The sequence below is a fragment of the Delphinapterus leucas genome, chromosome 18, assembly GCF_059928025.1.
Source record: "Delphinapterus leucas isolate spDelLeu-1000000601 "Yukka" chromosome 18, BTC_Dleu_Yukka2, whole genome shotgun sequence".
Classification (NCBI taxonomy): domain Eukaryota; kingdom Metazoa; phylum Chordata; class Mammalia; order Artiodactyla; family Monodontidae; genus Delphinapterus; species Delphinapterus leucas.
The window spans coordinates 66,113,399-66,185,487 of NC_143146.1; the positions used below are offsets into that span (position 1 = coordinate 66,113,399).

Here is a 72,089-nt window from a genome sequence, read left to right on the forward strand (position 1 = left end):
TATGTTAACTCTATCTATTCCTTGATAGCTGAAAAGAGAAGTGAAATGGGAGGGATGCCCCCAGTTTACACATTGCAAGGAAAATGTGATCCTTCCTACATGTTTCATCAGCAAGTTAAAATTCTTGTCCCATATTCTGTGAAAGTTTATGTCCATTCAACATTTGTTTTTAGTCAACAGCCATTACTGCCTTGTGATTATCCAACCTACATCTACCTTGGTTATCTGGTGAAAAATAATCTTTCAGTTCTGATGTGAACTGAATATGACAAGATGTGATAAGATCAAATCATACTCTCACTGAGCACAGGGACACGCACCCTGAAAGGGATATATTACAGAATGATCCTTAAAATCTAAATAAAATCATTTCCCATAAAAACCCTCTAAATTACAAAAGAATAAAACAGAAATATGAACATGAAATGAGCCAGGTAGTAAAAATAAAGAGAAAGATAAATAATATAAAAATAAAATAAATATCCTTTTGATAATGAGAAGAAAAAGAGGCTCAGTGTGCTCAGTAGACATAGCTGAAAAAGCAGATTCTAGTTGGCAACTTGAAGTTGCTGATGCCTTCTGGAGAGAGTTCAGATTCCCAGGTTGATACAGAGCTCCCTCCCAGAACTCTGCCATGTATATAAGCTCTGAGCTCTCCAAAGCCCACTGCCAGTTCTCTTCGTGGACTAACTGCAACGGAGAGACTAGAGATGATTCCTCTCTTATCCATATTTTCTCTGTTCTTGCTTGTTGTGGTTAACCCTGCAAATGCCAATGGTCATTATGACAAGATCTTGGCTCACAGCCGTATCAGGGGCCGGGATCAGGGGTAAGTCAGTGGTTTGATTTTATAAACCTTCTTTTCCCTTAGCTTGTTGTATGTACAATTCTACATACAGTTCCTTATTTATACCTCAGGGTTTTTTTTTTTCCTACTTATTACAATGTAACAAGAAAAAGGAAAAAATGAGTATTCTGTGGTTGATGTATGTGTCTTAAGCTTTAAGTATTACTGTCCAAAAAACTTGTGTATAATTGCTTTTTATGAAACATTGTAAGATTTTAATGTAATTAACAACATTTAACAGGGCATTTCTTCATGATTCAGTTTATTTGTGCTTTTATTTGATTCCAAATTTCTAGAATGAGGTTTCCAAGATGAAAGAATCTATTGTTGGAGACTCTCATTATGTAAACAGCTTTGAAATATCTCACATTATGTTAGGGAAAATTTCATTTATTACGAAAATTAATAGGTAATGTAACCAGTTTTCTGAATTTTTTGAAGCATTTAAGAATGCTTTTAAATTTTGCATTCTGTACAATTTGCAAAAACTTTATTTCTTAGAATAAACTCAACTATAACTTAGCATTTTTAAAGTTATCAGACATAATTTAGTAATTTAACCAACCATTTATTATTAATTTTTGAAATGGATCTTGGCACTACATCCACAATGTCTCAGAGAGATGTTCATAATGCTCCAAAGTTCCCTTGCCTTACAGAGCAAATAAGACTTCCTTCTTTTTAAGGGAGAAAAACACTTAAAATTCTGGCAGAGGATGTCTTAATCTAATTACTTCCAGGCAAAGCAATAAATTTTCCTTTGTGCAGCCATATTATTTAATTTAATCTTAGCATTCATTTACTTCTGTGATTGCTTACCTAGAAAATTACAGAGTACAGTGTCCTTGGACTTAGTAAAACCTGTCTATTTTGCTGTCTGATCTGTCATTGTTCCAGAGCCTTAAGCCACCCCCAAACCCTAAATGAGCACATGTTTGGTTTAAAAGTGTCAGTGAAATACCTACTATTAAAAGTAATAAGACACGTTGTTTAATTCTATTAGGTTAACTTTTGAAACAATGGCATTTTACTCTCAGAGATGTATAATTTCCTCTCTCTCTCTGTCTCTCATAGACTTTAGTTTTTCCAATGATTCAGGAGGATTGGATCAGAATGAGATTTGTGCTGACTAGAATCACATCTTTTTTTAGAATTGCATCTTTGATAATCGAATCCACATATTAGCTTTTTTCTTTTTGTACTATCTGACATGTAGATATGAAAAACTAGTTGTCATTAGGACATTAACTTTCTTTCCTTCCATCTTCCAGCCCAAATGTCTGCGCCCTTCAACAGATTTTGGGCACCAAAAAGAAATACTTTAGCACTTGTAGGAACTGGTATCAAGGTGCCATCTGTGGAAAGAAAACGTAAGTGTCATTTTTTCCTTAATGTGCCAGTTCCAAAGACAACACCACAATGCCCATGTCTTTCCTTGGACATACACATGATCTTGAAAATATTCTGCAAAATTGTGAGCTTCAAAAAAATGGATCACATATGAATAAAGACATTTTCCCTGAATTTCTCCCTCTACTAGTGGAACTCATGTTATTCCTGAATCTATGGCAATGGCCATGTGATCTGGTATAGAATCACTGACAGTTTGACTATATCATTTCTACTCCTGGTTTGGCCTCTTTTATCTTAGGCAAGTCAATTAACCTCTTTGCCTCAGTTTCCTCATTTTATTTAAAAAAATGCCAGAAGAACAAATTGATCTGAAATACCAGGGTTTTCAAGTAAAAATTAATGTTTGCCTACAGTCATTTAGAAATTATATAAAGTACACCAGTTTACCCCAGAGTTTTCATCAAAGCTTAAAGTTGGAAGGGACTTAGGTTTCATATCTTCATTTAATCCAGTCATTCAATCCCAAACTGCCAGATCTCCAGGGGTCCCCAAAGGTGATAATGGAAACCCACCACTATATTACTATTTCAACAGCCAAAAAGATGATTACTTTTCAACTTAGTTATATACTTCATTGATTAACCTAGAGTTGGAAAACATTTTTATTACTTGATAGCTTATTGGTTTAATCAATTAATAAATATTGGTAGAAGAAATATAATCCTAGACATATAAAGGTTGATAAGTACTCATGTCGTGCAAATTCTTCATTTTAAGATGAAGGAGCTGAATTATAGATAAAAAAAAAATTAAAGATGTCATCCTCAGTCAGTGAAACAGTAGAAATGGCTCCTGCCTGCTTCTTATTACTTTGAACAGCAACCTCAGTGAAGGACGACTTCAGAACCAGAATATCTGAAGCACATCATCATTAAACTTCAGTTACTCTAAATAGGTGGAAGGATTGGGGGATTGTTAAAAAACATATTAACTTAATAATATTGGTTACAAATATTAACTGTGGAATCACATAACATTTTGGAGTCTTGTTTCTTTGCCTGTGAAATGCAGATTTAATACTTGGAGAGTTTCTGAAGGTAAAATGAATGAACTAATGAACTAATGTGAAATTACTAAGTAACTCTAACTCATAACATTAATCGTACTTAAATTTAAACTACTTTAAGTAAATTGGGTATATGCTGGTGTGAAAAGGAGGTGTGCGCAGATGCCTATTTAAAATGCATAGGGTTTTCTTTATTTTACTAAGAATCATGTATTCAAGGCATATAACCTTATCTGGACTGTGCCTCCCCATGGTAACCAAGGCTAGGACCCCACAGGACATTGCTGCCCATTCCCACATGTTGGCTTAACAGAGTTTTAACCGATGTTACTTTTTGACCTGGACATTATTCTTATTAGTTTGCATAAATCTGCTAGACTTGTGGATCATTCACACAACTACAGCGTAAGTCAGTAGTTACAAGGATCCTGGCCATGATTTAGGTCAGGCCCCAGTTGGGAACTCCAAAGCTCTGGATTTTTCTCGCTTTGTCCTTTGTATTCTTGGTTACCATGAGGCCTATTTGGAAGGCACACTAACTGCATAAGAAAGGACCTGCTCTCTGAAATATTTAGGGAAAATTTTTATTACACACTTCCCGGAAGTTAAGGAAGTCCGATACAATCTTACTTTAACCATCTAAATATGTTAGAGATGCTGACGCTTGTACAAAGCTTATGCCAAGATTCTTTCTTGCTTTCCATTAAAAAAGAAAAAAAAATTCCTGCTTTGAAGCTTGGCTTTTTACCAGAAATATAACAGTGTCTCCTTTGTTTAATTATATTAGCTTATTTCCCTTAACTTCATTTTCACAAACACATTAACATCTGTGCTCTGGAATAAATGTAAATGCTAGTTGCTAGTTTCAAACAACCAAAGGAATCAGTAACATTGACAGGAAGAATGCCTGATTTGCCATCTGCTTGCAGCTGCTAAAATTTCCAAAGTCATCTTTAGGACTTTATGTATTAGTTGACAGAAATGTTTATCTTCTGTTTGAATAGCTGCTTTGGGGATTTGGGGGAAGTAACTGGGTGGGTCTAATGAAAAACAGGAAGTTTCCTAGGTTTACGGTATTCCCCACAATATATATTGGCTCAATAATATAGTATTTTGTAGACCTCCTTCAAAAAAATGTCAGTGACATTTTCAGTTGGCATTTCCATGAGATTTTAGATACTATTCAGAAAATGAAGATAAATTTCCCACTTTCAGAGATATGCACATTCATGATATTTTTTTACTCTTATTTGTCCTACTGACAATATGGGAACTTTGAGTTTTGTGTAGCATAAATTTCCTGGAAAAAATACTTCTTTGTTGTCATTGCTTTCAAAGCATTAACTCAGACAACCGTATTGTTCAAGTATCATATGAAATTGCAATTGCCTGTTTTGGAATTCTATACCATATAGTTCATTAATATGAGCATATGTTATAGAAATTTTTGCTACTTTAGCAATTTCTTCTTCTATTTACTATTTTACATAAAGTATTATTAGTCTTTTTACATAAAGTATTATTAGTCCCAAACTAAAAATTATGTATCTCATTCTTATTGTTTATGATATATGCTAAAGCTAAAGTATAAGCAATTCTTAATCAATCCCTTGGCATCCAAATATTCACATTTATTTTTATGGGTAGCCATGTAAATAAAATTATTTCAGGGACCATATTTGCATAAGGCTCTCTTACAGTCTGTATATGTTTCCGATACCAGCTATTCTTGAAATTATATTAAAATTAGAGAACAGTTTGAAAATTTAGTTTCCCACTTATCTCTATATTCTTATCTTTTAACTATCCTTAAGCCAATATTCCATGCCAGAAATTTTATTCTCATCTATAGTTTCATGTTTTACTACCTATAAGTGAGTTAATAAATTTTTCTGACGTTCTTAGTTCCTAATAACCTTATACTAATAAACATTTATAGCTATTTATAGTTTACAAAATTATTTCCAAAGCATTGTTTTATTTGAGATTCACAACTACCCATGAATAAGTATTTTAGCTACTACCTTCATGTTAACTAGTTGGGGAAACTGAGACTCAAATTTATTAAATGATTTGCTCAAGGTCACACATCAACTAAGTAGTGGAACTGGGAACCAAACTCCATTCTTCTGGCTCAAGATCCTGGAATTTTTCCACCATGCCATGAGGCTATAGAGAGAAATCAAGCTAATATAAATACCTTGATGTCATAAACAAACAAACAAAAAAACTGGATTTCTAAATTCTCAATAAATCAAGGCAATAAGTAATATGTTTTGCTAAGTTTATGTCAAAATATATCCTTTGTAGTTCTCCCATTTTAATATTAATTTTCTTCCAATGTATAGGACTGTGTTATATGAATGCTGCCCTGGTTATATGAGGATGGAAGGAATGAAAGGCTGCCCAGCAGGTAAAGTTTCAATTACTGAATTAAATGAGGAATTTGTCTTGTTTGAGGAAAAAGAGTTGAAGTAGCTTATAGCGAAGCCAATTGTGTGTGTGTGTGTATTTAGCACCATGATAAATCCAAGATATATCCCCCATATCTTGGTGTTAATCATGACTTTATCATGTTGATAAAGTATTCAAATATACATCATATACACTAAATGCTGGACAACAGAAGCTTATTCTAAATTTAAATTAGTTCAACTTTCCTTCAAGAACAAAAATCCCCACTACAAAATCCCTTTCTTTGAATTTGTCTAGGAACATGGGCTGACTACTTGGCAAGGCATCATCTTCTCTGCTTCAACAGCTCTGATTTTATAACGTTTCTCAGATTGAAAGTTAGTCTCCTGTAACTTGCCAACTAGAGAAAAATTAGTTCATCTATTTCCTCTTTGAAATGACAGCCATTCAGATAGTTAACACAAATCATCACACCCTTCCTCCAGCTACCCTCTCTTCCCCAACAGAATCTTCTCTTCTCTGGGCTCATGGCACCCAGTTTGAATGTGATATAGACTTTGGAGTCCTTACTGTAATTGACAGCAACCCATGAAAAGCCTCTAATCCAGTCATTTTTTTTCCTTCTGATTGTGATCCAAGACTGGTGTCTACTATCTATGTGTGTCCAGGAAGCTGAGAAAATATTAAGACAAATACCTCAGTTTGGGGCGGGTGGGCTCCTGAACTTTGGTTAATGTTATTGGTAACCATGTCATATTGTTAACTCATGCTGAATTTTTAAGTAATTAAAATTGATTACAGATCTTTTTTAAATGAATACTGTCAAATCAAGTCTTCCTTCGGGATTTGTTTTTTTTTTTAACTTAGGCGTGGGACTTAAACGGAACCCTGTGACATTTAACTGTCACATTTGACTCATTTTTCCCATCCTGTTGGGGTGTTTTTAAATCCTGATTTTGTGACTTAATTTACTAATTGTGTACCTAGTCTTGCTATATTCACAAAGGTAATAACCATTTCTCCTATGATATGATCCAAATCATACTAAATTTTAAATAAGACAGAGTCATAAAAAATAAGTTGGCTGCACCCAAACTTCAGGCTGACATTCATATATTAATCTTTCTCCTGAAGTTCAGAAGATGTATTCTAGAAGTATTAGATATTTTTATATATTTCCTTCCTGAAATTATGATGAAAAGAAGCAGGTCTACATATTTCTTTCAGGGACCCAAATCTGTATAATTACACCCCTATACCTCCTTCCTGAAATTATGATGAAAAGAAGCAGGTCTACATATTTCTTTCAGGGACCCAAATCTGTATAATTACACCCCTATACCTAACAGTATTATACTATTTAGGAGCTTTAAGCCAACACGAAAAAATAAATTACCTTTGCCATTGTCAGTAAGAAGTGAGGAACTTTTGTTGTTTTCAGTGAAATAATCAAAGATCCTTACTAATAATTGTAATTGAACCATATTGACATAGCAGATTTGACATGTAAATAGACTAAACATCAAACAAGGATAATAATTGAAAATTCATTTTCCCTCAACACCAAGAATATATGGAATGATATTTTTCAATAGTACTTTATTATTTGACATTCAAAAGGCAACTTTCACATAAAATTGATGATTTATAGAACTGTATTGCTAAAATTATCATTTAATATATTGGGGGGCTTTGTGTAAAGGTTAAATTATTGTAAAGTAACATTCTTGAAGTTTTTTCCTAAGTACTTATTCATCTCTTGATTATTTCAGTTATGCCTATTGACCATGTTTATGGTACCCTGGGCATTGTGGGAGCCACCACCACGCAGCGTTATTCTGATGTCTCAAAACTGAGGGAAGAGATCGAAGGAAAGGGGTCATTCACTTACTTCGCACCAAGTAACGAGGCTTGGGACAACCTGGATTCTGTAATTCATTATTTTTATGAATATAAATTTTTTTACTGCTATTGGTATACTTTAATTGGTTTACTGAGTTGGAAATGAATAGAAATTGTATATCTTTCTGTCGTACATATATAAGGATACATAAAAGGATGAGTTAATTGAGGGTAAGGAGAAAATCATTTTAATACATCCATAAATGGAATAACACCCCAGTAGGCTCATGGACTAATAAAGGCAAACTAATAGTGGATTGAACAAGCACTTTATCATTATTCTATTTTACTCCTTTCCTCCTTCCCTTTTGGTTGTGAAGAAATATAGGTAATTTTAAATGACATATCTCATAGAAAGGCAAGTTAAGAAGCCTAGTGGAATTTAAAATTTTTAATAAGCTATATTATACATATACTTATTAGTTTAATTATATGTAAATATATATGGCTGTTCAGAGACTGACAGATTTATAAACGTGTGTGGATAGTTAAATTGAAGGGTTGTAAGCAATACATTTAATTTTCAGGCTTTTTTTGTGCATAATCTGATTTACAACACACTAAATAATGACAGTATACAAATCTGTAAAACTGGTATAGAAATATATTCCTACTTTCTACTTGATATGAAGATGAACTGATAATTACTACTAGAGTCATACAATATTTAGTAAAACTTAGGCAGATTCTTCTAGATTTTATCTTGCTTCATTAACTGTGAGGTTAGTTGCTTGCATTATAGAACTTTCTCTCTTCTGGTTGTCTTTGACCACATCTCTAACCACCTTTCTGGGCCTTTTTGCAGACTCCTCTTCTTCCATGCCTTTAAAATGGGTCTTATTAAGGTATCTTCCAGGAACTATACTCTGAAGTTTAGATGCACTTCTGATGGCTTCAGCTTTCACTTTAATGCATAGAGCCATGGAATCTGTGTTTCTTGAATCCCAGGAGAATATTTCTAACATCTATCTTAATATTTCTCCTTGGATACACCATCTGTATCTTTAAACAAAACGTTATCTAAAATAGATGCCACTTTCTTTCTCCCCATCAACAACTGCTTTTCTGCTGTCTTTTTTCCATAATTGGCAGTACCAATCTCAGAGTTCAAACTTGAAAATTATGAGTTATCCTTACTTTGCCTCTCTTCAGTTCTTAGAAACTACTGTTAGTCACCCATATCTCATTTTTCATCCTCATAATAGTCTTTTTCCTGCTATGCATTACCACCAGATTAACCTTCCTAAAGCCCAGGCTAATCATTATATTCCAAGCCCACAGCAGCCTCAATGGCTCCCCATTGCCAGTTTAATTTACTCTTTACTTGGGCATTAAAGTCTTCTATGTTATGGTCCCATATACTTTCTAAAATTTCTTCTTAACATTATCTGAGAAACGTAAAGGCATATAATAACCACACTGGACAACTTCTGCTTTCCCAACGTTCACCCTGTGCCAGCAGCTGGACTTAGAATGATCATCACACCGTCCCTACCCTGTCTACCTACCCTGCAAGACCTGTCTCCAAACCTGAATTGCCAGCCATCTTCATTTGACCTGGAAAGCATTTTTTTTCTCCTTCCGTCCTTTATCTTACTATGTTTATTTTTGCCTGCTGCTATAGAATAAGTACCTCAAAGGTCGAGACTTCACCTTACTTATCATTGTATTTCTCATAACACCAAGTACAGTATGATATAGTGTGGTATTGGATAAATTAAAAGGTACAGGATGGTTGAATTCTTGAATTTGTCATAGAATAAACATAAAACGGTTATTAAAACTCTGATGTTGTACACAAATATAATGCCACTTTTATTTTGTTTTCCACTCAAAGTACTTTAAATATCTGATAATTTCATATTCCCTAAGCCTTTACAGCAAGATCATCTCTTCATCAATACATTTATTAAAAATTTTGTTTTGTCTCTAAAAATGTCCAAGTGCTCTGTAAGAGCTGGAACCCTTTACTGGGTACCTCTACTTACAAAATTTCTTAATCAATTGAAATAGTATAATTTTAAGTTATTTATGTCAATTTGGTTTGACCGTCTGGGTAATTCAATGAGAAAATAACAAGAGAGTAGAAACAGAGTGATTATAAGATTTTAAATAATTAACTATAATAAAATAAACTTCTGTCATTTCAATTTTTCCTAGGATATCCGTAGAGGTTTGGAGAGCAACGTAAATGTTGAATTATTGAATGCTCTACATAGCCACATGATTAATAAGAGAATGTTGACCAAGGACTTGAAAAACGGCATGATTGTTCCTTCGATGTATAACAATTTGGGGCTCTTCATTAACCATTATCCTAATGGGGTAAGTTTCATTAATAAAAAGTACCTTTTTCAATAACATTGCCCTTAATTTTTTTCTATACCTTTTATATAAGGTTCACAGAAATAATAAAAAGTCAGTGAATATAATGTAAGTGCCATATCAAGACTTTTCCCTACATCTAGAGCATGTAAATTTCTAATTCAGTGAGTGATTTCTATTAAAGAGTGATTGCAAGGAAGAAATTAAATCGATAGTTCATTGATAGTAGACTAAGGTGTTCTACAAAAGGAAATTTTAGTATTTGATGTGTTTGAAAACTAATAAGCAGAAAAAATAATAAGTATTTGTCAGAGAATTTATCAGAGAAAAATCAGAGAATGAGTATTCTTTTATTCACCCTCTGGCTACTATACTGATTTAGGTTCTTGTGTGTTTTAATAAAGTCTTTGTGGGAGACGTCCAACCAGGGTCATAGAGCTCTTTCAACAGTCAGAGTTCCAGGAAATAAAGGGTCAGTGAGGAGTCAATATTTAGGAAATCACTGAAATAGAACTGATTATATTTATGCAATAATTGTTTGTTTCTGTCTCAGAACTTTCTTTTAGGACTAATTAGACTTCTTTATGTAACTCATTGACCTACATTAGAAATAGTGTATGACTATCTCTATGAAAGAAATAGAGGAATAAAAGCAATAATTTAAACAAAAAAAATGTTTTTGCCTTGCATTTCTAGGTATGTTAAGTGTAACTGGACTTGGGTTCTCAACTGGTTGCATTTTTCCCCAGGTTTTGTTTTTTTTTTTGGACATAGTAATATGTAAGTCTTCACCCTCAGAATTTACTTTCAGAATGTCAGTTCTTTCATGTTACATTTACCAGTAATCATGAAAAATAGGAAATGGGGGCTTGCAGTCTCAGTGGTCAATAGATAGCTGTGATTTCTAAAATTTGATTTTCTCAAATAATTAGGTTGTCACTGTTAACTGTGCTCGAATCATCCATGGGAACCAGATTGCAACAAATGGTGTTGTGCACGTCACTGACCGTGTCCTTACACAAATTGGTACCTCAATTCAGGACTTTATTGAAGCAGAAGATGACCTCTCATCTTTTAGAGTAAGTACAAGAAGTAATAGCAGATTGTCTGGGACCACTGAAATTCCTCCTCTTCCCCTGTCAGAATCTAAAATAATTATAAAAAGCTATTAAATCTGGCAGACACTTAACCAATGTATTTCTTGAAATGAAAAGGTTTTCATTTTATGCAGAAGAAATCATCTCCTTATATGAAATAATAATATTTATGTGGACATGATAGATAAAGAATGATTAGTTTCATGACTGTAGTGTACTTAGTGCATTTAGAATGAATTCATCAATTATTACGTTTACTGCTGTATATTGTTCAGTCACACAAGCATTGGCAGAATTCCCCATCTTACATACAGTTTGAGGAAAGTTTGAAAAGACATGGTTGTTTGCGTCAAAAGATAATATTTTAAAGATCTAACAAGAGTTATATCTAACTTCTATAGTTTTCTATATAATCAACTCCCTCATGTCCACCCAGACTGAGTGTATTGTAATTTTCTTCTGGATTTGCAATGTGCCAGCCTCTAAAAAGCACATTTGTGTTTCAGGCAGCTGCCATCACATCTGATATATTGGAGTCCCTTGGAAGAGATGGTCACTTCACACTCTTTGCTCCCACCAATGAAGCTTTTGAGAAACTTCCACGAGGGGTTCTAGAAAGGATCATGGGAGACAAAGTGGCTTCAGAAGGTACTTAACTGTCTCTCTCTAGGAGAAGCCTCCCAGAATTCCAAGAAAGGAAATGAAAAAGAGATCAAGTCCTGCCAGCATTATCACCTTTGATAAGCAAAGGCAAAGAAAAACTTTTATTCTGAGGTGGACTATAAAAATCTTAAAAAACAAAATCCTTGAAAGAGTAGGCAAAGTAATTCAATAATTAATTTAATAATTAAAATAATTAATCAGGGTATCCTAAAGATCACATTCTTCTGCACTGCTTTCAAGTAACTAAGTAGCAGACATTAAAAAGAATTAGAAAGTGTGGAAAAGAAATATTAGATCATCAAACTTTAATACTGTATACATATTGTTCAATGCTTTTAATTCTAAATTTACACTAAAGTTGAGTTGAGAAAATTGCATGGTTCTCTTTGGCCATTACCTATTGATACACAGAGCTTGGCTTCTTTCCAGTCTCCTTTTTAGTTTCAACTAGATTTTACATTGTGACTAGCACATTTCGCTTACTCAGCCTACCCCAAATTGGCTTAACCAATTTACGATGAGATATTTTGGTGCAAATATAGACAGTTTAGGCACAGATCCCTTCAGAAGTCCTTCAAGAAAGCATCTTTATTTTGGTTATTTTCTAGATGTTGCCTTTAGGGTTGTCACAAACCTTCAATTTGTAAAAAAAACAAAAAAACAAAAAACATAGTATCTGCAAAGTGCAAAATAGTGAAGCTCAATGAAATGAAGTATGCCTGTAGAGCTGTTCTGTCATGCGTAGCTGATGTAAGATACTGCTTGGGTGTTTGGAACAGGTATCACTAGCAAATAACTTTATAGGCCTTCTGAAAGGAGGAATTATTCTTTGTTCCCATCGGAAATTCCTTTCTTATGATAGAGGGAACTTGATCTAACACATTTTCTAGAACTACACAAATAATTCCATGCAGCTGATCTTCTTTTCTTCTTACTTCCTACTGAGCTGAGCTAATTTTATTGTAGAGTTGATGGAAAAAACATTTTGAGAACATAAACAGAATTTTAAAACCTTAGGTCAATACTTAGGTCTTATATATATTATATTTCTTAGGAATACTTAGTTCCACAGTGAAACACATCTTTTAAGGGTCAAATGCTATTCTCCTTGATCTGAAAGCTTACTCTTTGTACTTTGTCCTCCAGCTCTCTTGAAGTACCACATTTTAAACACCCTCCAGTGTTCCGAGGCTATCATGGGAGGAGCAGTATTTGAGACTCTGGAAGGAAACACAATTGAGATAGGATGTGATGGTGACAGCATAACAGTAAATGGAATCAAAATGGTGAACAAAAAAGATATTGTGACAAATAATGGTGTTATCCATTTGATTGATCAGGTCCTGATTCCTGATTCTGGTGAGCAACAGTTTCATATTGTTCTACCTACTATCGTTTACCAATTAGATGCCTTAAGAGTAGGCAGATGGAAAATAAATGTGCAGTATAAGGAATGCCATATGAAGCACAAACACAAAATTAACAATGAGCTGAGTACTAAATAGGCAGCTTGTGTAGTCATGGGCATTCCATGCATTGACCTCTGGCTTTCCAGAGTTTCTTTTCTTTTTTTTTTTTAATGAATTTTTATTGGGATATAGTTGATTTAAAATGTTGTGTTAGTTTCTGCTGTATAGCAAAGTGAACCAGTTATACATGTACATATATCCACTCATTTTTAGATTCTAATCCCATATAGGTCATTACAGAGTATTGAATAGAGTTCCCTGTGCTATACAGTAGGTTCTTATTAGTTATCTATTTTATATATAGTAGTATGTATATGTCAATCCCAATCTCCCAATTTATCCCTTCCCCCCCTCCCCCTTGGTAACTGTAAGTTTGGTTTCTACATCTATGACTCTATTTCTGTTTTGTAAATAGGTTCATTTGTGCCATTTTTTTAGATTTCACATGTAAGTGATATCATATGATATTTGTCTTTCTCTGCCTGACTTACTTCTAATACCTAATATTGATAAAGATTATCACAGTGCCAGAGCTTTTCTTGAAAACAGAAGGGAAGATATAACCAAATGGTTACTTTTGGATAAATGAAAGACCTATGGCACTCACAAGAGCAGAGAGATAAGAGGCAAGTAATAAAGAATCCAAGAAAACTGCAAAGCAAGAAGTCAGAAAGATATTGTCCTTCTGAAAGTCTTTGGTCATCAACCCCAAAAAAGGGAAGCTGGAACTCTCTTACTAAGGAAAGGCAGGATGTCACATTGCCAGTACAGCAAATAGCTTATGGAAAATAGCCAAGAACTGATTTACTAATTTCATGATTATGGTAATAACAACGATGACATTGTTTGAATGGTAATGGTTTATGTTACAGCCAAACAAGTTATTGAGCTAGCTGGAAATCAGCAAACCACTTTCACAGACCTTGTGGCCCAATTAGGCTTGGCATCTGCTCTGAGGCCAGATGGAGAATACACTTTGCTGGCACCCGTGAATAATGCATTTTCTGGTATGTACTGGACACTGTCATTCCTACTCTTTCCTCCTCTACACACATTGTTTCTTCACCATGATTGTTTGCATTAAGAAATAATAGATATTTTGTGAGGTGTTAATTAGTTTCTTTACCAGCTACACATACAATGCATTAGCACTATGCAGTGTCTATTAAAATGTCCTTCATTTCAAAACATTTCATTATAATAGATAATAGCCTACAGGAAGTGAAAGTTTGTGGTAAGTAGTCTTCAGTTGTTCTGTGAACCTGATCATATTTCCAGCACACATAATGGATGTATTAACAGATCTTAAGAAAAATAAATCTGATTTGTTTATTTAAACGCCAACATAATAATATTTAGGAATACGTAGGTGCATTTTGCAACTCAGAATTTGAATGTAAGGTATCAAATTATAAATAAATACAAACAAGAGAAAATGATACACTTCCATATTATGATGTGAACTGTTATTACAAGTATTTGACCTAGTAGCTGCTATTCAAGGACTGTGTTTAGATTAATACAACCTGACACTTTTTCCAGAAAAAAATGACTTCACAAAGACATATTTAAATTGTTAGGCAAAATTTAGCAATTAAAAACTAAATAAGTATCACCTTTTTAATGTTTTTCCAAATACTAGGTCGGGACATAGAAAATTATTAACGAAAAAATTCAAATTCCTAGAAATGCTGTTTTTTCTCTTCGTAATAATAATATCCATACATGTTGACATCAACCCATCTTTAAGAGGTTACATGCTTCAACTCTCTCTCCATAAATAAAAATAAATGTAGAAATGATTCATCAGTGGTTTCTCATGTGACTAATGGACATCAGATTCTCAGAGAAAATCTTGGCCAGGTTTAGAGTTTAACTTTTGTCAGTGACCACATAAAACCATGTGGCCCTCACATAGATGAAGCCCATTGTTTGGACTGCTTGGAATCATATTGTAGTCATTTGATGAAATAGCTCATGGAATTTCTAATTTGTGCACAGAATTCTTAGCTTTTGGCATATAGTCATCTCATATACTATATATGTGTAGGATCCATAAGATCTATAGTGGTAGGGATTACCCATTTTCATGATTTTCTCTTACAGGAGAAACTTTGCTTTCTAAACAAAATAACACTCTTTTGTAATGAATTTACTTATAGATGATACCCTGAGCATGGATCAGCGTCTTCTTAAATTAATTCTGCAGAATCACATATTGAAAGTAAAAGTTGGCCTTAATGAGCTTTACAATGGACAAAAGCTCGAGACCATTGGCGGCAAACAGCTCAGAGTCTTCGTGTATCGCACAGTAAGTGAATCCGAATGAGATAAAATATCCACGCTGGCCTAAATGTCAAACGATGTGCCCTTGTCAAAGACTGTGCTTTTTTCTTTTCTTTAACATCTTTATTAGAGTATAATTCCTTTACAATGTTGTATTAGTTTCTGCTGTATAACAAAGTGAATCAGCTATACGTATACATATATCACCATATTTCCTGCCTCTTGTGTCTCCCTCCCACCCTCCCTATCCCACCCCTCTAGGTGGTCACAAAACACCGAGCTGATCTCCCTGTGCTCTGCAGCTGCTTCCCACTAGCTATCTATTTTACATTTGGTAGTGTATATATGTCCATGCTACTCTCTCACTTCGTCCCAGCTTACCCTTCGCCCTCCCCGTGTCCTCAAGTCCATTCTCTACATCTGCGAAAGACTGTTCTTGTAACAAAAGTTCCTTAGAATTTTATTAATGTGGTCTTAATAGTAAATATTTATAGGAAGATCAGGGAACTGAATAGCTTGTTTGAAAAGACTTTGAGGAAAGTATACAAAAAGTGCTGTGTATTAATAATTCTGATAACTTGCACTTGTTTCATTATAAACAACATTTTCTAAAGCATTATTTCAATTCCATAAATCACTAAAACTCATTTAAAATAAGCTTTTGCTTTACAGAGTACCGTACTTTACTGTTTACAAGGTAATTTTTATATTGAGTCCAATGATCTTTTAATGTATGACCATCATCCAACCACCGAATCTCTTTTGAATGGCTTTCAGGATAAACTTTTACAGGCACATAAAGATTTCTAGTAAGTGGTTCTAATGTGCTTTATCTGAGGGAAAATTTCTAGAAAATATTTATTATCAGAATTACAGTGCTACTTAGTGGTGCTGTTCAGTTTCTGTCCAGGCAACCTTGCAGCTACAGTTAAAAAGAACTCATAGGAAAAAAAAAAAAAAAAGAACTCATAGGAGGTCAAGCATTACCTTGAACTAAACATGACACACAGTGCTGTGCACCATAGTTCCACAAGGCCAAGACACACATTTTAAATGATGCAGAATATGCGCCGCATTCTAAATGATACATGTATAAATATTATTGTTCAGAAATGCTATAACTTAATCAGTAATTTGACTTAAAATTGATAGTGTCTTACAGTCAAGATAATATACTAAATATTTGTGAAGAGGCAGTAAAGTCACGAAACTTTATGGTTAAAGAGGGTCTTAAAAAGTTAAAGGGTGAAAGTTCACAAAAGAGGGTCTGTAAGAATGATTAGAACCTAGAGAGGAATGATAGGAAATGTAGAAGTGGAATTATATGGAAGTTTTAAATTCACTGACAAAACTACCTGCCCCACACATAGGGTAGCTTGCTTAGTAGTGGAAGACCTAGTTGAATAGGAAAAGTGAGGTCAGAGTGTACAAGACCTTAAAAACAGAGGAGAGAAACTGTTTTTTCTCGCATTAGAAGTCAGGTGACCTCTTAGAAGAGCCCATCCAGAAATTCAATTATGTAGCTTCTTTTACGTAGGGAATTTCAAGTAAGGAAATGGGCAACTGTATCTTTATTTCTTTGCTAGGCTGTCTGCATTGAAAATTCATGCATGGTGAGAGGAAGCAAGCAAGGAAGAAATGGTGCCATTCACATATTCCGAGAGATCATCAAACCAGCAGAGAAATCCCTCCATGAAAAACTGAAACAAGATAAGCGCTTCAGGTAAGCTTACTAGTTTCACCTCCACAAGAGAATAAGAGCTTTTGGCATAGTTTTGTTTCACAGTAAGTATTCCAAAATCCATTCGGTACTCAGTACTGCTGAGAACAGAATTTAGAATAGAAAGTCTATACAAATGTTTTTAAAATTAAGATATGTTCTTAACAATATTTTTCTTCCTGGTGCAGCATAATATGACTTGGTGAGTAAAAAACAAACAAACAAAAATCAACCTAACAGACTGAACTACTTCTTGCAAATTTTTTTATAATTAAGTTTTTAAAAACTGATAGTATATTCTAGCAAAGACTATTTTGCAGAATATTAAATAAAGTGTGACCTCACCAAGATTTATAGGGGGAAAACAGAGTTTAGGAAATTTAAGAATCATATGTATATTTAAATAATTTCCCCATGATAAAACTTTAACAGTAAATTGCATTTGAAACATATGAAAACATATGAACCATTTTCTCATGCTTCCACGTATAGGGATTCTACTCTATTTCATGCATGGTGGGTAGGCTTACCTAGATTAAATCTAATAAAATAAACATATGTCCATATGTCCTTCCTGCTTAGCATCTTCCTCAGCCTACTTGAAGCTGCAGACTTGAAAGAGCTCCTGACACAGCCTGGAGATTGGACCTTGTTTGTGCCAACCAACGATGCCTTTAAGGGAATGACTAACGAAGAAAAGGAAATTCTTATTCGTGAGTAGAAGTGAACACCAGATATATTTGCCCCTTGATTTCAGGATCTCATTTCTTCCTCAAGCGTTCCTGCCCAGATATCAGCCCCCAAAGTGTCCCCTCTTTCCTATTCATGGCTAGCCTTCGTCTCCTTTAATTCCATTTGGAATAATTAGAGGGTCACTCATAAATGTTCTCAATTAACTGCTTACCGTAATGTTGTTGGACTAGATGTTCACTTATGTTGTCTCTATTAAAGGGCACACAACTAGGTGACAAAGAAAGAAATAGTCACAATTTCAAAAATAATTTGACTTTTTTCTCCCAGTAAGTTGGATAATATTTTGATTGAACTTATTGAAGGGACTGCATGTTTTGACATAGCATTGATATCACATTGAGAGAACAATGATATTATGAGAAATTACAGTGTGGAAAAAATAAAGACAAAGAAATATTTTTCTCCTTCATCCTCATAATATCAAAATGTCAAAATATATAACATGTTATTAAATAAATATATATTTTTCCCCCTAGGGAACAAAAATGCTCTTCAAAACATCATCCTTTATCACCTGACACCAGGAGTTTTCATTGGAAAGGGATTTGAACCTGGTGTTACTAACATTTTAAAGACCACACAAGGAAGCAAAATCTTTCTGAAAGGAGTAAGTTCTCTAGTATGAATCTATGAGAGTGTTAATCTATTATTCAATTATCCTAATGTTCATATTTCATTAAATTTCCCATTGACATTATCCCCTGTTTTAATAGGTTAATGATACACTTCTGGTAAATGAATTGAAATCAAAAGAATCTGACATCATGACAACAAATGGTGTCATTCATGTTGTAGATAAACTCCTCTATCCAGCAGGTTGGTAATTATTGAACTGATTAATGAAAACATAACTCTTTTTCAATAGAAACGTAGATTTTTATTTCATCCATTCTTACAATATTCATTTAATATTCCTCTTCACAGACACACCTGTTGGAAATGATCAGCTGCTAGAAATACTTAATAAACTGATCAAATACATCCAAATTAAGGTACAGATGTTATTGCATGTGTTTCTAATGTGTTGAACAGACATTGCAGGTTTAACATAAGAAACTAGAAATGTATACATTAATAAGTAGATGTATACTGGGATTGCATTGCTCTTTGTTGATTATAATGGTACACTGGCATCATTTCTTCATGGTTTTATTTAAGGAGGATTTAATAAAAGCTACTTGGGGCCAAGCAGAATGTTAAGTATTATGAGAAATATTAAGTTGAATCAGATATGGCCCTTTATTCAAAAAGTTTACAGTCCAGCAGGGAAGATAAGACATGTAGATAAGAAACTATAATTTTTCTATTATCAAATATTTTTGCTACAGAATATAAGGGAAAGATAAAATATTTGCTTATAAGAAGTTGTCACCAATCACAATAGTTAAAGGTAAAGGAATATTCTAGGATAAATATTGGGTTGAATATTGGTAGGGTTAAAGCACCAGACAACATAGGGAGTATTATTTAATGAACTTTTAATTTGGGATTCGCTATTCTATAATTTTTAAAACTCTGAGTAACAAATCCAACCATTTTATGCCATGTTGCCCAACAGCAGGAAATTGGAAGATGATTTATATGAAGCCTTCATTTTTACTGAATATAATGATAGCTTCACTGTCTTTACTTCAGTGAAAATTAAAAATCATGGTGCCAAGATTTTGTTAATACATCTACTACATTTCATGTTACTAAATATAATGTTTATTTTCAGTTTGTTCGTGGTAGCACCTTCAAAGAAATCCCCATAACTGTCTACAGTAAGTACATAATGAATATTTGTCACATATAAGTGGCAAGATGTTAAAAAAAAAAAGAAAACCCAAGAATTTTCTTTGTGTTTACTGAGATGATTGATAATCTGGTATTTAGAATTCCAAACAATGGCAAATCTCATGTCACTTGAAACAGGGCTTGAGGTCTGGATGAGACCTCTCAGCCTTGACTATACCCTTCAACTCCAGTGAACCACTTTCTCATTCATCTGCTAGCTTGATATAGATATAATTGCTAGCATTGCAAAGACGCAGGGGAAAAAAGACCCACAAACATACAAAGAGGAGAGCTAGCTAAAAGGCACTTGAGAGCTATCTGAAAATTCAAATATGTGGACACAGAAATAACATTGCTGAAAGATTTGTAGCTCATTCCACTCTCAAGACCTCAGCCATCTAAGGGCAGGCTGTCAGAGAAGTCTAATATTTATGGGCTGGTGGTTCAAAAACTCTTCCTCATTCAAAATTGGATGAAGGAACAAAAAAATTGTCAGGTGATAAACCTAGAGTTTCTAGATTCCAAGGTTCTTTTATTCCTGACTCTACCAGATTATCAAAATTAAACCTCAACTTCTTAACAATAGCAAAGGTATTTCATTTTCATAAATGTAACTCATAGTATTTCTTATTCAATGTGGCTTTTTCTTCCTTTGTCTTTTTTCCTCTCTTCCGTTGCAGCTTTCAAAGCAGAAATTCTTTCCATTTTGTTTTGACTCTACAATTCAACACTCAAAATGCATCAGTAGCTAAAGCATTGCTTCAATTCCCACATTTATCTTGGCAAGAATTATTCTATTTTATACCATGAGCATCCTGTTATTTAATTAAGAAAATTTTCCTTAATATTTACACTAGATATGGAAAAGGAGTAAAGATGATGTAAGGAGCAAAACAAAAGGTCTGCTGTTCTTACTGATCTTAATTATGTAATAATAACATAAACAATCCTAGTATCAGGCCAGCTCAGCGCTGTTTCAATGACTTAGTTGGAATACTTATAATTCAACATGGTTTAAATTCCAGTATGGAAGTATACAATCTTATTAAAGATATATTTTATAAAAAATGAAAGAATGCTTATGGGCTCTATTCATCAGAAATGCTATGTCATCTTCCTCCACTAAAAACGTATATCTGCACTACATTTCTTTACCTTTTCTACTTTATCCATGAGAGGTCCACTACCTTTTATATGTCAATGCAATATTTTGCTTACATTGAGCCAAAATATTATAATTCCTTTATTTTCCTCTACTTAAATTGTTCTCACAGAGAACAAGCTACAGTTTATGAAATTATGCAAGTCTAATGAATCTTACCTACCTACTCAGCTCTTGAAAGAGCTCTGAGATTTACATGCTGATGTGGAATATTTCTTTAGCTCTTCTCCGTGTATGCTGTTACTTGAAAGCATAGTTCAAACAGAGGTTGAGACTAATTAAACCAAAGATTCCATTTTCATGTTCCTTTATTGGCTTGTCTCTAAAATTTTAATTTTTTTACTATGTATTATTCTTGTCCCCCAAATACCATACATTTTAAATTGTAAGGGGGGAAAATGCTCTTTAGTATGTGTTGTCAAATATATGACATTTGAGGTGGAGAGGAAGAAAATCAGTATTTAATCCTCAACCTGTGATCTGTCAAAACTATTTAAGTCTTCAGAAAAGCAAGACTGAAACAAAACTAGGACCCCAATAAACATTCTAAACTTCAAGTTCCTTAACATGAAGTGAAAATTTAAGCTAAAAGTAATTAACCCATTCTGATAGCAGCAGCAGAGACCTCTGTGAATTTGACCTTCATGGAAAGGTTCCTCTGTGGCCAGGCCACCTGTGGAATCAGTAATTGGACACAAAGATTTGACATATTTTAGTTTCATAATTTGAGATCTCAATATGTAAAATCTGAAATAACCGAGACACAGTCACAATTAAGCTCTAGAATCCATATGAATTCAAAGAGTTGACACAGGTAAACATCTCAGAAACCTGAAGTGAGAATGTGACAGAAATCCAGACAGCGCTAATATCTCACCTCTAATGCTTCAACACAGTCTGTTATGATTGCACAGATAGCTTTAGTGCTTTATCTAATGAATCCATCTTTTAAGGCTCTAATTAGAAATGATAAAGAGCTAGTAGTAGCTCTGGTATCTGGCTCCAGAGGCACACTCCCAGTTAATCTATACAACCGAAAGCCAACCAAATAGTTGGCTGTTATCTGAAATATATTTTGCACATTATTATTATTTCAGTTGGATGGATGACATACATTCAAAATACATAGCTTTCAGTATAAAAATGATGATGATAAAGCTGAAAATTAAAGCCAATTTAGCCTGTAACTTAAATAATTAAATACATGATCATATCATATTTGTTGCATAGAGCTCATGTCTGGCTGGCTGGAATCCATTTTTACATTTAAGTATTCTGAACTATTTTTGTATTTTCCTTTCTGTATCACTGTTATCAAATGCATGAAAAATATTTTGAGTCTTTTTCTTTCAATGTCTTCTTCTAATTGAGAAAGAATCCAACAATGCAATTTAAGATATTATGAATTGCATGAAATTAATCATGTTTATTTGTCTTTGTTGCTATGCAGCCAATATTTTCAAGAAGTACAAAAGAAGGTAAAGAGCTTTAGTGGTGCAGTTCAAAATGATAGATTTCTAGATAGAATTCCTCACTTAGCAAGTATATATTTCACTGGAACAAATCCAAGTCACTGGACTTCAGAGTTCATCATCTGGACATGAGAAGATACTAGATAATTACCAGGAATATTTCCTGTATCTGACTGCCTGAACATATTACCACATCTGATACCTCAGTACCCAACAAAGACCAAAAAAAGAGAGAGAATTTCGTTCAGGTTGTTTTTATGTAAACATCATTTATGTTCCACTTTCTATACTTTCAGCAACTAAAATTATAACCAAAGTTGTGGAACCAAAAATTAAAGTGATTGAAGGCAGTCTTCAGCCTATTATCAAAACAGAAGGTAAAAATCAATGTTATACATGGTTCCTTAAAAATCCATATAATAGACTGATTTCTATGAATGTATCTACATTCTTTTTGAAACTAACATGCTAAATATTTCTATATCAATGGCATGCTCATTTAACAGCAGAATGCGGAATGTAAGTTATTTAGCAGAGTAGATGGTGCATGAAATGTACTTTCAGTACATTTGCTTGTATTTGATTTCATTTGAACTTAATTTACCATTGCATTAGCACTAGTACCCAGATACTCACCATACAAATAAATCCTAAGCTATTTTTCCTGCACCTAGACTCTTTTAGAGAGTATACTCTTTATAGTTTTGTTTCCAGTCTCCCCACATAAATCTCTTTTATACTGTTGCGAGGTGTTCCAAAAAGTGCAGGCATTTTTGATTCAACAACCTAAGAGAGCACAGAAGCTGTATACCGAAGAAAGCTTTTAAAATGTATATCCACACATGATATATTTTTTAATTAAACCACCAGAAACAGAGGAAATAAGTAGTTGGTGCAGTTGAGTCAAACCTTAGAATCCTTAATTCCAGCCCTGAATGTGTGTCTATATATAATATACATTACATATTCTTATATGTATACATATATAACACATTAAATAGACACATATACTTACATATATACTTATCTCCTGATGTCTCAGACTAGAGCATTAAATAAAGTTACTTTTCTCTCTCCCCCTACTGTGTATGTTAGCCAACTCCAACATCTCTGATGCCCCCTTCATTTCACATATTTTAATTACTCCCAAAGGATCGGAACTTAAGAATTATTTCCATGTCTAAGAATCTTAATGTGGTGACTGGCCACAGAAGAAAGACCAGGTTTTCTTCATTATTCTGTAAGAAGAATAGAAACAGTCTTCCAAAAAAGGAATAGATGATATCCTCAATTGAATCTCAAGAAAACTATTATTGTAATTATCTTTGATTTGGGTATTCTCATTTTACGAATTGAGATGGCAACTTCTTGAACACTTTTGATTCCTCGAAAAGCGTGTCATTACTTAAAACTTAGACATTGGAAGTATGTATGTAAAAGTGTATTTCCTAGCTAGTTATCTATATTTTTATACATTCTTGAGACTTAAAATTGAGGTATTTGGAATCTGTGCTTTTTTTTAAAAACATACTATACCTATTGTCATTTGAGTATTTGATTGCTCTTATATAGTGATGAAGAGAATTTGATGATTTAAGAAGTTAAATCTCAGAAATTTTTGTTGAGAAAATGTTTCTTGATCATTTTAATGAAAAATGATAAAATGATCCTTGATGTTTAGATTCTTGTACTCTTTTTTAAAAATTAGATTCCCTAAAATGTTGTATAATCACTTGTACACAGCTTCTATAGTAAAACTCATTCACATGTACTATTTTTATTTTCAAAGATTCTTCTCTTTTCTTTCAAGCTTCTTCATTCAACCCATTTATCTTCCCAATCTTTGTGAGCAGGATTCTATTGTATTACTTTTCTTCAATTAGGAACACAATGAAGCATCAGCTCTACTTGAGTTTTTCCTATGAAGGGAACTAAGATGAAAAATGGGGTCAAGTCACCTATGCATTAACAACTCTCCAGTTAAAAAATTTGGAAGTTTTACTTTGTGCAATATAATGAGGGAGACAAATACTTATTTTGGCAGCCATTTACAATTGTCCAGTTCTAGAATTACTATTGGCATTTCCTTCTCACTGTTTGAACTTTTGCTGATTCATCGATAACTCTTGAATTCTTACTAAATAAATTAGACCCCAAGACACAATTTTAAGATGTTTCTTATAAACGGTACCTAACCAAATTTTAGAAGTAAGAATAAATCAACTGAATACATATTGAACACGTATTGTGCCGTGTACTCTCGTAGGTGCCCGCCAGGAATAAATATGAAAAAAAAATTTTTTTGGTAGTAAATCCCTGCCTTCATAGAATTTAAGGATAGATGATGTTTCTGAAATTCCAGTTGAGGCTCTTCTAAAGAAATGTCTATTGGGATATTTTATTAACTCATTTCCTGTTCTTAAACTCCTTAGCTGTTCTTTCCTTTTGAAGTTTCCACACCTTAAAAACTTGGGCTTACGTTTTGATACTCAGTGTCCCTTGACCACATAGATCAAATATTATGGTGCGAAATACTTACTGTTTGAATGAACTGTACTCTTGTTTTCATTATTTTAGATTGTCCTAGACTATATAATTCTGGGTAATGGTGTACATTGACAATTTCTGAACAAACAAATAAACCCTCTCAAAGATAAGCAAATATAGTTATATTCAACTGTTGAAGGGTGTCACAGTATGAGTTAAATGTACTGAACTTCTCCTCTAAGAAACAGTCTTGATTAACTAATGTAGTAATCTGCTTTCTAACATTCAAAATGATTTTCTCTGGGAGCAAAATCATTTTGCAAGTCAAATGCAACACTTAACTTTTGCATTTGAAGGACTGTTTAACTATTTATTAGTAAATATATGCATCATTCACATATAGAAGGTAAGTACTCAAATCTATTTTCTCATAAAACCTGAATTTCGTATTTTAAAGGTAGGCATAAAGTTGGGCTTTTTTGATGTTCAGTCTTATGCCCATTAGATAAAAAATGTAAGAGATTGACTGATTAAAAATTAAATTAAAAATTTAACAAGAAAAGAAAGTAATAGACAATATCAGTATGGTAAAGTAAGAGCTACACTAGTTATCATTAGAGCCACTCAAATTTGTACATACTGTATGATTCACAATGTATAGTCACATATAATATTTTGCATGATCATACTTTACAACTATGAATAAATGGATCGATTAAACATCAATTTAAATGCTAAAGCAGATGGAAGTTATTTTAGTAGCACACCAATAGATTGAGTTATTTGTTCTCATAAATACTGTTTAATTTGAGGACAATGGGAACTGTTTAAAACCGATTTCATAAAGCCTGAAACCACTTTGAAATTTGAGCAACACCAAATGTTGAAATAAATTTCCTGTTCTGGTAAATTTAAAGGACTACATTAACATGATAATTTGTCTCCTAAAACAATGCCTTAGGACCCACAATAACAAAGGTCAAAATTGAAGGTGAACCTGAATTCAGGCTGATTAAAGAAGGTGAAACAGTAACTGAAGTGATCCATGGAGGTGCGTTCTCTGTGTTTCCTGTAGCCTACTCTGAACATTTTCAAACAGTGTTGGTTTAAATATATTGAATATCTGAGGTTTTCTCTTGGACTTTTGTTTTATATAAATTGTGGGAAAACTTTTCTCAGTTACAGATTCTTATTAGCCGATCAATTAAAACATAGTTTACCTTTTAATGGATATAGTTGGAATTGATTTAACCATTAACTCACCAGTTCCAACAAAACTGTCATTACTCTGCATATGCAAGGATGATTATGAAATATAATGAAAACAATCACGTCAATACAAAAGAACATATTGTACTTAGAAGAAAGAGTGGCCATTCTATAAGACTGACTAATAAGTCATTGCTAGGACTTGTAAGATTCCCATTCTAATGATGTATAATTCCCTGGATCCTCCCTGAACACTCATTCCACAGTCAAGAGACAAATATGACATGGAGTGTTAGCTTGCTAGTTGGCTCTCTCCCTTACCCAAGATTCAGGACATAACCACTACCTTTTAGACCTCTGTTATATGAATTTATTTGAGATACGTCCCCCAAATTATTATGATTGAATTCTAAATGGCATTGCTGTGAGAAATACATTTAATCATTAAAATGTCTAGCTTATGGCCATTTAGATGCCATAAGGGGATAAATCAAATGCATTTTCTTCCCCTATTTCAGAGCCAATTATTAAAAAATACACCAAAATCATTGATGGAGTGCCTGTGGAAATAACTGAAAAAGAGACAAGAGAAGAACGAATCATTACAGGTAATTTTTTTTTTTAAACAAATGTGATCCTGAATCTCATATTGATCAAAAATAATGAAAATGAATAACAAAAAAATAACTGGCATTGTGCACATGAAACACTGTAAAAGAAACTATCCTGATAAAATATCAATACATCATCCTTGATGATAAAAATCACCTGTGAGTGATAGAAGGGATAATCCAACTCACTTGAAAAATGTAGTTATTGTAAAATCTTCTTAGAAAAGTTTAGGTTGGGATTATAGTTCTCTACTAAGCAGATCTTACAGGTAATTTTTAACTCTGTATATGAACTATGCCTGGATTATAAAGAGCAAACCATTTAATCCCAAAATATCTCTATAAGAATCATTAAAGAAACTAAGTCATTTTCTTAGTGGTTACTGAAGTTATTTTATTTCTTTTTTGGTAGAAATAATACTAATCCTAAATATGTAATCTATGTTTTCCTCTGAATTGGAAATTTTGGGACAAATCTATAAGCCTGTGTTTTTATTATGAATATGCATACACTATCTTCACTTTGCTATTTATTAATGAGTTACTAAATCCTAGAAAAAAACCCATTCCCTCCTTCGATTTTCCTTTAATCTTAAGGTTTACACATACCCATCTACACACCAAAATAATATGCAAGCTTGTATAGAACAACTGATCAATAATTTCAGTAAACCTCTGTATCAGTCTCCCACCAGTGAATTAGTCTAAAATTCTGAATTCAGCTATTTTTTAAGTCTTTGGGAATTCCCTGGCAGTCAATGTTTAAACAAGCAGTCAGCAAATATGGCCCATGCCACCTACTTATGTAAATAAAGTTTTATTGGAACACAGTGTGACCATTCATTTATACAGTGTGTATGGCTATTTGCACTCTAAAGGACAAAGTTAAATAGCTGCAACACAGACCACAAGACCCATAAAGTCTAAATTACTTTCTATGTGACCCTTACAGAGGAAGTTTGCCCAGCCTTGTTTCAGATCCTTATTATTATTATTATTTTTTGTCTTTCCTTTAGGTCCTGAAATAAAATACACTAGAATTTCAACTAGTGGTGGAGAAGCAGACGAAACTCTGAAGAAATTGTTGCAAGAAGGTCAGTATGTCTAGAAGAATAAGAATGTGGATTTCTTTAAGCTATCTAGGTCAAAGTCTAAAATAATCTTTGAAGCCTCTTACACTTTCTACTCTATCTCATTCCTTTGTTCTAGTTCCATACCAACACAAGAAAAAAGTCCAAAGATAGGGAATGAAACTCAAATGACAGTCATATTGATTGTTTTGTTCTATATTTGCTATATAGTGTTTAACAACTTTGTAAGAAAATTGGTTTATCAAAAAGTAACACTAAAAACCAAGAAAGAACCAAGTGTTGGTCTGGAATTCATTGTTGGGCAGATGCCATTATATATCACATCACGTCTCCTGCCTTTTTATTACATAAACCAATTTCTGCTATAAACATGTATCCTCTCAGAGGTCACCAAGGTCACCAAATTCATTGAAGGTGGTGATGGTCATTTATTTGAAGATGAAGAAATTAAAAGACTGCTTCAGGGAGGTTAGTAAAAGGGAAACAACTAACCCACTTAACAGGTTCTGATAACTGAGATTTTCAACTTTTTAAAGACTGAGCATTCAGGTTTTGTTTTGTTTTTTTTTTAGTTAGGTTAAAAAAGACAACATCATGTCTGTCTTAACAGACTGATTGGGTTAATGGTGGTTACAGTAAGCGTTATAAAGAAAGAATTACTAGTTTAAACAGTCTTTAAAAAGTTCATTGGGGAGCAGTGAATATTTTTTTGCTTTGATACAGACAACTGTAAAGATATTTTTGTATGTGAAAGGGGGATACTTTAAAAATTGGTAGTTATTTAAAGAAGCCCAAATTGAAATACTTTTTATATTTTAAAAAATGTATTCACTGCGCCTACAACAATAATAAGAGGCATGTTTATGAATTTTTTAAGTGCATAGATCTAGCAAAAAAATTGCATTTAGTATTTTTATTTTCCAAAACTACATACTTGGGAATGGGTTATCTGTTTCTTCTAACAGTTTGTCATAATCTATACCTGGAGCTGTAAATTATTTTGCATATGAAATTAATTTTAATATTTAAAATATGGAATGTTCTCTGCCTATGGCGTTAAAAGGACCTACTTTTAAAAGGAAAGAAGAAAAAAAAAGAATTCAAAATCTTACACAAACTCTCAATGGTAATTACTCAAAGAAATAGTAAATGTTAAGAAAGTATAATTTGGGTAATTGGTATTTGAATAAATTAATTTCCAGTTCATTTTCTTAACAATAAAAGAATTTAAGGTAAGAAATTGTTTTAGAGAAACAAGTATTTAAATTATTTAGAAAAATCAAATATGCTCTTTGAAATATACTGTGAATTGAGAAACACTAAATTGAAGTTTAATGTTTATCCAAAGTATGGTCCCAATGGGTTTTATCCTTAAAATTTAAAAAAATTGTAGTACTATGTCCAAGAAGTTGTAAATTCTCTTGGGACCATGTATATTTTTGGCAATTATTGTTTTATTCTTTACTTTTATATAGGTAGAATCTCTTACATAATATTGATACTGTTCAGTGATAGTGAAAATAAATAATTTTTATTGAACCAATGATTGAATTTCCCCTCAATAGAAAAATTTGTGTCTGAAAAATACAAGATTTCCTTTCAGACTCCAGGGAATATGCGACACTCCCAAAGCCACAACAGAACCAGTTTCCTGTGAGATCTAATACAGAATTTACTCATCTACCCCTAAATGCTTAACACTGTACTAGAAAAAGGTAGGGATTTGAGGGAAGAGGTGAAGACATGAAAATTAAGTTGAATTCTTTTTTTTTTTCAGTCCTTGCCATAGTAAGCGGCTTTGTAGAATGGCAGTGCTTTGTAGAGAATGAACCAATTAGTAACTGCACTTGTATATATTGCTTTAATTTATTTAGGCTTAAACTTCGGTAAGTATGTTTTCCTCCCCTTCAATAAGCCCCCATTAACAAGTCCATTATAAACAACGAACTAAGTGCTGAAGACTAACTTCAGCCAAGAGAAGATAATACCTGTTACAAGAATAAGATACTCTAATTTTTGTTAATGGAATCCTTCTTTAACTCTAGTTTATGTTCATCCCAAAGGTTGATTCCTTTAGTTCCCAGTATTTGGTTTCTCCACATATTCATAATGCGCTGGTTTTGTCAATGTCACAACATAAGTTTTTATCAAAACATTTCCAAGGGTTTTTTTTTTCCTCATAAGAAAGACAATATAAGCAGTATAGTTACTAATATCTGGACACTAAGTGGACATGCTAGTTTTCTTTCTTCCAGCCCTGTAAAACCATTGGATCAACACTGAATAACAAGTGTCTCTTGTCTAGATCCCAAGAGGCACCAATTTACAAAGAAGCTGGTGTAAATAAAGATTATGTCATGCAAGATTGGCTTTTTTTTTCTTTCAGAGTATTGATAATTGATCTATAGGTAAATGTGGTCTTCATCTCAAAGCTTGGAGTTTTCTATCTGAACTACTCATATTGTGGTACATATGGTACATTTTGATGAACTGAGTGTATCCCTCAATCATTTAGGTCATTGTTATTAACATGGCTAAGTGGTCAGTTTGGTACCAATATGATCTGTCATTGAAACACTTCAGACCCCTTAACTAAAACTTCTTCTCATAAAATGTGTTGAGTTTTTCACTCTTGTCTTAGATAGAACTACATTTACTGAAACTACTAAAGTAATTAAGGGAGAACAGCAAAGTAGTAGGCTATGGAGAAAGGAACAACAACAAGAAGTTATCTGGGAAGGTTTTGACAAATCTGCCTGTATAACATGTAAAGATTTATGGCTTCTGTAGAGAACATAGGATCAGGTTGTAGGTCTGGCTTCCAATCTGGGTTCCAACTTGAACTAACTTGTATTATAAATTGATGCTTTCCTGCCTTGCTTTCTTAATCTGAAAAGTGGGGATAGTAATGTTACCTACATATAAATGAATCAATATGTGAAAAGCACTTGGAATAATGTTCAGCACATATAAACTCTCAGTGATGTTAGCTACTATCAGGATTACGGTCAATTAACGTTAACATGGTCAACAAAGTAATATTTTACACTCTAAATTTCCAAAGTCATAGCCATGTAAAAATGCAAAAATCTTGCAAATAAGTGAGCTGAAGCATTTTGTATGTTTCAGGAAACATGTGGTGGAGAGGAGCATTTTTGTGGGATTGTTCGATGATTAATTTATCTTGCCATATTTAGCTTCTCTGAACACGACCTAATACAAGTGTCATTCAGTTTGAGATGGCAGAGGGCCACTGAGAGCAAATCTGGTTTTCTGCACTTTAATCAAGCTTTTCTTCCAGAGATGTTTGTTTGCCACAATGAACAATTCTTATTTTGATCTTATCATAGCCAAATAATAATAAATTAACAAGTTAGTTAATTGGATATATATTAATTGCATGCTGCCAAATTTATAAAAGAAAATCTGAGTGTAAGTGCTTGTTTTGAAAAGTAATGTCAAAATATTGTTTTAAATTGCATAATAAGTGCTCTTTGGAATTTAATAAGTCCATTATAAACAATGCTTTTTGTTCACTGCTTAAAGACTGGATCCATCTTTTCATGGCAACATTTTATAAGCCATTTTTTGTGATCAAGTAAACCTGAAGTTAAGAAAAATATATCAACTGGAGCATATTCCATAATTCAGACTTTTCTATCTTACATAAACTTTCCCTCACTAATCCAATCTAATGAGGTTTTCTCTAGTTCTGTATTTTATTATAGTATTAATATAGTGTGATAAATGGCTATGTATCTTATATTCTGGGGGGAAAAAAGACATGTTGGAAATATGCTATGTAGACAGAAACAGAATTCTTCAAAAAATGCTTAATGTTTCTTTCCCTTTTTTTTAAACTTGATATTATACAGCCCACAATACTGTTGGTGATAGTCTCATGTCTTATTTTTTATGGGATTTCAGAGAATTGAATATATATATAAAACAAAAATTTTGACTTCATTGTTGAGTATAGATGATATATAAAAATCAAGAATTCAAAACTTGGAGTAAAAAAGGTAAGCAGAGAAAGAAAGTCGCCATAGGGACCACACTTATTCATTGATCTCAAATGTCCAATGACAGAGTGAAAATGTGAATTTAGATTGACCAAGTGGTCTTGTCAATGATTTAAAAGAAAAATGAGGAATTGGGAAGTATTTTGCAACTATAACAACAAAAAACTGCATTGTTATGAGACACTTAAAATTCTAAAATAAGAAAGATTTTATTATTTTTAGCTACTTAACTTTTAAATGGTCTTGTAGGATTGGAATTAAATCGGGGAGTATGTTGGCACACACTTCCTGAATTGCTTACTGGTATATTTCTAGAGTTATGATATTTTGTTGTCCTCATGTATTATAAGTTGATCATAGATTAATTTACAATGAGAATTTTACAGAGGCAGAAGTCTGATACATCACAAATAGGAATGACTGGAAAAAATGAGTGGATATCTCTGGGACTTCTGCTAAACTTTATAGAATGTTAGACATCCTTTCATCATAAAGTGATGCTTTTCACAAAAAGGGTGAAAAAGTCATGTAAGTCACTCCATGCAACAATGGAACATCATCTGGGGTGCTACATGCCATAATAAAACAATATGTTTTGCAAATAGTAAACATTCATTATGATATATGGAAAACAAATGTCTGTTTGTTGCCAGTGCAAAAGTCTCACTACTCCAAAAGAAATCTACATGTTTACATGATGTTTATTTAAAACTTTATACTCTTCTGATCAACTATGGTTTCCTGTCTCATATTAGTCATAATTTCAAAGTATTTTTAACTAAAGCTATTTAATTTCAGACACACCTGTGAGGAAGATACAAGCCAACAAAAGAATTCAAGGTAAATATATTGACTATGGTAATTTGCATATAGGACAAACCTTTTGTTATATTAAGACAAACCAAAGAAAAGGAGAGTATTCTAATATATTTTATTTTGAGCAAAGTATTTTGATGATATGAATCAGAAAATAAATCTTTCACTATTAATAGAATATAAGAAAAACAAATGTTAAAAGAAAGGCAATTATACTCATGTAAAGTGCTAGACATACTGAACCACTGAGGTAGGCTCAAGAAGAATTAATTTGAAAAGAAACCCTTGAATACCAGAGTTGAGCAAAAATGGGTAGCAGGTAGACCTGAACTCTGTGAAACCATTATTTAAAATGAGGCTACAGTTTGAGACAAAAATAAATTCAAAACTGTATCTACTGTACACATATAGAAAATGATTAATATAGGTATGTACAAAATTTTGATATAATGTGTAGGTTATATACATGTATATATCACCCATGCACTATAATTTTCTTTATAACTTTATTTATGTGCACTTTCTAATCTTCCACATAGGTTACCTTACATTCTGATGCATTCAAAACTCAAAGATTTCCCTTGTGGAACTTAAAATAATTACATATTTGGAATTTCTAAGATAATTATATACTAATAGTCAAAAGAAGTTGAAGGCTTATGAATGCATTATAGGCATATCTGATTTTAACCCAGTCCAATCTAGACATTTGAAACTAAAGACTCAATTGTACACATAATTTTTTTTTTATTGGAGTAAAATTGCTTTACAATGTTGTGTTAGTTTCTGCTGTACAATGAAGTGAATCAGCTAAATGTATACCTATATCCCCTCCCTCTTGGACCTCCCTCCCACCCACCCCCCATCCACCCAACTAGGTCATCACAGAGCACCAAGGTGAGCTCCCTGTGCTATAAAGCAGGTTCCCACTAGCTATTTTACAAATGGTAGTGTATTTATGTCAAACAATCTCCCAATTAGCCCCTCATTCCCCTTCCCCACCCCATGTCCACATGTCCATTCCCTATGTCTACATCTCTATTCCTGCCCTAGAAATAGGTTCATCTGTAAGATTTTTCTAGATTCCACATCTATGCGTTAATGTACGATATTTGTTCTTCTCTTTCAGGCTTAGTTCACTCTGTATGACAGACTCTAGGTCCATCCACATCTCTACAAATGACCCAATTTTGTTCCTTTTTATGGCTGAGTAATATTCCATTGTATATATGTACCACATCTTGTTTATCCATTCATCTAACGCAGGACATTTAGGTTGTACACATAATTTTTAACTGAAGGCTTTATCACAGATTTCTTCTAAACATGAAAATTCATCCAAATTTTCTAAGGAACTAAAATCATCACTTTAAATTATTATTTTCATATACCTTTGATCAAAAGAGGACTTGGTTTTATCATCATAACCAGAATATATTATTAAGAAAACATAATCTAACATTTATTATAATAAGAAATGATGGTCTTTTATAGATATAGTTATGCATAAAATATCATATTCTTAAACACTATAGTTTCATCACATTTACAATCTATATGCTCTCCCTTCTTCCTAATCAGGATCTAGAAGACGATCAAGGGAATATCGTCCTCAGTGAAAATCCAGACACCAGACAACAAAGTTTACAAAGCCCTAAATCAACAACCTGATTTTAAAGGAAAAATATGAGAGCCACGCTGACGTGAAGAACTGAACCACCAGCACAAAAAAGCAATCACTGAACAATTCTGAATGCAAATATAGTATTTTTTTTTTCTGAATGAGAAACAGGAGGGTAATTGTGGGCTTAGCCTCCTGTGGGATAGAATCTGAGGGAAACGTAACAACCTTACAGGCTTTTACATCTTGACATTAAAATTTCTGGCTAACTCTGGAATCCATGAGAGAAAATCCTTGCCACTGGATTAATTACAGTTCAAATCTCAGAGTGGTGAGCTGTTATCCCCTTGAGAAGATTGAACCTTGAATAATGGATAGATAAAATGCATGCAAGGAGTTAGCTCTCAATGGGAAATGGATATATAAAAATGGGTGCTCAGTATAAAAAAAAAAATAAGAAAACCAAAACTTTTGTATCAAAAAGGTTTGCACATTTGTAATACAATGTGGGTTTACCAGAAAATTATGTTATTTCTACAACTAATTTTGTACTCTTGAAATGTTTGTCTTATGCTTCTTGCAATACATATTTTTATCTCAAACATTTCAATAAAACCATTTTTCAGGTATAAAAAGAATTACTTCAAAGTGGGTAATTCAAAAAACTCAAGGTTTAAGTTAATAAGAGGTTTGGACTTGGGAACAGGACTTTATACCTCTTTTTTTTTTATAACAAATACTCATTAAAGGAAATTGAATGAATTTAGTGTTTTTCAAATTTTTAAAACTATTATGATATATAAATAATCATTATACAATGAAGCAATAATTAAACATCAACTGAGTACATAATATAACCCTGGAACTGTGCTAAGTTATGAGGATTCAAAAGAAGAATTAGACAACTACTGTCCTCAAAGGGTAAAAAGATAAATCAATAATCCACAATGTACCATGGGCTATAATAGAAGAATAAACAGCACTACAGGAGCACAAATACCTCAATTAATTGTTCCTAGGCTTAGGCTAACATAGAAGGAGCCAAAGAGATGCCCTTAACAGAGACTTGAAGTAGCATAAGAGTCTACTGCATGAAAAAGGAGGGGCAGAAAAATATTGGTTTGCTGAGAATTATAAAGAGATCAGTTTGATCTACTCAGATCTCAATAAATGTCATCCTTATCTTGGACTAGAGATAAGAGCAGACAGGGAATAGAACCCATACTGCTGAGAAACTGACTTGTGATAGTGTGATAAATTATATCATGCATTGAAAGTTGGTCACTGAGAGACTATAAAACTGAGGAAGACCAAACTAAAGATACCTCTTGGATCAGAGGCTCAGCCCTAGAGTAATACTAAAGGATCTGAAAAGATTTGAGGTAGCTGAAAAGCATTGGTTCTTTGAGGAGCAATTGAGGTAAGGAAGTGAGATATAAAGTTCTAATGGTGCCACTAACTGCGGAAGTCTGGGTAGCCTGGGTTTTCCAGAATGTTTCCTAGTCTGGACAGTGGTGAGATTTATGCCTAGCATTTAGAGCCCTTGCCAAGAAACAAAATGTCCTACCAACTCAGTACTCATGTAGAGAATCTTTGGACTGCAATCTAAACTGGACAGAGTGTGGCTGTGTTTTAACCAAAATGATTCAAAGGAAGTGGTTACGTAAGGTGGTGCTGGTAGAATATACTACATCATCATTAACACAGATGGCTATTCCAGACAGACAGCATGTTGTTAATAATCCTCTGGAAGATCACAGGTTGATTGAATAGAACAAAGAGTATATGGATTCATTCAGTTAGCTCCCTTCAGCGTTTGCATTTGATAATGAACCAGGTGTTGCAAAGTTCGACTTTGAACATGGTCATCGGAGACAGTAGGGATGAAACCGAGGGATATTTTTAAAGACTGTGACCTTTAATTTTAAGGCCCTGATGGGTTTTTTTGTACCATAGGAGAAAAAAAATCAGTATTTGAGAGTATACATACAAAAATCTAGCATGTATCTCTGGGAAAAGACAGCCAAGTGACATATGCAAATATAAAGATAAAATTTAAAGAGAAATTATTTATAAAATAGAAATAAACAAACACAAATAAAAAGAAAGAAGGTTAAAACATATGAAAATAAACAATAATTTAAAACTGCAAAATAAGAATTTAAAATAGGTAGGTAGATAGATAGATCAATAGATAGATAGGTAGATAGATATCAATCTTCCTGGGACACTTTCTACAAATCAAAGCTGCAGAGTAGTACGTGTTTTACACACAATATTTATTCCTTTAAAAATTCTCAAGAGTCTTATTATCTCCAGTTTCATAAGAAAAACATGAGGCTCAATGACTTTACGTAACTTTTCTTACTTCTTTTGCACTGTACTCTTAAATCAGGCCATCAATCAGCTTACAACATGCCCATTACCCAGAAAGCATAAATTTGAATAAAGCAAACACATCTGTTTTTGAAATTGTGCTTACTCTGCACTACTTTATTTCAGCTCCTCTTCTAACCATCCTCTGCATAAGTGGCATTAGATTTAAGGCTGAATTTTAAAATAAGCCCTTCTAGTCAATCCTGATGCACAAGGTCCACCATCCTAACTTTGAGAAATATCGCTTTACAGAGATTTCTGCTGAGACCGTAGTATCCAAGCAACCAGTGATCTACTTTCTGTCACTATAGACACAGCATTTTCTAGACCTTTTATAAACTGAATCACATAGTATGCATGGCTTCTTCTTTGTCTGGCTTTCCTTTCTCTTGGATTAATATGTAGGAGTGGAATGGCAGGACCAGACGAAAGGTATAGGATTAAAGTTTTAGGAAACTGCCAAATCATACTCCAAAGGCGTTCTATTGTTTTGCATTCCCACCAGAAGCACATGAGAGTTCCTGTTTCTCTTGCCAACACTTGACATGGTCAGTCTTTTTAATGTTAGGTTTTCTAATAGGTGTGTAGTGGTATCTCATTGTGCTTTTAATTTGCACTTTCCTAATGTATGTTTTTCATCTGCTTATTTGACATTTGTATATCTTCTTTGGTGAAGTGTCTGTTCAAATCATTTGCCAATTTTGAGTTGTTTTTTAAAAAATTATTGAGTTGAGAGTTCCTTATATATCATGGATACAAGTCCTTTATCAGCTATATAAGGTGAAAATATTTTCTTATAGCATGGGACTTAACTTTTCATTCTCTTAGCATTGTTTTTGAAGATACCAAAGCCTATTTTCTTTTTTTCCCTTTTATGGATTGTACTTTTGGTGTCATATCTAAGAAATCTTTTATTAACCAAAGATCACAAAAATTTTCTATGTTTTCTTTTAGAAGTTTTTATTAGAATTAGGTTTTACATTGATGTATATGATCCATTCTGAATTACTTTTTGTTTATAGTACAAGGTATGAACCGAGGTTCTTCTTTTTTTCTATACATAGCCAATTATTCCAGCACCATTTTCTGAAAAGACTATCCTTTGTCTACTGATTTCCTTTTATACCTGTGTCAAAAATCCATATATTTGTGTATATATTTCTGTTTCTTTCTATTCTCTCCCATTAATCTATTTGTCTATCTTAATTGAAATGTCACAATGACTGGTTTGAAATCAATCAATCAATCTGTTAGAATTAGTACTCCAACTTTGCTCATATTTCTCAAAGTTGTTTTGGCTATTTTAAGTTTTTACATTTCCAGATGAATTTTTTAATCAGTTTGGCAATTTCAACCAAAAAAAAGAGATATCTGCTGGACTTTGAAATTGTGTTGAATCTATGGATCAATTTGGGGATAATCAAAATCTTCACAAACCATGAACAAAATATATCTCTCTGTTTGTATAGGTATTCCTTAATTACCTTACCAATGTTTCATTATTTTAAGTGTACAAGTCTTGCACATCTTTTTGTAGATTTTCCTTAAGTACTTGATATTTTTGATGGTATTATAAATGGCATTGTTTTTATTTCAATTGCTGACTGTTTATTTTCTGTGTATTGATCTTGTATTTTGCAAACTTGTTAAACTCACTTATTAGTTCTAGTGACTTTTTGTAGATTCCATCATGTTTTCTACATTGACAAACATGTTGTCTTCAAATAAAGACAATTTTACTTTTTCCTCTGCCATCTTAATGCCTTTAATATTTTCTTGCCTTACTTCATTGGTTGAAATTGAATAGTAGTATAATTTAGAATAGAAATGGCAGGAGTGGGCATTTTTTTGCTTCATGATCTTAGAGGGAAAACATTCATTCATTCTTTTAGCCCTAAGTATGATGTTTAGTTTCATGTTAGCATCACTACTTTTTCATAGTTCTCCATTATCAGGTTGAAGAAAGTGACTTCTATTTCAAGTTTGCTGAGAATTTTTATCAGGAATGAATGTTGAATTTTACCAAATGATTTTTCTGCATCTATTGGGATGATCATGTGGGTTTTTGTTTTTGACTTTTTTCAGTTTGACAATATGGTGAATTGAATGGAATTAATTTTGAATGTTTTGGATGTAAATCCTTCATTCCATTCATCTCTTTCATTCTGGGATGAATTCTACTTGGTCACGATATATTCAATTTATGAAAGCTTTAACAGTTTTCACATGTATGTTCATGAGAGATATTGGTCTATAATTTTCTTTTATTGTAATCTCTTTGCCTGAGTTTGGTATCATGGTAATGTAGACCTCACAAGATGAGTTGGGAAGAATCTTGTTCAGTTTTTAGGAAGTGTTTTGTATAGAATTGATAATATTTTCCTCCTTAAATGTTTGATAGAATTGATAGAATCAAGGCTTGCAGTTTTCTTTAAAGAAACAACTAAATATCCAATTTATTTAATAAGTATAAGGCTACTCAGATTATCTATTTTTTCTTGAATGAGATTTGGTAGTTTGTGTCTTTCAAGGAACTTGTCCATTTTACACCATTTTGAAATTTATTGGCACAATGTTGGTCAAAATATTCCATTATTATCCTTTAAATATCTTTAGTGATGTCACCTCATTTATGCCCAGTTCTGGAAATTTGCGTCCTCTCTCTTTTTCTCCTAACCAGTCTAGCTAGCCATCAATCAATTTTATTGATTTACTCAAATAAGCTTTTGATTTCGTATGTTTGTCTGTATTGTGTTCCTATCTTCTATTTCACTATTTTCCACTCTTATCTTTATTATTGTCTTTCTTCTGCTTTATCTGGTTTTAATTTGATCTTGATTTTCTAATTTCTTAAGGTAGAAGCTGAAGTCATTGACTTAAAAACTTTCACTTTTCTAATACCATACTTTAGTATTATAAATTCCCCCACTAAGTATTGCTTAGTGGTCTCTCACAACATTTCACATGTTTTAAAAATTAAATTAAATTAAATTCAAAGTACTTTCTAATTTTCTTTCTAAATATGTTTAAAAGTTCCATTATCTTTTTAAGATATTGAAATAATAAGAAAAGTATCTATTTACATGTGTAGTGATGATTTCTCATGTTCTTTGTTCCTTTGTATAGATCTATATTTCCATCTGGTATCATTTTCCCCTTCCTAACATTTCTTTTAGTGCAGATCTGCTGGCGATAAATTGAATTTTTCTGTCTAAAAAAATCATTATTTTGTCTCTGTTTTTGAAAAATATTTTTGCAGGATATGCAATTCCAGATTGCCTTTTTAAAATTTATAATGCTTTAAAGATGTTACTTCACTGTTTTCTTGCTTGTCTCATTCTTATTTGCTCTGTATTTAATATGTGCTTTTTGCTTTTTGATTATTATGTGGATTGGGGTGGTTTATCTTATGTTTTTGTTCCTAGGATGTATTCAGTTTCTTAGATCTGTGATTTTAGGATTTTTATCAAATTTTATTTTCTTCAGTTATCAATGATTTGTTCTGTCCCCTCCTTTCTGGGATTCTAACTACATATATTAGACTACTTTTAAGTTGTTGTATAGCTCACTGTTACCCTTTTTTCTTTTTTTAATTTTTTTTTTCTCTGTGCGTTTTTATTTTAGAGAGTTTCTAATTTTATGTCTTCATGTTCACTAGTCCTTTCTTCTGCAATGTGTAACTTGACCCTGAATCCATTCCCTGAATTTTTCATTTCAGACATTATAGTTTTCATCTCTAGAAATTCAATTTGGCTTTTTTTTATATCTTGCATGTCTCTCCATAACTTTTTGAACATATGGAATATAATTATGGCAACTATTTCAAAGTTCTCTGCTATTCTAACAATGTGCCAACTCTGAGTCAGTTAACTGATTGAATTTTGTCCTCATTATTCCCCATATATAACTTTGCATGCTAGTAAACTTTGATTGGTTCCCAGACACTGTAAATTTTTCTTGTTGGATGCTAGATATTTTGCATTCCTACAAATATTCTTGAATATTGTTCTAGGATGTAGTTAAGTTTCTTGGAGACAGTTTAGTCCATTCGGGTCTTGCACCTAAGATTTATTAGGCAGTGCCCAATCTGTGTATAGTCTGAGGCTAATTATTCCCTGCTATTTAGGCATGGTCCTTCTGAGTACTTTTCCCAATGCCCAATGAATTATGAGGCTTTCCAATCTGACTGGTGGGAACAGGTGTTATTCTAGGCCTTGTGTGAATGTGAGGTACTGCTTCCTCTAATCTTTTCAGAGGTTTTTTCCCTCTGTTCTCTATTAGTTTTCTTATATTAATGTGATTAATAATTAATAAATTATTTCTAATAATTTTCTAATATTTCTAATCATGTGCTGAGATTACCCTGCTGAATACTCATGGAAACCCTCTGCATATCTTTAAAGTTCTCTCTCTGTGCAGCTCTCTTTACTCTGGTCCTCTGTCCTGTGAACTCTAGCCTTCTTAGCCTCCATTTACACTCAGCTCTATCTCATCACATCCATGAGTCAGCCAGGCTCCACCTGGATTCTCCCTTCCTGTACTTCAACCTGACAAGTCTTTCAGAACAGAACACTGGGACAATCATAGAGCTCACTTCACCTGTTTCCTGACTCTTAGGCATCACTGTCATTCGTTGCCTGATGCCCAGGCACCATTCTAGAACATTCTTTGGAAATTTTTCTCTGTTGTGTTTTTTTTTTTAAATTGTTTTAGTCAGGAGAGTAAATCTGGTTCCTGTTATTCCATTTTTCCTGCAAGTGCAAGATATTCTCTAAGTTAATTTAGTTATATTAATTCCATTTCATAATCATAAACTGCAACTCTAAATAGGAGCAGCCAACTGGAAAATGTTAATCATAAGAAGAGCCAGATGGAAACATGTTGATGGGATGCACACAGATCTATCATAAGTAACAGAAAAAGAATTCAAGATGAAATATCTTACAGCTACTAACATTGCTATTCAACGTGCACATGCACTCACATATACACCAATAAGAAATTGTCTATGTCTACCTAGAGGGGTGAGATAGGGAGGGTGGGAGGGAGAGGCAAGATGGAGGAGATATGGGGATATATGTATATATATACAGCTGATTCACTTTGTTATACAGCAGCAACTAACAACATTGTAAAGCAATTATACTCCAATAAAGATGTTAAAAAAATGCTAGAGAGACAATAAAAAAAAAGAAATTGTCTAAAGGAAAATGGTAATTGAATTTTATTTATTGAGATTTCTTTTTATATTCATCTGAACAGTTATTTCTTTTTATCTATAAACTCTGAAAATAACATTTCTTAAAGTTTTAAGCACTTATTTATGTTAATTGAAAATAGCCTCATTGTCTTCACTTCTGAGAGTCTCTGAAACGTCTTACAAAACATCTTACAAACATTAATGTCTGTAATGTCTTACAAACATTAAATATTCATTGATGAGATTTCTACGCAATATGATGAGAAAAGACTAGTAATTTTCTAGCCCACCTAGGTTCTAAAAACAACAGTTGGAAAACTTAGACCATATGTCAATAAGGCTGTTGGATGACTTTCATTTTTAGCAATAAAGTCATTAACTAATGAATTTCTTAAACTTTAATGAGGTCTCACAAAAAGTTGTGGAAATACAGAAAAAAATCTGAAACATAAAAGGTAATTATGGAACTTCATGAAAGATAACTCAAAAAATTCCATAATTACAATCTTCAAGGGGTTGGTAAGAACAGTTAGCTTGAAAATATAAGAAATAATCCATGAGAATTAAAAAAAAAACTGGACAGAAACAGGGTCAGTAAACAATGGGTAGATTAAGGATCCAGTTCAGTTGAATGAATTTTAATAAGTCCCTCCTGAATGAATTATTCCTGAAAATTAATCCCAACTTAATTTTGTTAAACTTTAGAAACTATTTATTAGGTTAAGGCTCTATTATAAAAATCAACCTGGATTTTTTTCTTAATATGGCAGAACAATATACCATTTAGTTAAAAAAAAATTGAAATCATTAATTTTCCTGTTCTAGAAGAGCTCAATTAAATTTTTTCTTAAGTTCATTATATATCACCAATACCTGAGTTTCAAATATTTGTGCCACAATTTCTGTTTGCTTCTCTTTTACTACAATAAAATGATCATCTCTCACACACTTTAGATGGATTGGGTCCACAAACGCAGCCATCAAAGACAGCAAAGAACCTGCTGCAACCATACCTAACTACTACATTGTTATCTCTGCAGACCCAAAGCTACTCTCTGGTATTCACAATCTTCTTAGCCCCAATGTAATTACATCTTCAGGAAAATGAGCATAAAAAGAAAATAAAATCCCTAGGTCTTGTTTTACTATGACAGTTTTGCCTAAGCAGTTTTATTGCCAAACATAGGAACTGTATTGGAAAAATTAATGCAAAGAGTAGGAAAAGACTGAAGTAAAAATTAACACAGTTTATGCTACAGTAGTCTTTGATGAGAAATACTTTTATGCATGAATTATTTAGGTAATTTCCTCAGTCCTTTATTATCTTCCTGTTTACAGCCATGCCTTTGCATAGGTCAGAGAAATAGGACACTTAACCCACTGCATTCCCTTAAATACAAAAGTCATATAATCTTGGCAGTAATTATGAGTTCTACCAAACCCAAAATAGCTTAATCTAGTTTGAGTGTAAGCCAAAGGATAAGCGAACTATGGAAACAACCAGCCCACTACCTGTTTTTGTAAATAAAGTTTTATTGGAACACAGACATGTATATTCATTTATATACTGTCTGTGGCTTCCTTCATACTATTAGGACTGAGTTGAAGAATTGCAACAGACACAGATAGACCACAAACCTAAAGTACTTACTACCTGGTCTTTTACAGAAAGAAAAATGCCAACCTTTGGAATAGACTCCAAGTTAGGAAATATTTCTGTAATTTTACACTAAACACAAATCACATACTTAATTCATAATTTTCCACCTGGTTGGAACTAAATAATTTGTAGAAATTAGTCCCTTTAACACAAATGTAATCCCTGCTTTGAAGAGATTTGCTTATTAGTTGATAACTTTGTATCCATTTCTAGTAATTTAGAATTCTCACATGCTTTCAGCACTAGGAAAGGAATGCCAATGTATTAATTAAAGTAACATTAATACTACACAATTTGCATATAATCAGTAAGACATAAGAAATGATCATTCATTTCTTTTCGGAAACTATTATCAAACACTGGATATGCCAGTGATGGGGGCTGAGAGAACAGTCTTCCTCAGGTACCTGCATCTGTAGAACTATAGCCCAATTTGAAACATCATTTCTAAAGGTGCTATTGTTTATAAGAGGTTTTAAAGCCTTCAATTCAGGTGTCTAAGAAATAGAATTTATTTGTCTTATTGATGACTTAGTCTCTATTTCTAGTCACATTCATTATGATTGGCAGAAAACTTAATCTTTGGTCAACTGTAAATATTCTCAAGACATATAGATTTGAATGCATATGCTTTTCTTCCACTTACTTCTTAGATATCCAGCATAGTCTCTAGTTCCAGTTGGCATTTGCAGTACAGTAATCTCAAGGTATAAAGAAACGTACTGGACTGCCTGTATACACATGGAAGTTGGAGACAACTCCTATTTAGATGTAGTTGGATCTGTTTGCTGTTCAGTGCTCATCAGTATACCCAAGGTGTACACATTCCCACCTCGTCCTGGCCATTTGGCCCATGCGCCCTCCTTGGGAACAAGGTTCTATATCCATGCTCACAAGTCTCTGTGGCAGCAGGAAACTAACTCAGTGTTTTCTCAGTCCTATTCTGCCAAAAATAAAAACCACAATACAACCATCTCCAAAGAGCCAATATTCAAAACGTAATACTAAATTTGGGCAATCTAAAAATAATACTAAATTTTGATGAAAATGGAAGTACATGGGAGAATTGCTGGCATATTCTCTTTGAAAATTATATCAACAGCTTGAAATTATATCAACACTGATCCAGTAATTCCTAAGACTATACTGGTATTTAAGTACGAAGATTTCTGGGTGTGAATGTCTTCGTATTTCTTACAATAACAAAAATACTTCTAATGAACTTATTATTTAAATAATATTAGATTTAGGGAAGAGTTGCAAAGATAATTCAGAGAGTTTCTGTTTACCCTTCACTCATTTCCCCCAACATTAACATCGTATATAACCACAAAAAACATTTTTTAAATAACCTGAATGTTCAGATTAGATTACGACAGCTTTTTAAATGTGTTTAAAGACAGAAAACTTTATACTATACAAAATTTTAAAAGGAAATTGTATATCATATAAACCTATTTATACAATATAATATATATACGGTATAATAATTTACAATATATGAAATATTGCTCATCTTCAAGAATTTGCTCAAATGTCTCCTTCTCAATGAGATCTACCCTAACTACCCTATCTAAAGTTGCAGACTGATCCGATCCTGGCACTTAAAATCTCTTTTACCCTATGTATTTTTTTTATCCCATAGTATTTATCACCCTCAAGCATGCTAAAAACTTTATTGATTTATTGATAATATTTGATGTTTATTATGTATTCCCCTCCCCTCACATAAACTCCGTGAGGGTAGGGATCTTTATCTGTTTTGTTCACAGCTATATCCCTAATGTCTACAACTGGGCTTTTCACATACTAAGCTTCAATACTGAATTTGTGAATAAGTCTATTTATAATAATTGCAAAAATTTTGGAAGAATATTACTCAAAATATCAACAAGGTAGTTTTACAGGTATTTTATAATCCTTTCATCATTTTCTGTATGGTATACACTTTCTATCACTGATATTTATAATCAGAAAACTTTTTTAAATGGATATTTGCACGTGTACTATTGAAAAGACATGGCTAATGGGATTTGTATGTAAATGGTAAGGAACATGTAAATCCTTACACATACCAGAGGCTCAACATTTTTTTCAGACTTCTATGGACCTCCTCACTGCCTCATTTATTCATCATTGATTCCAGTCTGCAATGATTTCAGTTATTCTTGCTTTTCCTCTCCACCTTTTTTTCCATCTGTTAGATCTAAAATGTCTTCTCTTTGCATATCCCTCTAATAATTTCTTCATTTTAACACAAGGCTTTTCTTTTGCTTCTCTTCACCTCTTCTGCCTACACTACACATACCATACATCATATTTTCATGCTCTTACTTCTCTTACACGTCCCAGAGCTTGCGTTACATAAAACACTCACATCTCCTTATCATGAAAGTGATCTATGTTTGGGCCACATGTATACTCCCATTGCCTTACACAAGGGCTGGCATAGACGATACAATTACAAAAAAGCAAAAATTAGGAGTAATAACAAAGTGTCATCTCCTTAATTGGACATGTATTTTCAACTAGGAGCCTGTGCAGACCTTAAAGAAGGTAGACATGCCCTTGCACAAGAGATGAACGTCAAAAAGGGGAAATTCAACACCTATCTCTAATTCTTGGACTTGGTTTCCCAAAATGCCCTACATCATCTGTACTGCACAAATCCTTTGTTTCATTCTTCTAGCCTCTCTGGTCATATACTTACTGCCTCTTCCACTGCTATGTCATCATTCTGTGCCTTTGTTCTAATAAATGTTTCCATTTTTCTTGTTCGTCACTTGGTTATACTTAGTATATATTTTTTCTTAATGAACTCACTCTGGGAAACAGCTTTCCTATGACTTTCCATTTCACACTTATAAGCAACCACCACCCAGACAATCTGACATTTCTAGTGGAACCCAGAAGTTATACAATAATAAGAATTATTTTTTAAATAAATAACACCTATTTGGCACCTATTATATGACAGAACCTGTTAAGAACTTTGTATGAATCCTCCTGACAATTCTATAAGGTAGGTATAATTTTTATCTCTATTTTAGAGAAGAGGAAATTGGATCACAGAGAGTTTAAATAATTTGCCCAGATTAGCAAGGAGCAGAAATCAAATTTGAATCTATACAGTATGGCTTTATAGTCTGAGCTCTTAATGATATGATAGACTGAATCTCTTTTCTCAGTTTTCCCTGAATCTGGTCTTGAATCCCATTACTATCCTTTGGAGCCTTATGATTTATTTTCTGGACTATAGCAATAGTTTCTCAACTGGGCATCGTACTGCTAGTGTTTCTTGTCTTACCTCATGTTTAAAAAATTAACTAACTTATTTTTATTCCTAAAACTCAACTCTGATGGTGTCACTCCATTGCTTAGCAACTTAGCACTTTCACTTAACTCTGGAAGTCTAAACTTTTAATCAGGCATACACAATGCCCTTCAAATTAACCAAACCTCACACTAAACTTGACAAACACTGGGTATACCAACTGATTGAAGTACTCCTAAATATTTACCACGTTTCATTCCTCCTCATGTTGAAGGCTCAGCTTGAGTCCCATATTGTCCATGGCACCCCTCTTGATGTGCCCAGCAAACCATCTATTCCTGTTCTGATTTCACATATGGCTTCAGTGGAACCCTCTTTTGTCACACGTTATAGCCAACCTCGTACTGTGTCTCTCCTGCATTAATTCATTCAGCAAACATAAAGCTATATATTTGTGCTATCTTTCCTATAAAACCTCAGATTTTAGAGACAGTGCTACTTTTTTTCATTTTGACATCCCTGTGGCTCCTAATTAGGTGTGTTTCACATAGGTTATATTTAATGAGTGATGATTGAAATAAATATATTTATTTGCTCAAAATTTTATTGAATACTTTTCAACAATTTCTCCTAAATCAAAGTTACAGTGTTTCCAGTTGTGAATTAGTCCAATTTCTCTCTATCTTTAGCCATTTCTAGACAATTAGGCTGTAAACAAGGAATTTGGAGGGAAAAATTGGTGTCAGAATCTTCTCAAGCTGTTGCTCATCTGTACACATCTGTTGGTCATTATTAGTCACAAGAAAACATCTAAGAGTTTACAAGTTTTATTTAAGTTCTCCTTCATAGTCTCTTTATATTAGCCAACCACCTTCAGATCCTGTGTATACTAGCCCTTCCCATGTACAAGAACTTGGCTTCCTGCTGAATCTTCCCGCTCATTCTTTATGTTTATAAAATGAAAAAGCTAATGATCAATGTCAGATTGAACACAGTTCTGGAAACTCCAGATGGCCTTTTTCTTTCCTTCAGAAAGACGAACTTTCACATAGAAATACTACTTTGAAATGACCATTTTGGGGTTTTGACAGATTATTTGACTTTTAATAGAGTGTTGTTAATGAACGACTGAATTTCACAAAAATGATGGCCCCATTATGAAACATATCTCACTAACACAGACTCAATCACAAATACAAGCTCCTGACAATTCTTAAACTTGTAGAATTTTAGTCTACAAATACTGCATTTGTTATCTATTCATAAGCATAATAATAAATACTTGTCAAGTTCGTGCGCAGAGCACATACAAATGCATGAACACAGAATTCAGAATGCTACTAAGTTTAACGCAATACGCCATTTCTTTCAATATTATGAATCACTACAAATAGAAGCTAGGAAAAAACTTAAATGTTATGCTCTCACATTATCTAATTGAATATTACACGTTACTTTTTAAACTAAATTTTCTAGTTTTTATTTTCATGTGTATATTATTCAAGATTCACTAACTTGTAAACAATGGAAAGACCACTCATAATAAGTCAAGCCAAACAATAAAATTATTAGTTTATATGCTAGTAAGCATAAACAAAATAGCTCTCAAGTTTCAACAAAAGAGCTGCAGACCAGAGCCTTAGGAACTGGAACAAGAAACTCAATGCAAATAAGCTCTAGCTCTTCCTGGGCTTTTGTTTTTGTTTTTGTCTCTGATTGTATCCATGGTATGGAACATGGGTAGTGATAATATTAGTCTATAAGCCCCAGAAGAATGGTTTTATATTTCAGTGCGTGGAAAGGATATCAACTGATCTGCCATGATTTATGTGTTCACGCTTTGGACCAGTCACTGTGGGCTGGAGACTGTGGTAATAAGAATGCACTTGACTTTATAAAGAGCCAGACCTCTCCCAGGAAAAAGCTCCCACAATGTCCAACAATGTGTAACATGCTGGGGACTTCTGTACTGAAGTCAGCAGAGAACGGGCAAGGTAACGTAGGAGAGTCCATGCTTCACAGAGAGAGTGAGGTTTGGCTGAGCAACATGAGAGCTTAATAGTATGGTGCTCTTTTAACTTATACGATTAGGTAAAATTGAGTTCCGGGGTACCAAAGGATTAATGATAGTTCAGAATTCTCTCAAAGCAGGAGATGAAAGGTGCTGGAGTTTTCTGTAGCTCCCGCTCGATCTATTACTGTAGAGGTTGCGCCCATCATATGCACCAACAGCCTCTTTACTTGCGGTCCCTTGTACCTGCCTTCATTGCTTTTTCACAGGTTTCCTTAATCCAGGTAAGGAAATGTCAGCCATGTCTAATTTATGATTCTTACATTTTTTAAAGCAAAATTTAATCTTTTAGGACATAAATCACCCCTCAGAATATAAGAAGCATATGAAGACATACATTAATTATGAAAAATTGTCAAGGCCTTATTCTGTTATTTTCATACCTAGGGGTTCTTTATTTACACCTTGGTGATATAAAAAATCACTATCAACTTCTTTTATCCTTCCAGTTATAAAATATTTTAATAGAGTATATCATATAATTTAAAGAGGAAATGATCTCTCCTAGTTTAGAACATACTTGTTGGAATTTATTTTCAACACTCACCACCAAAAACATGAGATTTAACTTATCGGCCAAAGGCATATTTCCAAGGAACTACCAAATCTATATTAAGTCACGAGCTAGACTTATACCAGCTAGTGTCTGCTTAGTAGGATACTATTGTTTCTCATGAGTTTTAGACATTTCCCCCTAATAACTAGCACTGAAAGCTGTGACTGTAGTCACCACACCTAATAGTTAACTTTCTGTTAACTTGGTATTCATATTACAGAAGTTACAAAATATTTTATAATAGTAACTATATTAACATTCTATGCAAGATGTGGTTTTACTTGGTTGTTTTCCCTCACCTTTATCCTGACGGCTCACCTGGGTGCCCTCATACTCTGGTGGTAAAAGCATAAATAGGGCCAGCTTTCTGACGGATCAGTTTGAATTAGAAACATGCCAATACTCTGGCCCAGTAATTCAGCTTACAATAATTTATTCAAAGGAAATAATCAGAGAACCATACTACACACTTACTAAAATGTTTACTACAGATTCATTTATGATGCTAATGTAAATATATATAGTATAGTAATATAAGAGAAATAACGTTCATGTCAGACTTCAAGAGAGTTGTTAAATTATGGCTATTAGAATAATAACCAGGCAGAAAATGATTTGATACTTTTTTTGTGTATGTGTGTGTGTGGTACGCGGGCCTCTCACTGCTGTGGCCTCTCCCACTGCGGAGCCAGGCTCCAGACGCACAGGCTCAGCGGCCATGGCTCACGGGCCCAGCCGCTCTGCGGCATGTGGGATCTTCCCTGACTGGGGCACGAATCCGTGTCCCCTGCATCGACAGGCGGACTCTCAACCACTGCGCCACCAGGGAAGCCCTTGATACATTTTTTTGAAGGACCTGGCAGAATGATCAGAAGAACAGTAGAATAATATGTTACACAACAGGTTACTACAAAGAATATACAGCATGGATCCATTTAAGTAAAATATGTATGCATAGGCAAAAATAAAACTTTTGGCAATATCTTAAAAATAATTATCTTTAGTTGTAAAATTATGCTTCTTATGTTACAAAATTTTTACTATGATGCATCACTACTAAAATAGTTATAAAAATTAATGTTTAGTTATTTAATTTCATTCTCTAATATATTTACAGGTACTCCATCCAAGTATGAAAGAATGTATGGTGATGATTATGAAGGCAGAAGTAAAGACAAATAGGGAACATTTCTTCCAACTTACGAAAAGGAAGGTATAAAAGCAAGTATTATTTTTCTGTTTATGAAGACAAAGACTACCATTTGTTTATAAAAGCAGAAAGTAGGTGCAAAGATTCATTAAGGCTTTTTGTGGATGAATTAGAGGTAGGAACATCTGGCATACTATCTACTACAAAAAAAAGTGGGGACCAGTTAGAAAGCTACTGAGGCAATTTGGATGAGAAATCCTGGTGGCTTGAACAAAGGTAGTGGCAATGAAGATGAAGAGAAGATGATGGTTCTAAAACATATTTTGAAGGTAGAACTGACAGGTCTTGGCAATGGATTGGGTTTAAGGTGGAAGGAGAGAAAGGAATCAGGATGATCCCCAGGTTCCTGGCTTGAGCAACTGGCTGAGTGATGGTGCCCTCCCTTTAATAAAATAGGAAAGCCTGGGAGAAAAAAAAAGATCAAGAGGTCAGTTTTCGACTTGATAACTCTTGGGACCTCTATAAACATACAAGTGGATATAACAAATAGATTCTTGGACAAAGGAATTTAGAATTCAGAGCAGATACTCTAACTAGAGGAGATACAAATTATACATGTGTTGTCACATTGCTCTTGTTTGAAATTAAAAAATGGATTAGATTAGGAGACAAGTCAGAGAAAAGAAAGAAGAATTTCAGTAGCTGGAGATTCAGTAGCTGCAAGAGGGGGAGATAGGAAACGAGACTGAGACAGAATAGCAACAGAGATGGGAGATACACCAAAATCGTAGTTTCAAGGGAAGAAGGTTGTTTCAAAAACGGAGTGGATGAGTGCATTGATCAATGGTAAGACAATGAGAAAGAGGATGACAGAAGTGTGCTCACTGAATGTTCCAACAAGATATCATTGTGGGCCTAGGCAAGGGCAGTATTGGGAACAGAAGCCAAGAATGGATTGACAAAAAGATGAAAAGTAAGAGAACGAAGGCAGCAGAAATATACAACGTTTTTGAAAAATTTGTCTTTGGAGGGAACAGAAAATGAGGCAGTACTTGGAGAGGGCTGAGGAGTCAAGGGAAGTGATTTCTTAAGGAAAAGCTTTTATTTTTATTTTTTTATTGAAATGATTCAGTAATGATTCTATATTATAGGAAGCAAGACAGTATTACAAGCTGTCAATGAAAGTTTTCTGGGAGGTAGACAGCTTAAAAACGTATCGAAGAAACCTCATTAAAATGTTCTATACATCCAGTTGAAGTAAATATGAATTCAATATTTTGTTTTTTCTTCATTACCTCTCTTTGGATATGAATTTTTTCTACTATAGTTTCTCATCCGGATTACTACATTAGCCTCTCACTGCCTCAAGCCTTACTTCTCTGTTATCAGTATCTTTCAAAATCCCAAGTACAACTATATCTTACCATAAAAAGTCATCCCTAAGCTTTCAGAATAAATGCTCAACTCCTTACTTTACCTCTTCACGTCAGCCCTACCTCTTGAACATCTCTTCCCACTTCACTTATTATGCACCGTTTTTCCAAACAACAGTGACATATTAAATATATTTGACTCTCTGCTTCAGACTTTTGTATACGCTTAGAATACTTATTTTCTTAGAACGTTCTCTGCAATAATCACAATACTCAAATCATATCCATAAATACATACACTCTTACACATAAAAAACCCTTTTATATCTAGATAATATTTTTCAGCTCTCAACTCAAATGTCTCTTCTTCTGGTAAGCTTTCCTTAATCCATTTGTTTTGGATTCTGATTCCATAAAGTACATTTTACCAAACATAGCCCTCATCCCACTGTATCATATCATTGGTTTTCTTGTCAAAATTGGAAGAAAATAGAAGGTCCTGGAAGGCAAGAGCAAAGGTTCATGAACCTTGTAGTCCCAGATATAGCACAATGTCTGACAACTGTTCTTAACATAGAGTATAGCAAAATAGCTAGAAGGAAGCTGGAAAGAGAATTGGGAAGAAAAAAGGTTTTACAATTTATAGATATTCCCCAGCTGAACCTTAAGTCCATTATGCCAACCTATTTGAGAACCACTGAACTGGGGAAATATCCATTCCTGGGAAGCAACAGGAAAAAATTACTTCATTGCTTTCCTTATGGGTCTGAAATCATACCTAATTAAAAGAACACTTTGTTTTTCTTAACATAGCATATACTAAGAATTGCAGATGTCAAATTTTGGCACATTTGCAATAAACTTACCAAACAAAAATTTAAAATTCACTACTTGAACCAGATAGAAGATTGGAGGAAAATAAAATGTAACATTAATGATAACCATATTTTCTTCAAAATCGGCTGCACATTTCTGAGGAACACTGTTATTCCTTATGGTTTGGCTAATCCAAGTGAAAGAATCACTGCATATTTTGATGTGACATACTTTTTGGTCTTACTATTAAAACAAAAAAAAATGTTTTAAGGTATTTCACCCCTTAAATAATTTGGCAAAATGACAACAAAAATATCCTTTGGCACAGTCCTATATATACATTATCCAAACTGATTAAGCCTTCAAAATATGTGTCCTATTCACCTCTGCTTTCCCGCTCAGGCTATCTCTTCATATCTTGTGTTCTTTTCAAATTTACAACAGGTAACTGAATCATCTACTTGCTACAAATACACTGAGAATTTGTTTCTCACCCTCAGATTGCAAGAAAGGGGTAAAGGAAAAGAAAGAATATGTTCTACTTCTTATTCTGTTATCTTCTGATTAGTTTATTGATCCCAAACTTGTGTTTTCAGAATTATTTATCATCATGATATATGTTTGCTGAGTAGTTGGTTTCTAAAAGGACATGCATCTTGCTATGGGAAAACTTAGAATAAAACCAAAGTAAAATACTTAGAAATTTTAGTTCCTCTTGAGCAATACAATGTTATGTGTTAAGGAAAAAAGAATATATATATATATATATACATATATACACACACACACACACACACACACATATGAATCACTGGGCTATACACTTGAAACTAACATGATATTGTAAATCAACTATACTTCAGTTTTGAAAAATTGAGTAAAAATAAATAAATAAATAAAGTGAAGCCAATCAATTTTTGTCTCCTGGCTTCCCACTTTTGAAATGCCTGGGTGAGTCCATCTCTTATCCTCTCTGCATCCTTGAGGCCTTCTTGTTTATTTGAAATAAAACTAAGAGAAACCAGATTAAAAAAAAAAAGAAGGCCGCAGTGAGGTAGAAAAATAAGGTTCACAGGAGTGAGTGAGTGAGAGAGCAGGAATAATTAACAATTTGGCATAAATTTGGAGAGCATGTCCAAAATACAAAATAATTGATAATTCTTTGGAAATATTCAGTTAAGTTGACGCTAATTGACTATATCCTCTTAGAATCTAGAAAGGAGAAAAATAACACCATGAAGTTGAATGCATTTGTTAAAAACATAGTGTCTACTATATGGAACCAAATGGTTAAAATCAGAATTATGTTAAAATTCAAATAAACAACTTTTCTGATTGTGTTTCACTTTACTGATCTCTTAAATTTTAAATTTTTGTTTAGGTTAGGTAATTTATCTTTTATGAACCTTCTTTGGGGTATAAATAAATAATTCAGAAATAGTAAATAAAATTTCTAATAAAAATGTCTGATTGTATAAAACAGGGACTCTTACATAGTAGAATACCAAGCATCAAAGACAAATACCAAAGTTTTCACCATGGAATAATCCAGAACAAAGCCTATAAGACATGGAAATACCAATCACTTCTTTGTGTAACATAACATGTGAAACAATTATAAACTGATTAAGTGATGGATTTATTGACCTTTGTTTACAGGCTCTGACATCAACTGAAACAACTTATTTTGAGTCCAAAGCATGTTCATTAATTGAGTCCATTGCCTTTTCATATACTTGATTCTATCACCCCTATGACATGAGTGATTGGGCACAGACTCTAATTAACATGCATTTGGAAAAGCACTAGGGAAGAAGTCAACAAAAATTTTTTATGAAAGGTTTGTGGTCCTGAGTAGCAATGTGATAAAATGGAGAAAAGACAACTTCAGTGGGAAGGAAGGTTTAAATATTTGAATCAAGGGTTTATAGGTTGGTTTTGCTCTCAGCATTCTAAGTTCTACAGCACAGAGTATTCTGTGTTCTCCTTTTCAAAATATGTTTTTGTAGAGGTAATGAACATACATGGCATAAAATACAAAGTAAAAATGCCCATATTTTTAGAAAGTGAACCTCCTTCCTAACTTTAGCCATTCTTTCCAAATTTCCTGTGTAGTCTTAAAAAAATATGCTATGCATATATGAGCATATATATGAGTCTATGTCTATCTATCTATATATCTGTCTACCTATCATCTATCTATTCATCTTATACATCAAAGGTAACATATTAATCTTATTTCCTGTGTCAATCTTTTTTTTTTGAAATGGTAATATATTGTGAACATCTTCCATATTGGTATATATAGGGCTACTTCATTCTTTTTTTTTTTTTTTTTGCGGTACACGGGCCTCTCACTCTTGTGGCCTCTCCCATTGTGGAGCACAGGCTCCGGATGCACAGGCTCAGCGGCCATGGCTCACGGGCCCAGCCACCCCGCGGCATGTGGGATCCTCCCAGACCGGGACACGAACCCGTGTCCCCTGCATCGGCAGGCGTACTCTCAACCACTGCACCACCAGGGAAGCCCTACTTCATTCTTTTTAAAGCCTTTTAAGTTCTGTAGAAGTTTTCTTCTTTGACACAAAGCTGGCCCCATAGTTTATTGGTTAATACTAAATTTTTATTAAAGAAAGAAGTAAAAAGATACACTTGTTTATCTATTGGTGATCAATATATTCAATCTTCCCATTAACGACTTCCTTTCATGTTTACCATATATAATAATTTAATACATTTTCAATATTGGCATAATTTATTTTAGTTGTACTTTGTTAATACAAAGTGTGAGAATCATGATTTCGAATAATGTATGGCTGTCTTCCAGTTTTGAAACTACTCTGCTCTTAGAGGAATTGGGTAAATCCAGAGAAGTAATAATTGGGTTAAAACTGTCCATCCAGAAGGCTAGTTCTCCAGCTGAGAGACTGTTAACATGAATTTCATATCCATTAATTCTGATATCCTTTACAAATATCATTTACATGTGTGCACAGTGTCACGGGGATTTGGTCTCTGACTTGACTGCTTTGGGAGGCTGAAAAGCACAGACTCTTTAAGAATAGAGCATCCAAACTAAACTGTAATCCTTCCAGCCTAGTCATCCACTTAGACAAAAATGACCAAATCTTTGGTCACTATGTTGGAACAGGAAAGAGCCATCACAGAAGGAGCCTTCAGTTGTATTCTGTAAGATTCTGGGAACTACATGATCAACCTCAAGATGTGCAAAATAAATATCAGTTAACTAAAAAAATATGAAAGAAAATCATAAGCTAAATCAGTTAATGGTCTTTGCTCATGAGGTCAGAGAAGTATAAAATAATAATCACTAGCATTTGCACTATGTATTTTAGGTTTACAAAGTACATTCGCAAATACTAATTCAATTTAGTAATTGGAACTTGGTATACTGCACGTGTATGAGTATAACCACAAAGAGAATTCAGAGATTTGTATGTTAACATAATACCATATGTTCACACAGGCCTCTACCTATGACTGACACTAATACCTTTAAATTATTACAAGGTAGTGAATAGAAGGGGATGGAGGGGGGGTTTCTTCTGAGGTATTTATAGTGTTCTGTCTCTTGATTTGGGTGTTGGGTTTCATTGGCGTACTCAGTTTGTGAAAAGCCACCATGTATGATTTGCATACATTTGTATATCCCAATTTACTTCAATTAAATGGTAGGAAAACTACAGAGTAATACATGCTCTAAGTGTTAAAACAAAAATTTTAAAATATTAACCATAAATTTATCCAAATGTTCATGGTTCACATGTTTTTGATCTATTACATTTCCACAAAATATATAATCATAATGTGGCACTTTTTATAATTCTTTTTTCACTTTATGATGTATTATATACTAACACCTTTCCCTCATAGTAATAATACCTCTAAAGTAGCATTTTAATTATTTTAATTATTTTTTCTATTTGGTGAGACCATCATTTATTTTTGATTTTTGTCATTTTTCTCTTCATGGGACATTAAAATATATCACAAATGAATTGCTACCTTTACTTGTTATGTTAGCACTCTTGTGCCCTCAAAGTCTATTTTGGTTTCCATTTTTATTCTGAGCCATCTAATCAGTAGTGATTAAAATTTTAAAAGTCATTTTCAGTAGAAAAGCCAAGCTGTAAACCAAACACGAAAAGAATTGTCATATTTCATCAATTCTAAGATGCACATATTCTTCACATTTTAACATCTCTGAAATCAAAATGCATAATGTAACTAATGATGGCTTACAGACACTATCACTCAGGCAGTCCTTATGATGAAATTGTCACTGCTTCATGTCTCACATGTGTCAACTTCCTCATAGCTCTTCGAGTCATGTGCTTTGTTTCTACTATATGTTTCATAAAATTTCCATTTAAATATTTTCAAACTATTACATTTATCATTACTTTGTCTTATTTGAGTCATGGAAGCATCAGGAACGAAACTGATACTGAGACAAATATCACTGTAAGAGAACTAGTGATAATTCAATATGTTTGTAAAACAAAACAAAATACATTAAGGATTCTAAATGAGGAAAATACCCATTAGTTAGAATCTTCACTTCATTTTGATTGCAAACAAAAGCAGGAGAGGTATACTGACTGCAAAATTAACAAAGCTTAAGCTGTAGGGTCTTTCGTTTGTCTGCTACATTTCAAATACACTGTTAACCAGAGTGTGCAAAAACACGATCCTTAGCCCTGTGAGCTAAACTCCAAGGCTATAGAATTCATCCTTTAGCCTAGATGATAAGGAAGGTGGATGGGATACACTTAAATATCACATTCTCTTGGAACTTTTGTCTGGCTCTTAAATTATTCTTGGTTCCCTTGGTAATAGTCCCACAGTGAATGCTTTACTATAATTACGTATGAACTTGGGTATATTTTGAGGCATTAATCTTTGTTAATTGTTATTATGCATACATACATACACGCAGAACAAACAAAAAGAAATTCTTCCATACCTAGGGAAAGAAAAGGGGTCAAGTATGGTCCTAATCCCTAAAACCTGTGAATATGTTACCTTACATGGCAAAAGGGATGTGGCAAGTGTGATTAAGTTAGGGGTCTTGAGATGGGGAAGTTATTCTAGATTACTACGGTGGATTCAATGTAATCACAAAGATTCTTATAAGAGAAAGCCAAGAAGATCAGTGTGAGAGGCAATACGTGATGTCAGAAACAGGGGTCACAGGAATGTGGAGCCACAAGCCAAGGAATGCAGGCAGTCTCTAGAAGGTGGAAAAGGCAAGGAAAGGATTCACCTAGAGTCTCCAGAAGGAATTCTGACCTCTAGAACTGTTAAGAGGATAAATTTGTATTGCTTTAAGCCACTAAGTTTGTGATACTTTGTAATAATAGCAGTAAGAATCCAATACACAGACGTTGATAAAATAAAAGGGTAAGTTATAAGGGGAGACAGCAAGTGTAAACCACATGGGCGAAAAAGCCCATTTAAGGGAATGAAATAATAAAAACTAGGACAAACATTTGGAAAAACAAGATCATGAACCCTTTTCTTCACAGGAGAGACTTAGGTATGTTCAAAAGGAAGAAGGAAAAGCAGAGAGAGAATTATCAAAGATTATAAAGAGAAACTGTGTGAAGGGATGAATTTCTCATGGAAACAGGAAAGAATGCTATAATAAGCACAGCTACCATGTGCTTGCTCTGTGACAGTCCTTGTCAGTCAGGGTCCTTCCCACTTTACAGAAGCATCTTACCAAGTCCTTAGAGTGCCCCACTTACTGATGAGAAAATTATGGCTGAGGGTGGGTAAATAATTTGTCCAGGCTATACACATTATAAATTGTGGAGTAGGACCTGAATCCAAGTCTGCCTGATAACAAAGGTCATGCTCTTAACCCCCTGAAAAGAGAGGAAAGGTTAGCACTGCTGTCAAGCCCTTACTCCCTGTCCTTTGAGACAGGAGGGGACGAAGTGAAAATGGATGAAGAAATTAATGTGCTTTGGATATAAAAGCAGAAGGATGGGGCTTCCCTGGTGGCGCAGTGGTTGAGAGTCCGCCTGCCGATGCAGAGGACACGGGTTCGTGCCCCAGTCCGGGAACATCCCACATGCCGCGGAGCGGCTGGGCCTGTGAGCCATGGCCACTGAACCTGCGCGTCCGGAGCCTGTGCTCTGCAACGGGAGAGGCCACAACAGTGAGAGGCCCGCGTACCGCAAAAAAAAAAAAAAAAAAAAAGCAGAAGGATGAAAATGTATTTCATAAGATAAGTTTAATGTTTTTTCATGAGCCAACTTTTAAAGTATGAGTTCAATATCAAAATATTTTCCATTGAATCACAATATTCAATCAATATGTGATTATTTTTATGCACAATTTTAACGACTACTATATGGTCAAGAATTTCAGTTCAACCAAATTGTTATGTTTTCCCTTAAAAGAGAAAAAATAAGTTAGGAATAAAATTAACATGCCAGAGTGTTCAGGTTGAATCTAAATCAAAATAAATTATATTTCTAGTGTGTTTCAAAAGTAAGAGCTATTTTCCCACATCTCTGAGTTACAGATTTTACTGAGTGAGAAAGTCCAAACTACTTTGCAGAACACAGTGTGAATTGACTTATCCGAATGGTATTTTGTGTTTCTAATTTGGGAAGGTTCTTGGTTTACCAATTTGTCTGCATCCAAAAAAGGAAGAGAGACCACAATAAGAACTGGATAAGTACATGGAATCAGTCGTTAGTATGCAGATATTCTCACTTAGTATTTTTTTTAATGTTTAAAATCTATGCTTTCTTAAAAATCCAGGTATCATTCTAAATTTTAAACAATTAGATAGAATTCATTCAACACTTGATTGGATTTGGGCTAAATTTTGAAGACAATTTAAAACGCAAATTGATGACAAAAACAATGTAACTTGGGAAAATATTTCAAATGAATGGGCCAGTTTGGACGGTTCATAGAAGTAATAATAAAGATAAATTAATGATTTCAAGGCAACTGTTGTAGAGCAGAATCAAATATGTACTGAAGCAGAAAGAACAGATTGTCATTTTGAAGTAATACAATTGTGATATAGACAATAAACATAAAATGGTGCACCAGACTTTACAGGAAAAGGAAAAAAGTTTAAAATCTTTTTTAAGGAGGAATGGAGGAAGTGCAAACTATGAATGGCAGTGTCCCTGTAGGAAAACAGAGCAACTGAACCAGACTCAATAATTAACATACAATGAAGAAAACATCCCCGAGTTTAAAAAATAATACCTAAGCATATAGATTAAGATACTTTATAATATTCTGGGGGTGGGGTGGGGGTGGGCAATGAAAAAGACCATTCAAGTGAGACACATCCTGGAAAACAGCCTTCCAAAAAGGTTAAAATATACCTCCAAGCATCTATGCAGAAACTGAACATGCAAAAAATGTGAGGATCTATTAAAGAACAAAACTCAAGTTCTCCCCCAGACACTCTTCCAAAATTCCAGATAACAATAGAGAAACCTTTAGTGCAAACATAAAGTTTTGAATGCACCTGATTTTGGTCACCCAGCCAATCTAGATTTATTAAAAACAGCAACAGAAAATTTCAGATATTTAAAGACTCTGAAAATGTCTCCCTTTCCCTTCTTGAATAAAATATTACAAAAGATATACTCCAGCCAAATAAAAGTTACATTACCATCTTGTACATCCTCGCATAGCCCTCCTTGAAAGACCATGTGTTTGGGGATAATTTTTCCTCACTCATCATCCATCCTCATACAAAGAAAGCTATATTCATGGAGTTTACTCACAGATTAGGTTGTACAATAACCATTGACTCAAGATCACCGTCTGCTCACATGCAGTAAGTAGAATGTTTGCTCAGATCTATTGGAAGCCATTATATGCCCAGTGTCAGTTGGAGCCCAGCTTATCTGGAGCGCTCTCATTTATTTTGCTTACAATCTGGCTCTCTCCTACTCTGGTCTTATTCCAGCCAAAGGCTTTCTGCTGGTATTCAGTGGTGGGATTGAGTCTGTGTTGGTGATGATGTGGGTTAAAACTCTTCCACTTCAAGCCCTCTGTATGCCTATAGCACCTGTATTCCTCCATCAGAGGACTTATAATAGTGCAGCTGTTAAACGTTTCCTAATTCTCCTACCACATTCATATAATCCTTATAAACCAGTTCCCAGCAGAGTCCTTGAAATACAGTACATATTTTAAAATTCTGAATAAATGGATGGAAAGGAGCTGCTAGCCAGACATTATTTTAAATTTTATTTTTGGTTGACTGAGGCTTCAATAGTTTATGTGTGAAATTATAAAATTTGTGCATCTGTTGCTCCTCATATATTACATATTAAACAATGTCCTAATTTGTGGGGCCACTTGTGGCTACTTTCTTACTACAATTTATTTACACAGAGAGTTTTTTCCCTTTTATTAAAAATATTATATTCCTAATATAATTGGCCCCAGTGTATGTCTTTTACATGTAGTATTCATGTTATGTAGTTAAAATGTTGATAATCAATTCTGAACATGTTAAATCTAAAGGATGGATGCACAATTAATAGTCCATAATCAGTGAAAACAAGAAAGTAGACAAGGTCAGAGGCATGCTGGTGCTGGCTCATAGCAGCTCATGAGAATCAACTGTTAAATTTTCAGGAATTTTCAGAGTTGGTTGTTAAAAATAGGCATTAGTAAAAGTAAATTATATAAATCTACAATTAAATAGGTTGCATTAAAAACAATGATAACAAATAACCCAAACTCATCATTTTCTAACTCTTTACTGCATTGTACTATTATGTGTGCCCTTGAGTTTATTTACATTTACTGAACTGTATGGTAGACATACCATATGATGCACTGCTGAGCATATCTTCTCAGCTCTTCATTGTTGCCCACCCTCATCTTGGTTCACATATTCAGCACTCATATGTTGGATTTCCTCATATTAATTTGAAGTTTTCCATTTTTTAGTCAATGTGATTATTTACAACAAGATTTCAGTTCCCTAGGGAGCAAGGCTGAATCTTTGCTTTACTTAGTGTCACTTCCATTGCATAGAATACATAACAAACAGTTAGGCTTTCTGCTACACAGGTATCATCGAAGACTAAAACCTTTAGAGTTCCTTTTGAGTAAAGAGGATCAAAATAATAGTTGAAGTTTCTGATTCTTCACCATAGGGATGGCTCAAACCACCATTATTTTCTTGATGTCTGACCCTGCCATGGTTTGAGATTTCCCGGTTAGTCTAAGGATCACAAGAGGAAGACTACAATAAAAAACTGAGAAAAATGAGAAGCAAGGGAACATGGCTGGGAGGGATGCAGCAGTAGTATACTAGGTGATTTGAAACAGGAACAGCAAATTAGTGGCTTTACAGAAAAAAACATAGGGAACTGGGAAAGAAACATACATTTTAAAATATACACATACCTCCAGAACAAGTCATTGGCCTTTCCACAAAAGGGAAGAGTGTTGGGTGCATCATTTCTACTTAAGCCAGTGCTTTCTTCCTCCCAGGATTAAGCTAGTTACAGGAGGCTGTTACTCATCTCTTAGCTTTTATGAAATTAAAACACTTCTTGGCTCATATCCTTATTTTTATCTAAAATTTTGCATATCTAACATCTCCTGTGGTTACAAAATTTTTTTCTTCAAGTTTCCCAGGCTTCTCCTCAGACTTTTCTAAGGCATCACACTGACCTTTGTGTAATTTAGTAAGAAATCTGAATATCCTTCTCACCCCCTCCTTGCTCATCACCAAATGAAAAAAAAATAGAATTTCACTACTTCTTGTAAACTGATTGAGACATTGAAATTAAGACAAATTGGGTTAAATGAAAAGAACGACATACCACAGATGTATTTATAATTTGATTATAACTTTAATGTATGATTTGAAAGCAAAAGTTTCTCATAGTAAGAGTGTATGGATTAGTGAGTCACGGGCATCTTTGCACAACATAGATGTGGGGAAGAAGTTTTCTGTATGCGTAGACTGAAGCCACTATACGAAATTCTGCCACTTGTCACCCCTTACAGAAATATTTAGGTGAACTAAGTCAGAGCTATTGGACTCTTTTCCATGTCAGTGTTATTGGATTTTTCCCTGTCTCCAACTTTTCCTTGCAACAGCCTGTACGTAGGATATTTGCTTTGCTATGTGAAATGGCATACGCAATACGCTTCAGATCTTGATAAATGGAGGGATCTGCCAAAGTTGCATGTCTTCCATCCTCAATTAAATTTTAATTTACTGAGAACCAACTACACGTTCAGCAGTGGTGGTAGGCATTCCAGGATAGTTTTGAAAAGATACAGTCTTTACTCTCAAGATGATTACATCAGGGAAGAGACAATTGTAGTGCCAAACACAATCTTTTAGGTGAAATTGAAATATTTGGCAGAGAAAGAAAGTATTTATGGATCTTAAAACTATAAACTAAGTTTTCCATCACAATACATGGCCAGTGGGAGAGTTGAGGGAGACAACAACAACAAAAAAAGACATCAGTGATTTGGTCACATAAAGCTATGAGTCCTCTCATTTGCGTGTTAAATGATGTATAAAAGCAAAGAATTGGAAGTAATTATTCCCAAGTATTTCCCAACTGTGTAGGATGTCCAAAACTGAAAGGGGCACATCAGATAGAAAGGTACACGAGAAATAAGAAACGATGCAAAGCTCTATTTACAATAGCCAGGACATGGAAGCTACCTAAGTGTCCATCGACAGATGAATGGATAAAGAAGATGTGGCACATATATACAATGGAATGTTACTCAGCCATAAAAAGAAACAAAATTGAGTTATTTGTAATGAGGTGGATGGACCTCGAGTCTGTCAGTGAAGTAAGTCAGGAAAAGAAAAACAAATACTGTATGCTAACACATATATATGGAATCTAAAAAAAAAAAAAAAAAAAAGGTTCTGAAGAACCTAGGGGCAGGACAGGAATAAAGACACAGACAGAGAGAATAGACTTGAGGACACAGGGAGGGGGAAAGGTAAGCTGGGAGGAAGTGAGAGAGTGGCATGGACTTACATATACTACCAAATGTAAAATAGCTAGTGGGAAGCAGCCGCATATCACAGGGAGATCAGCTCCGGTGCTTTGTGACCACCTAGAGGGGTGGGATAGGGAGGGTGGGAGGGAGATGCAAGAGGGAGGAGATATTGGGATATATGTATATGTATAGCTGATTCATGTTGTTATAAAGCAGAAAGTAACACACCACTGTAAAACAATTATACTCCAATAAAGATGTTGGAAAAAAAAAAAGAAACAATGCAAAATTTCCATGCTCACCACTCTATCCTAAGAAGAGTTGAGATTAGGTAAATATGTCTGGAAAACAAGGTGTTTAGAGAAGTATTTCTGTGTTATCAAAGAATACTCTACTTTTCATTACAGTGTTAACAAAAACCAAAACACTTAGATACACCTCTTCAGATTTGGCAATCCCACCTTAACATAAGAAAAACTCCAGTGGGCTGGAAATCTAATCCTTTCTTTTTCCTCCTCAGAGTTTATGGTTTGGTTAGGGTTGCCTTTAAAGGAAATTTTGCTCCAATCACTTTTCAAAATGGGCTACATGTATTAATGAAATAACATCTTAAAGGCTCAGAGCAAACCAGAATCTTGAGCCAACAATATGGTTATATGCTCTTAGTATAAAGTTTTATAATAAGCTTAAACTATTGTTAGGCACAGGTAACATTAACATAAAGATTTACAAAAGTAGAGTAAAGGATTTGCGGGTCATTGGTTTTATTGACTACTGCCTTTTTATAATTACTCAGATTTCAGAAATCAATTCTCCCTGAAAAAAAAAGGTTTTTTGTTTTGTTTTGTTTTTTGCGGTACGCGGGCCTCTCACTGTTGTGGCCTCTCCCGTTGCGGAGCACAGGCTCCGGACGCGCAGGCTCAGCGGCCATGGCTCACAGGCCCAGCTGCTCCGTGGCATGTGGGATCCTCTCGGATCGGGGCACGAACCTGTGTCCCCTGCATCGGCAGGCGGACTCTCAACCACTGCACCACCAGGGAAACCCGGTATTTTTTAAGATTTTAGAAATGTTTCAGTTTCCTTCATACCAGCTTCAACTGATTATACCTATGTTAGTCTGTTTAATCACACTAATTACCATGTATTTTGACTGAGCAAGAAGAAACATATTAGGAAATTTACTCACCAACTGTTTTACTATAGTATAAGTCACCAGAAAAGGAAAAAATAAAATTTAGCTAATCATTTAATTTACATGGAAATAGCAATAATACCAGATACACTTAACAGTTGAGCATTCAATATGAGACAAATACACTGCTTTATTTAATCATATCCATAACTTTTTTTGGGGGGGATTTTTCTTTTTATATCCATAACTTTTTGAAGAAGGTATTGTTAGTGCGTTTTACATATAGAAAAATTATAAGTTGCTCAAAGTCATACTTGGTAAATGACAGACAGAACCAAACTTCTGAACCAGGTCGGTCTGATTTGCTGCTCCCTAATCAATCTATTTAAAGTAAAAATGTTTTTGGTCCTTTCTTCTTCTCTTTTCTCATTCTCATGGAATCAAAAAAATATATTTTGATTTATATCTTAAGCTTAATTTTTGTTTATTTCTTTAGAGTAAGAAAAATAAGTCATAAAATTATTGCAATACCAATGATCCATAATCCATACTCTTGGGTTAATTTCTTTTTTTGGTCAGCCTATCTGAAAACACTGACAATTTATCAGTGGTTTTCAGGTTTAGCTATATCAACTTTGCACTAATGAACTAAATAAAAAGGTTTCTCCAAGAATTAATTTTGTATTGGGGTTTTTGCAAATTTCATTCTGTCACTTCCAATACAATGTTAGAGTTTTGATTTATCAAATTTTAGGGAATCAGAAGAAATTTAAGAAATTTTTAAAGAATGTTTAACATGTCTACATCATTAGAAATATTTTTATTAAAAATGAAGAGGAAAAACTGGACATTATCACTTATCTATTCCTAAAGAAACCAAGAGAAAACATAAGATGTTACTACATATAAAATATTACTTTTTTTTTTTTTTTTTACTTGGAGCTTCAGTACTGGGCCAGACTTCTGTTGTTTTTTATGTTTCTGAAAGCCAAGTGTTACTGAGCATTATTTCTGTATTAACATACTCCTAACTTTACTTAGAAGACAATTTGAACTTTGAGAGGGATAACAAGATTCACAATCAATGGAACTTTGCATGTTCAGTGTCTGACTATAACATCCCAAAGGAGTAAGTGAAAAAGTGAATAACCGTTAACAGCATTTTTGTTCTTAAAAGATAAAAATAGTATTCTCTACGGAGTGAATTACTTCAGTAAGTCTGTTTTATGCAATTTTCACATGGTGTTTAGTTAGCAAGAAGAAAGCTTGAAGCAGTGAACATTAAAATTTCTACTTTGATTCACGATATAGGCCCTAAATTATATATGAAGGTCTTTTGTTAGTCATGTCCCTCTCTTAAAGATGTGGGTGGTATTTGGAAACTTAGCTATCAAAATTTTCTGGAAAATGTATGATTCAGAGAGGAATTTTCTTACATACTTTAAAATGAAGAAAACAATATCAGTTTAATAACCCTATTTGGTTTCAAGATAAACGAAGTTAACGGAAGAGACACTAGAGAAAACAAACAAATACAGCTTGCTTTTCCTAAGTGGTAACCAGAGAAAAGGGAATGCTTTGATAAACAATAAGGCAGTAACACAGTTTTCAAATACTGTTCAGATGCTTTGAAAATGTGTGTCAGCCCACAATCGAAAATATAGAGAAAAAAGTCTTATTTTTAAGACTTAAGAAGAATTTTATTTCTTAGATGTAACAGCTATGTCTACATAGTAGAAAATAGAGGTGTAACTGGGCATAAGACTATGGAAAGCTAAAATTGATAATTCAGATACAAAATTAGATATGCAATAATTAGTTATAAATCTAACAAAATGTGTACAGGACTTGATTACTGAAAACTATTGATAAAAGAAAACAAAGGAGATATAAATAGAGAAATATATTGTGTTCATCTCGACACAGTAATGATGTCAGTTCACCTCAAATTGATATACAGTTTGATGCAATTCTTATCAAAATCCCCACAAGATTTTTGTATATGTAAGCAAGATTATTCCAAAATTTATATGGAAAAGCAAAGAAACTAGGATACCTAAATAATTTTGAGAAAGTAGAATAAAGTGAGAGGTATCAGTCTTCTCAATTTCAAGACATTATATAACTATGGTAATCAAGAATGTGTTGTATTGGTGAAGAAATTGACACACAGTTCAATGAAGCAAAATAAATAAGCTAGAAATAGATCCACAAAAATATGTACAACTGATTTTTGACAAATGTTCAAAGGGAATTTAGTATAGGAAAGATAGCTTCTTCAACAAAAAATGGTGCTGGATTAGTTGGACATCCATAGGCAAAAAAGTGAATCTCAACCTAATTCTCATACTTTATACAAAATTAACTCCAAATTGATGACGGAATTAAACATGAAGTGTAAAACTTTTTTCCTCTTCTAGGAAAAAAGAGAAAATCTTCTCGATCTAGGACTAGGCAAAAAGTTCTTAAACTTGAAAACAAAAGCATGATCCCTAAGAGGAAACCACGATAAACTGGTCTTCATCAAAATTCAAAACTTCTGCTCTGAGAAAGATCCTCTTAAGAGGATAAAAAGAGAAGCTACTGAGAGAAAAATTTTGCAAACCACATATCTGACAAAGAACAGGTATCTGAAATATATAGAGAAATCTCAGAATTCAATAGTGAAAAGACAAACAAACTGGGAAATAAGCAAAAGACACAAAGAGGCATGTCAACCAGGAGGATGTATACAGATGGCAAATAAGCACATGAAGAGCACTGATGGTGACTAGTGTTCTAGATTTCAGGTTGGAGTATACTGTAGTATATCCAAACTGGCATTACCCTAAGAAGTTCGTATAAGAGATAGGACTTTGTCCCCTATATCTACATAGTTTCTACCATACATTCTCCATGTATCTACTCTCCACACTTTGATGGTTATCCCTACTCTCTTTCTTTTCAGGTCTTCTTATAGCAATGGTTCCTGTTCTTGCAATCCCTGGGGTACTACCACCCTTGTTGGTTTCCCTAATCTGTCCATATCTTTATAAATGGTGTCTTTTTAAACTCTCCTAAAAGACTTGGTTTGAGTGGTTATCTCTTTCTTATCAGGACTCTGAACAATAAAGCAAACATGGTTTTAGATCTGCAGTCAAATGAGTTTTTTAATACTTCACCGTGAGTAAGAATTACCTACCTGGCCCTGGAACAGCTGGATAAATACAGGCCTCTCCCACAAGGACAAGATGCTTGCTACATGGTGCAGAGCAGATCTGTGAATGTGTCCTGCACTCTTTTTCTCCATGAAAAGAGAGACTCAGAAAGGATGGCACAGAGTATGCTTAGATACTTCTATTCTCACTAGTGCGTTAAATCATTCAGAAGAGAGAATAAGGAGTAGGCAAAGAGTGTCAATTCCAGGGACATTTCATCACATTGAAAAATTAGGCCAGAGAGATGGAGTCCCTCCCCTAATTTGCAGAGCACACCAAGAAATCCTATAAGCAATGAGAAAAAGACAACACAAAACAGAAACTTTCCAAAGGATATGAAAAGACAGTTCACAGAAGAGGAAACTCAAATTGTCAATTAGATCATTCCTACCCTAATGGACATTCAATATACTCTTTATTTTTATGAGATCACATTCATTATTAATTAAAATTAGTTTTCTATTTGGCGTCATAGTAACTATTTTGGCATTGAGCAAAGCAATCAGAGGTAACATATAAGTCAGTTCCAAACCTTAACCTATTCTGTAAAGGCTTAAAATTTGCCTTCTTAGTTCAGAATTGTTCTTCCCCTATCTTGGACTTTAAGGCTGCTGTTAATAATGAAAACAATAATGTCACTTATAAATAGGGCTTGCAATAAGCCAAGCAATGTTCTAAGTGCTTCACATGTGACAACTAAGTTAACTTTTACAACAATCATGAAAAGTACATAGTATTATTATTCTTTTTGACAAATGAGCAAACTGTGTGCCTAAGTTCAGTTGGCATTTGAACTAGGACAGTAGGCCTCAGGATTTGTGGTCTTAACTACCATATTATGCTGCCTCTAATTTGCAACTCATTCCTGGCTTGAGCAAAATTCAACCTATTTTAATCATGTTTCTCCCCATGATTTGAGTAGCATAAACACTAACTCCTTCAAGTACCAGGAAAAATACAAATTTGCTGACAGAAAATGTAAACTGTGGTCTAATCCAGTGTGAATGCCTTGAAGAAAAATTGGTAGGCAGTAGATTAATATATTTAATTGCAAAACAACAGATACAATCATGTAGAGCCAACATTCCCCTCCATCTTTGAGTTTACCAGTGTTTGGGAAAGACTTAGAAAGACTTAAGGGCAATGGGAGGGGGAATTCCAGTCTGGAAACAGAGCTAGGACCTGACAGCCTATTTAAGGAGACAGAAGTGGTTGCCTGCACAGGATTTCCTAGGGAGATAAGTAATGCAGACTAAAGAAGGAGCACCAACGCTCAACACCGGATGCCACTGAACCTGTGAAAGCATTTCAGCAATAAACCAGGACCACAGGAATGCAGCACTTCTGGACAAAAAGATAATTATACTTTAAGCACAAAAAGTCAAAGGTCCTAACTGGTAGTACTTAACTTATAAACCACTTTTTCCTCCCTTTAAAATATTTATAAACTGGATTAAAATTGGCAAAAGAGGAGGAGAAATTAGGGAAAGAGGGAAGAAATACAAAATGTAGATTACAACTACTTTTTAAAGAGATTTGGAAGAACTTTTTTTAGCAAAGATGGAGAAATCCTCCATTAAAATATATTCTATAAGGCCCTTATTTGTCCTGTTCATTATTCTGTCTTTCTCTACTCAATGCCTAGAACATTGTCTGGTATAAGGAGATGCTTAATAAATATTTGTTGAATAAGTTAATTAATTAAGTGACCAAAAAGTGAACTAATGTTGGCAAACCAGGAACCACAAAATATTTTTATTTCTTTTTATACATAAACCATACCCATTTTTGGCTGAAATCATCAGGAATATGTGAATGAAGATGGTGTTTTGACCCTAATGATCAGTCAGAGCTCAGCCGATTAAAACATTTACAGAGATACCAGACATCTGTTTTCTTGCCAAGAGCTCCATTTTTTTTCTTTCTCACCCATATACCTTATTTTTGCCTCATCACCCTTAGGCCTACTTTAGTTTAAACGGGAGAACTGCACCAATAGGATAATCTCTCTCCCTCCCAATCGCACTTGCACTTTCTCTCTCTTTCTCTCTCTCCCTCCCTTCCTCCTGCCCTCCCCAGCTTTAACTAGGACTGTGCTCTTAATCACTTCAGAGAAAAAATAATAATCAATCCATTCACAGATGCACGTGTTTATTTGTTGAAATCTCTGGGTTCTCCTGCCAGGGCAAACATTCTACTCTACCAAATGCTTCTTTCAGTTCACCCTGATCAGAGACAGAGAAAGCATTCAAGAGCATCCTAAGGAGCCATCCATCTGCTGTGAATGAGAAACTGAAAGCTTTCAGAGCAGTCAATGAAAACACCTTAAAATCAGCACATAAAAACATCTGAGACTACTGTCCTCTCTAAACCCTAAAGCTGCCCGTTAAAAGCGTTTGCCTGAAATCAAAGCCGTATGCTAGACCTTGTCTGTAGTTTTAGAGTAAATACTGTGTTGAACGTTCTCACCATCATCTCAGAGGTTTCCTAGGGCCTTGCCAATCATGTTGTGGTAAGCCAAAGGTAAGCACATGGGGTAAGGACTCATTACCTTTCTGTTAATGTTGCTTCTAATGAGATAGTAAGGAGCTAATGTGGTCACTCTAACTTGCACGGTCCCTGCTACAGAGCAGCTGTCCAAGAAGAGTGATCCTCTTTCTCGTCCTCTGTTCCCTTCCCCACTTAACAAAACTCAATCTCTTTCCCCAAAATCTCCTGCTTGAATATCTTAAATTAATTATATATGAATTGGAGTTGAAAACCAATGTTCTGGTTCCTTTGGATTTTCTTCTTGGCTTTTTGCAGGCAGATTTCATTCATATAAGTAAATTTATATAGGTTGCTTAAATGTTACCTGGATATTAAGACAAGTATTTACTTCATTGTACTGGTCAAACAGGAGGGAGAATGAGATTAATTTGTCATCATTTCTTTCCCGTTAACATGCATTAATCTTAAATTGACACTAACACTACAATACCTACTAGCATAGCATCTTCTTTAGTCAAATTTGTCTATTTTCTTTCAGACTCTCCATGCCTTTGCTTGGGTCTCTGTCTTGAATGGTTTGAAACCTGACAGCTGTCTCTACCTTTTATGAAAAATGCATGGAACCTGGGATATAACTCTGTTCTCTGCTATATTATTAGCAACCCTACTTATGTTTTGATAGATTCTTAGGTACTCTATCATCTGTACAATTAATTGTGAGTATGTATTCTTTTGAATCTTTTATTAATTAACCAGTAGTTTATAAATCCCAAAAGCCAGAAACATGACTGAATAAGTCTTTAACTACTGGTCCACTTCTCTAAACCTGGACTTTAGGTCAAAGGTTATGTAGGACTTCAAGAAGGATAGCTGAAAAGTATGGACACTGGATAGAAGAGGCTTCTTCAGTAAGATATTATGAGACAATTTTTGTAAAACTGAGCTGACGTCCCTGATGTTTTGATCTCAATGTCTGTATGTCTGCGTGTCTGCTTCTGTGTTATCAAGGTGCCCTTTCTTTATGCACACCATGTGTGTGTGCATAAAGAAATGCCTTTCCCTTTCATTTTTTACCTTTTCCTTCTTTTAAAACTCAAGAAGATGATGACTAAAACATGGGGGTTAATAATACTATTCAAGCCAAGCATATTTTTTATTTGAAAACACTGAGATAACTAAGGCAACGTGTATATATTTCAATTATCTGCATTCTTTCTCAATTTTTCATTTGATCCTGCAAAAAGAGGGAGACAGAAGACACACAGACACTTGTAGAATCTCTGGGGTACTGATCTCATGTCTTCTTTATTTCCTGGGGAAATGCTAGCTTTGGAAGTATCTCCCTTTTCAGCATTAATTGCTTATTTATAATGTGCCAATGAGTCTCCTCTTACACTTAGTATGGGAAAGGATACAAAATAAGCACTGTGCAAAATATTTAGCAAATAAAGCAAAGAAGCAATTTTGTTGTTGTTGTTTTGTCTAGTTTCCCAGACAGGAGCTGAATGAAATCGCATTTTTGCACTAATAGTCATTAGTGGAGCTTCAAGGTGAATAAAGATTTAGGAGAGTAATGTTCACAAATAAATCTATTAGCTTTTACATTCACCTAAGAAAACTATTA

General features: G+C 33.8%; 1 protein-coding gene across 8 annotated transcripts; it reads left to right on the forward strand.

Annotated features, from left to right (window-relative positions):
* Window positions 1–215: 215 nt before the first annotated feature.
* POSTN (periostin) lies at window positions 216–41,417 on the forward strand. Of its 8 annotated transcripts, XM_022574696.2 has the most exons (23): window positions 216–829; window positions 2,119–2,217; window positions 5,615–5,679; window positions 7,454–7,611; window positions 9,744–9,908; window positions 10,841–10,987; window positions 11,512–11,653; window positions 12,815–13,027; window positions 14,010–14,144; window positions 15,300–15,448; window positions 17,010–17,146; window positions 17,726–17,856; window positions 18,373–18,503; window positions 18,610–18,712; window positions 18,821–18,888; window positions 19,614–19,659; window positions 22,603–22,683; window positions 25,755–25,844; window positions 26,521–26,610; window positions 27,630–27,707; window positions 28,089–28,172; window positions 32,525–32,566; window positions 34,124–41,417. In XM_022574696.2, the coding sequence occupies exons 1-23, from the start codon at window positions 711–713 to the stop codon at window positions 34,159–34,161; spliced, it is 2,511 nt and encodes an 836-aa protein (XP_022430404.2). In that variant the 5' UTR covers window positions 216–710; the 3' UTR covers window positions 34,162–41,417. The 8 variants fall into 8 exon arrangements, with proteins under 8 accessions (XP_022430404.2, XP_022430405.2, XP_022430399.2 ...); XM_022574697.2 differs by lacking the exon at window positions 22,603–22,683 and having other exon boundaries at window positions 217–829; XM_022574691.3 differs by lacking the exon at window positions 28,089–28,172 and having other exon boundaries at window positions 218–829.
* Window positions 41,418–72,089: the final 30,672 nt, after the last annotated feature.

Excerpts from the sequence above, each read along its gene's own strand:
- POSTN (XM_022574696.2), top strand. The coding sequence starts at position 711 with ATGATTCCTCTCTTATCCATATTTTCTCTGTTCTTGCTTGTTGTGGTT. Across the intron at positions 2,218-5,614 it reads GCCATCTGTGGAAAGAAAAC|GACTGTGTTATATGAATGCT; the intron begins GTAAGTGTCATT and ends TCCAATGTATAG. Across the intron at positions 5,680-7,453 it reads AATGAAAGGCTGCCCAGCAG|TTATGCCTATTGACCATGTT; the intron begins GTAAAGTTTCAA and ends TGATTATTTCAG.